Source organism: Salvia splendens, chromosome 16 (genome assembly GCF_004379255.2).
Source record: "Salvia splendens isolate huo1 chromosome 16, SspV2, whole genome shotgun sequence".
Classification (NCBI taxonomy): domain Eukaryota; kingdom Viridiplantae; phylum Streptophyta; class Magnoliopsida; order Lamiales; family Lamiaceae; genus Salvia; species Salvia splendens.
In genome coordinates, this window is record NC_056047.1 from 6,673,517 (window position 1) to 6,734,464 (window position 60,948).

Consider the following 60,948-nt stretch of genomic DNA (forward strand, 5'->3'; position numbering starts at 1 on the left):
TATTTTATGTATCATCCCAAATTGCTTTCTTTGTCATAGTTTTGAGATGTTCCAGGGTTTTTCATCATGTTTGTTTTCATCTATACCCTCCCTTGGCTGTAAATGTAGTCTAGGACCAGTCTAGGACCACCATCTATATTAAACCTGAGACATGTAAGTTGAAGACTGATTATAGATGTTAGATAATTAAATTTATAAGAAGTGTATAAGTTCCATTAACAAATTGGTTGAGCATACGATTCTGGCAAACAAGTCTCTTTTAATTAGCAAAGGAAGCTGGAAGGATGTGGATGTTGGTTCTTCTGTTGTAACTCTTAATGCTATTTCCTAACATTTTTAGTGAGAGGACATATAAAGTTATATACATTGACCTTGTTCTAGAAATCTTATAAGTACATCACTTTTTTCAATCCTTTGCGGATAACTAGATTTGGTATTGGTAGGGTTTGATTGAACCTAACTTGAAGTTGGCCCACTCCGGTGTTGTGAGTTATCTACTGCCCTTAATGGCCGACTCAATGTTGATCTTTCGTCTTTACGTTACAGGTAATCCCTTTCTCCAGAGGAAGTGCATGGGAGCAACCTCCACCAGATTTAGCATCATACTTGTACAAGAACCGCATTGTGTATTTGGGGATGTCTCTAGTTCCCTCTGTCACTGAACTGATACTTGCTGAATTCCTTTACCTACAATATGAAGATGAGGAAAAACCAATATATCTTTACGTAAATTCCACTGGGACGACCAAGGTTAGCTTATCATTTTGAATGTTTATCCATCCCTGGCTTCAGCGTCTGCATTTCAATGTACATATTGCTATTTTTATTTATTGGGAAACGAAACAAATGACTTCAAAATTTCACCAATTTGCTTTTCGGGGAAACTAAAACAAATGACTTCAAAACTCCACCCGCATGCATTGCACCGGCAAACACATCAAATTGCATACCTAGACACATGGAATATCCCCAGATTTGGGTGTACTTTAATCACCTGTCACATGATCCTTCCCCTCTTCATATAACCTTGTCTGTTGAAGAGTGTTCTTCCTCAAGTATGCCCAAGTATCAGTGTCCAGCTTTTAGCATTGGTGGTTTACAAATTCATTTTACCTAGAAATGGTCTTGTTTTGATTTAAATGTGATTTACCAAGAAACATTACCCGGCCAAAGTTTGTTGTTGTGAGCTTATCACATTAATAGTTCATGGTTGAAATTCGGGCAAATTATCTAATATCTACTTGCCTACAGTAGACCTTTTAATACGACTACACCAAGGGGGCTGAAGGTGTATTCGAGGTGTAGGGATCAAGCTGATGCAGCGACTGGGTCTTAATTATTTTGATTATTTTATAGTGCTTGAGTCTTAGTTATTTTTATTATTCTCTTTTTCAGTTGGGTTTTATGTAGACTGACTTTTAGGGTTTTATACAGGCCTGTGGGGTTATTACTATTAATAAGTGTATCTCCACTAATTAAGGACTTTGTTTTTCTGGAGATTAACTGTGGTTTAGGCTGTGTGCATAGTGTGTACTCTGTGACTCTAGGTGTTTATGTTCTATTTTATCTCATTGTTCCCTCTTACCTTCACTCTATCACCTTTAGATATGGATACTTTCCTCCCCTTTTTGCAACGTAGATCTCATCATTTTGAATTGAGATGTCATTAATGTATGGCTGTACCAGAAGGCAATAAATTGTAGGTTCTTACATTTGCTAGTCACTGGAACATTCATGTCCATTTATTCATGTTTCCATTGTTATTTTACTTTCTGCAGGGTGGTGAGAAGTTGGGCTATGAGACAGAAGCTTTCGCAATATACGATGTTATGAGGTTATAAATCTGTTACTGTGCTACAAAATCTTTAATCCTAGCTAATAGCTATCTGTATGTAAAGTTAGTATGGACATCCACAGAAACCTAGCTCAACATAATATGAAAATTTAATGGCTACATCATGTAACAGGAATAATAATATGTCATGGTGATAAAATTACCAGAAATTGAGGCAAGATTGAGCGAATGCTTTTCTTGAATCTTTATGTTCTTTTACCATTCCAAACTTGGAGTCAAACCTCCTTTTATTTTTTTCTCATTCAACATGCTTTAAAGAACTGTAGAGGTTATTGAGCAATGAAGAAACAAATATCTTTTCAATTTCATTTGCAATTCTTACATTTAATTCCTTACAGATATGTGAAACCACCAATTTTTACGCTATGTGTGGGCAATGCATGGGGAGAAGCTGCACTTCTACTGGCTGCTGGGGCAAAGGGGAATCGATCTGCCTTACCCTCATCAACAATAATGATCAAGCAGGTTTACTTTAAGCCATACATGGCTTTGCATTTCACTTTGATTGGTTCACACGAATAGATTGTTTCCCTTTAGTTTGTTTGTAGTCTTCATTCTTATATTAATTACAAATTTACTTTTCAGCCAATTGCCAGGTTTCAGGGTCAAGCAACAGATGTAGAGCTTATGAGGAAAGAAGTTAGAAATGTGAAGGCTGAGTTGGTAAATTTAAAAGATAGCTTCCCTAATTTATTCCCCAGAAATTTCGTTTTAAAAATTTTATAAGAGGATTCTGCGAAGCTGCATGTTTTAATTCCCATCTCTTATCTCTGTGTCAAGTTTCGTTTAAGAAGTGCATATTTGATTTGAAAGGTCAAACTCTACGCGAAACACGTTGGAAAATCACCAGAGCAGATCGAAGAAGACATAAGGCGTCCAAAATATTTTAGTCCCAGTGAGGCTGTTGAATATGGAATCATCGATAAGGTACACAATCTGAAGGTCCAAAATATTCAGATTGATCATTTCAGTTGCCCCATGTAGCATTATTATTTAGAATTTCAGAGTGTTCGGTAACAACACTATTGTTTGCAATCTGAAGGTTCTGTACAATGAGAGGAGTAGTGAAGACAGAGGAGTTCTGTCAGATCTTAAGAAAGCTCAACTTATTTGAAGTGCTTTTGGGTCGTCGGTTGGGCCAGAGTAGCAGGATGCAGATTTATCAAACATGGATTCAAGATTTAATTACGTTATAAGATGTTGGAGTGGACTAGGGGGAAGGATCTGGAAGACTGAAATTGTGATCCAAAATGACTGCAGCTTCTGTGTTTCAGTGGAAAGCTAGTAATTTTACTGTGCACAAAGCCAGTGATAGTTATACCTTTTGTTGGTATGTTAATGTCATGTCACACTAACATTTTATACAAAAGTTTGAAACCAAATTATTGGAGAATTGAGTCTCAGGATTCTTGGTTATATAATACTCCCTCCGTCCCAACAAAGTTTAGTCGTATTCCTTTTTAGTCCGTCCCAACAAAGTTAAGCCATTTCCTTTTTTAACAAAAGACAAAACATCTAATCACTCTTATTGTATTCCATCATTTACTTTACTCTTTAGTATCTTTACTACTTTTTTCATCTCTCCTATTTATTTAATATAAATTCTTATTTTTCGTGCCTAAAATTTTTGTCTCAACTTTCTTGGGACGGATGGAGTATAAGGGCATCCACTATAAGGCGGACACTTCCAATAGTCCCGCCCCTTTTTTGTCCACAACCCAAGTTTATTTGTCCGCGGCCACAAAAAAAAAGTGTCCGCAGCTATAGTGGACACTTTTTTTAGCCACTTTTCATTTTATTTCATTTTTCATTTATTTTAATTCAATTATAATTAAAATTATCGGACTATACGTAATTAGAAAAAACGATTATAATTAAATAAATTAAAATTAAATACTAAATTTTCATCGTATTAAAGTAATGGAAAAATTATACAACGAAAATTTAATCAATAGAAAATCACAATGTTCTTCACGCTGCGTCACCTCCCCTACGTGCCCAAACTTCTTCAATCAAATTGGCCTGGAGTGTGGTATGTGCTGTGCTCCTACGCATATCAGTGAAACGTTGGAGCAAATATTCATTACTACGTGGTACACCCATCTGTATCGGCACGGAGGCAACACCGTGACTTGTACTTGCTCCATCTTCCGATGCTCAGCGCTCTGCAGCAAATCCTTCATCTTCTATTATCATATTGTGCAATATGATACATGTTAACATAATATTCGCGACATCATCTTCGTGCCAAACTTGTGCCGGGCACCGTATAATGGTCCATCGCGCTTGGAACACACCAAAAGCTCGCTCATCATCCTTCCTAGCAGCCTTTTGTTTTCGCGCAAAATATTATTTCTGCGGTCCAACCGGTTGGCGAATTGTCTTGACGAATACGGGTCACCGAGGATATATCTCATCCACCAAATAGTATCCCCTACGATACTGCGTTCCGTTGGCTACGAAGCTGATTTCTGGACCCTCCCCCCGGCACTCATCATTGAAGAGAGACGATGACTAAAGAACATTGATGTCGTTGTTCGAACCTACAACACCGAAATACGCATGACATATCCGCAAACGGTAGTCAGCAACGGCTTCCAGAATCATCGATGGACCTTTGCTTTTGAAACCAGTAGTGAACTAGCCTTTCCACGCCACCGGGCAGTTTTCCCACTCCCAATGCATGCAATCGATGCTTCCTAACATCCCTGGGAAACCGTGAACCGAACCGTGCATATCTAGCAGTTTCTGGCACTCATCAGATGTGGGCTTTCGTAGAAACTCTGGACCAAATATTTCCCGGATCCCTTACAAAACTACCTGAGCACCGTTAGGCTAGTTGTCTCACCCATCTGTAAGTATTCGTCGAACATATCAGCTGGTCCGGCATAGGCAAGCTCCCTAATTACAGTGGTGCATTTCTGAAAAGTAGACAGCTCGATCCGGCTAGTGCAATCACTCCGGAGGGTGAAGCACCGGTACCGCTCCGCCAAATTTGTCGCTATATGGTTGAAGAGCCGTTGCGATATTCTGAATCGCTGACGGAAAATCTCGGGTGGATAACGGGGGTTATCCACAAAGTAGTCCGCCATTAGACGTTGGTACGCTCCGCTATGGTCTCGTTGGATGGTCCGACGACGAGTAATCGCATGAGGGATCACGGCCTCCGCCAATTCCGCCGCGCGCGCCGCATCCTCCTCGTCGGCTTGGTTCTGCACCTCTTGAATCAGAGAATTCCACGCGTCATTCCATAAATCGTCCATTTTTAATACCAATTGAATCCACAAATTTTAGTGAGAGAAAGTATGAGTGAAGAGTTGGATTTGTGTGAAAATAATGAAGGGAATGAAGTGTATTTTTAGGTAAATTAAATTGAATTTATAAAAAAAACGAAAAAAAAATCGTCCGCGCCAATCTGCCGCGCCGCGCTATAGGCTGCGGACGGACGCTACCCACACTATAGTTAGAAGGGGAGACGGCGGTATGGGGGCTGCCGGCGCGCCGCCCCTATAATGGATGCCCTAATTACTGTTTGATGATGCTGGATTTCCATTCCGGGTGTTCAAGGCTTCCTATACACCAATTGTCCAATGTCGAATTTGAAGATCCAGCCTAAACCGGTTGTCGGTATTCTGACAATTGCCCTTCGTGAGAAGGGACTCAACGTCGATGTATAGCAGTTGGGTCCAACACAAGTCTGTTCTTGAGCATGTAGAGAGGGCGGCCTCTCAATCATGCTTATTCTTTTTCATAATTACATTAATATCTAAATGAAGCAACAATTAAAAACTTGGACTATGTATATTTTTTTACAAAGTGAACGATCGGATTTATATAGAAGTTATGAAGTACACCAAATCAAATGCTGAGTTGAAATTATAAGAAAAGAAGTTAAAAATGAATTAAACATCAAAATCACATTATATCATTATGATTCTTAGTCGTTTTAACTTCTTATGGACCTCAATCATAAGCAAAATACTACGCAAAACCTTTGTAAATGTTCAATGAATCTATGGCACTAGAAATTTATATGCAAGCAACTTTAGTAGAATTTTCATCTTATCGATAATAAATGAAAAATGAGAATATAATTAGACATCATTCAAATAAAACAAAGTAGAAGCCGAATAAGCTCAAACCCGAGCCGAGTCCATGACCCATTTATGATTCATTATTTCACACCTTCAGATGCTGACATACAATACAACTCTAAACACCACGTTGCTTTTCTCTTCGAATCGAAAAGATAAAAGTGGAAATGGCGAAATCGTCGCGAGCTTTCGACTCATCCGACGACTTCATCATCGGAAGAAGAGGAGGTCAGGGATCAACCCGAGGAGTTGGAAACCTTCGCGGGGTCCTCCGAAGAAGAGGATGCGGCGGAGGAGATAACCGGAGACGATGACGAGGAAAATGAGGTTTGTTTGTGTGGATTTTGCGCCCGTCAGAATTAGTGGAAACTAGTTGTGCGGTTGCTTGTTTGCTATTTTCTTTGTACAGTTTGACAGATGGAGACGTGGCGGCGGTGTATGCATGTTCCGCTGCTCGACGCTGAGTCGGAGATTGTCATTTTTCGTCTGTTTGTTTGTTTGTTGGTGTAACTTTGCAGTGTTCTTTTCTTTTGGAGATTCAAGATAACCTAAATAATGTATTTCGCAATATAGTTAAAATGTTTGTTTATATGTAATAGTGCCCTACTCCTCCTCCATGCTAGTTTGTACATGGAGAGAAAAAAAGAATGGGCAAAAAGAAAAAAACATTTTCGAGAAAGAGAATCAGCAAATACTATTTCACAAGGTAGTTAGCATACTCCATATATTACTGAAGTGTTCGATTAATCAACGTAAGCAATTCATGTAGATATTCTGGCATTAATAAGACGAGTGAATAAATTGTTTATATGGTACACATCCATCTTGTTTCTCATCCAAAATTTATGTATCACACATCCCATATTGTTCTACCAAAGTAAATGAGGCCTTGGTGGTGTATGCTATCAACTTCACATTTGGCAATTATCTACATATGGGTTTCCGCACAATTGAATTAAATGGAATTGAAATTTCGTAGACTTGGAATGGGAAAAAAAGACTTGAACTTTTATAATTTTAGAACAAGGAAGTATTTAGTTTGCCTAAACTAGGTTGAAAGAAAGAAGCATAAAGATGAGAAGGTGCCACGCCACGTATTGTCATATACTCGAAAGGATGAAACATTAATTATATATTTAAACAGATGCATCATTCAATGTTTATAATCTTATCTGAATAAGCAAATCAATGGGAAAAACATGTAACAAGCCAACCATCATAAAAAAATTGTCCTTGTTATTATAAAAATAAAAGCAGATCCCAAAACGACATGGGTTTTGTTTATTAAAGTAAAAGAAGAAAATAAATGTGCCTCCAGACGCCCGACCTCATGGCAGATAGATCTAATCTTTCTCATTATAATGAGTAACGAACATGTACTTGCGTGTGGGTTTTACTTTTAATTGCTAGACTAGATGTCATGTCACTGCTGATCATTAACTCAGTCATTATTATATTGTCCATATTTACTTCTTTTTATGGTATTGTAGTAAAAGGGTTACGCACTCTGAATTCACTGCATAAATACACTACACAAGTGTATGTTTACGTCTTAAAATAGGTGTTAGAACCATACACAGTCGATATGGTAAAACTGCTAGGCGGTGTGCTGGAGTTATCAGTTCCCATGAGTTGGTTTATTGTAAATGCAGTTAGTATTAGATTATTTATGCTAGCAATATTTTTTATTAGTGGGGCAGAAAAGAAAGAGAATCCTCAAGGTTGGTATGTCTCAGATGCAAAAGCAGTACTATAGGGCATTGCTACAGAAAGATCTTGAGGTTGTAAATGCCGGTGGAGAACGCAAACGTCTCCTCCTCAACGTGGCCATGCAACTAAGGAAGTGTTGCAATCATCCATATTTATTCCAAGGTGCTGAACCTGGTCCACCTTATGCAACTGGAGAACTTATAATAGAACATGCTGGTATGCTCTTTCTTTGACCTCTAAGGGAAAATGATGATTACTTTTCCTGCTCAATGTATCTTTGATTTTATAAAATATGGCATCATCAAATGCAGGCAAGCGTGATTCCAGGGCTCTGATATTTTCACAGGTTGGTTATCTGGACCACGTGTTCTTTTCTGTCTCTCTCCCTCTGAATACCTAAAATACTTGGATTTATGTTTTTCGATTGGAGAAAGGAAGGAAGTCCAAGTTTTTCGATTCTGCACTGAGGTTTTCTGGTTCTCATTTATGTAATTCATGTTAATCTTCCTGGCAGAGCAATGTATTCATAATCTAGTCTGGTAATGTTTGACAGTATACCATTGAGGAAAAGGTGATTGAGAGGACGCTTTGGCGTTCCAACAGGGTCGGCTAGCATAACAAAACTATATTACCTTTCCTCCTATCATTGGAGTTTGTTGCTACTATGTAAATATAACATTCAACTTATTTATGTCATGCAGCTGTGAACAAAGATGAGCTGTTGCAAATGGTGATATTTGGCGCGGAAATGGTTTTCAATTCCAAAGACAGCACAGGCACAGCACAATAACAGATGAAGATATTGATAGAAAAGAGATTACAGCTGAACTCGACGCCAAGATGAAAAAAGCCATCAAATTTAAAATGAATGAATGATAGTAAGCTTGTAACTATTTAATTAATATTTCAACATTCTTGGCCACTTGAAGATGAGAAGGTAGAGAGCTGCATACTTTATGAATATCTTTAGTTATCACCAGATATATTCTCTTGAGTCGCTTGATGCATGGTTGTTGACCCAGATGTGGGCCAGCCTTTGACTGCTGGAACAAGTATCCTTCTCTAACCTTCAACCTTTTCGTTTCAACATGGAGCAGACGAGACTTCAACAGTTTCATTAGGGCCTCTGAAAAGTATGGTCGAAATGATATCCTCTGAAATGGAAGGGAAAACAGAGGAAGAGGTCGATAGATATAAAGAATTGAACGGTAAGTAATACTGAAGCTAGCTTATACTTGATTGCTTCCTATTTTGACATATTTCATCTCTTCCATTTCTCTTTTTCCTTGGATGTTCTTGTTTATGAATATTTGATTATGGAGGAGGTAGATAACACGATTAAATAAGTTCTTTAAACTTAGATATTGTGTTTCATCCACACAACATTACCACAGTTGTATATTATAGTTTTCTTCTAATTTTTAAAATTCTCTAGGTTCATTTGCTTCACAGCCAATTGAATTTGAATGAATTAAATTATTGTAATTCAATTCCAAATAAAAATGATATACGGAATTGAATTTGAAGAAATTGATATGAGGAGTGTATGCAATGTGTTTGTGTGTGTGCAGTGTGTCCAATTTTATAACGATGTAGAATTCCAATTATCTAATTTTGATATGAAATTGGAATTGTAATTCAATTCCAAATCAAAATTTTGTGGTACCAAACATTGGAATTGGATGGATGAAAATGGGAGCGCCTCGGTGCGTTTCTTATCTACAACCATCTACACCTTCCTTCACTGCTTTCTTCCAAGTAGGCATAAATCTAATCTAACTATTCATTTATTATGGCAGCAGGCAAGGAGGAGAAAATTATATCAGCGGTGTTTGGTGAAATATCTCATCTTTTTTTATTTTTTTTTATTTTAGAAAATGATAAACAAGATCAATAATTTGTGTTCAAGTACACAATGGCTGCGCAAGATTGTGCAAATAACTTTTCATGCGTAAAGACTAAGTGCAAAAAAACGTTAATACATTACCAAATTTCTTTATAACACCAAGGCTCTACATACACAGATTTATCATTACATGCAGCCCTTCACCTCTCTCCATCTTGATCTGATCTGATCTGATCAAACATGTGGTTTGAAATTCCTTCATTCATTGCCATCGAAGCTACCCATTGCACTTGTCCTCTTTCTCTCCCTCCAGTTCTCACCCCACACCTTGGCCAGAGCAACGGCACGTTCTCTCTCTAGATCACGATTCCTCGAACTCTCTCTCACTCTACCTGCACTCGCCGGGCTGTCTCGCTGAGAGTCGGCACGATCCGCCTCGTCTGAACCCCACTTGCTCCCGGACCCACCGGAGGTTTCTATCCTTCGCAGCTCCCCACCGACACTGAACTCTCTCGGAGACTCTCTCTTCCTCAAATCGGGCGAGTTCTTGTGGGCGGAAGAGGAGCGATGGTGGCCTCCACGCCCTGCATCATCCAGACCGTCCATTCCATTGGATGCACTCCTCTCGTGCCTGTGCCTTGGAGTAGATGAGCCAGTTTTGTTACTCCGTGCAGAAGGCGAGTTAGGATCGTACGTTTGGGACGCTAGATACGTCAAGGCTGTCACGACGTCCCCAATTAAAGGCCTCGTGGCAGCCTGCTCTTGCAAGCACATGGCAGCCACTGCTAACGCTTGATACAGACCTCGGATCGGATACTGGCCTTGTAGATCGGGATCGGCCATTTTGGGGAACTTTCTTCGATCCTTGAAAAGTGGCCTCGCCTGGATCCATGGAGTCAAGCAAGTGACAAAATGTCAATTCACTATGATCTATCATATAATTGCACATATTAAAACAAGCACAACAAGGGAAGGAAAGAGCCACATACCCAAGCAACAAGATTATGCTCCCCTGCACCTCGATTATTGTCAATGGCCTTTCGACCAGTGATGAGTTCAAGGAAGACGACTCCAAAACTGTAAACATCAGATTTCAATGTCAGTTGGCCAGTCATGGCATATTCTGGAGCACAATAGCCGTAGGTGCCCATCACCCTAGTTGACACGTGAGTTTTATCGCCAACAGGACCCAACTTTGCAAGCCCAAAATCCGACAACTTAGGAAAATAATCCTCATCAAGAAGGATATTAGAAGATTTTAGATCTCGGTATATGACCGGTGGATTGGCTTTGTCATGCAAGTATTCTAGTCCCTTGGCTGCCCCAGCAGCGATTTTCATCCTCGTATTCCAGTCCAAAGGTTGTTTATCGGGTGAAAGATCTGCAGACGGACCAAGAAATTCAAACGGTAGACTAAAGAAGACATGCAATTATCTAAATCCATCCAAACAAACATCGATTGTATGCTTTAGCATCGGCAGTAAACCCCATCTTAAACCAACATTGCCTCCAAAACTAGCTTAATGCATACCTATAATCGGATTATAGACTACATATCACCAGGCCAATAGATATTCATTGGTTACAAGAAAACCTTGCCAATTTTCATAAGTTGGTTAATGTTCTGATATCATTTATGGGAGAGGGTCACCCCATCATATAAGGTTTCCACTTCTAATATCATTCAAATCTTAGATCATATGATTATCCCCTAAAATTAAGTGAGCCTAAGTTACAACAATAATCAAGAATATAAATGTCAGGTTAGAGTTCTGATACAAAAAAAATCGGCTAACCATGTAAATGATCTTCCAGAGATCCCAATGGCATGTACTCATAAACAAGCAGACGCTGGTCACCATCAGCACAATATCCGATCAAGTTTACGAGATTTTGATGGTGTAACAAGCTAAGCATGAGAACCTCCACCAAAAATTCCCTATTCCCTTGAAGACCATTCCTGTCAAGTTGTTTAACTGCGACCACCTGCTCGGAAAAAACAATTTTCAGACTACGAGTTTCAAACCATCCACTTAAGGGCGAAAGCACTTAAAGCTAACAATCTGGTTATTCGATTTACAAGGAATCAAACATACCTGACCCGACTCCAACTTGCCTTTGTAAACTCGTCCAAACCCACCTTCGCCAAGTAAGCACTCCGGTCTAAAATTCTTTGTCGCTGCAGCAAGGTCCCGGAATGTAAATGTTTGGGCAGCAATGTGGGCTGTTGGCTCTTTCGGGATTCCTGGTTCCTTCTTAGAATCATGACTATTTCGAGCTTTTGATTTATCTGGAAAAATAACAAAGCATGCATAGAGTAAAAAAATACTACCGGTTATTTCATGAAAAACGGAAACTATCAGTTCTACTCATAACACATTCCCCACTTCAAATCCTCCCTCGGCATTCCATACACCAAAAGCTATGAAATTCTACCATGCAACGAAATGCATACAGGAACCATCGATTCTCCAAGTTCCCAACCTATGAACAATTTAACTACTCTAACTGCATTTCTCATAGATGATGAAAAGTGAAGCAATAGAAGATCAACACAATTAACTTGCATTACGTTAGTTACATTTACTATCCCGAATTGGATATCACATTCTCAGAACCTCAAACTATAGCCAGGTTTTACACTGAAAATTGAAAAGGAGCACAATTTAAAAATTAACTATGAATTGCTACATTATCAAACATACTCCTCCCACAATTGAATGAAAAGACAATTAGAAAAGACCATCAACCAACATTTCCCTTTCATCCAAGATCAGAAAACCATAATATTGACTCAAATTCATCATAATCACCAAAAAATAGAATTCACCATAGATCAAGAAGAAGAATAGATCTCCCTATCATGCCATCACAAAAACACAAACATATCTATCCAAATTCAATACATTCAACCACAAATATCAATCCACTAAACTGAAATATAAATAAAGCAAAAACATGAAAGCAAAATGCTTAACTATATACCTGAATTCACTCTATTAACTTGGCTGTTAGAATGAGCAGCTGAACCATCTTTGAAAGGCTCCTTTTTTCCCATTTCTTTCACTCCATTATCAAAATCATTGCCGTTTCCATCCTTATTCGATGATCCAAAGCAAGGAACACACCCACCCATATCAACTCAACCTCAAAACCCCCCTTTTTAATTATATCTATCTATCTATACATCTATTCATGCTCACCACCAAAAATGCTTGCATCCGTCATTTCAAGGTAGCCCATTCATAAAAATCTAATCTTTGGAACTTTTTTGGGGGATTTTTTTTCAGGGAATGATCAATTATCCCAATTAGCTCAAGATTTGGGATCAGACACTGCTTGTTTTGAGAGAGGAAAAAAAATAAAGAGTAGATCAACAAATCGAAGAAAATCTCCGATTCTTGAAAAGTAGGGTGGAGGAAGAGGAGCAAAATTGAAATAAGAAAAAGATGAATTCGAAGAATTAGCAAAAGGAAAATCAAATAAATTAATGTGCAAGAATTTATTTATATGCTGCTGTGTTTGAGTGTGCTTGGGGTTTTATACGTGGAAATAAAGAATTGCGTGATGGTGAAAGTCAAAAAAGCAGGATTTATCTTTTTCAGTAAAAAAACTTTAATTAAATTCTGTAATAGTGAATTAGTTGAATCTTATCTGCATTGGAATTTGGAACTATGGAATGTAATGTTACGTACTATCTGTACATTTATATCTACATGCCATATTTTCACATGATGTTAGATTTTAAAATTTGAGTTATAACTGAATTTTTTATAATTCGTTATTAAAATGATTTTCTTTAGATTATAATTTTATGTTCTTTTTATTGTATGGCATTAGTATTGGTAACATGTAATTGAATATGTGTTAATCAATTATTAATGATATTAGAATAGGGAGTATATAATAACTCAACAAAATCAGATTAGATAGACATCACCAAATCATTATGATTTATTATAAGTATCTATTTTAAAACATTAATGCATCAAAAACATCTAATAAGTTAAATTTTGAGGACTATTGAAAGCTTACCCAAACCCACTCATAAATTGGAAAATTATGGCATTGTTTGTGTGAAGAAACTTACTACTACTATTTAATTAAGCCCTCAAATTTAGTTGTCATTATAATAGTGTGAGAACTGAGATACATATTTTATTTCATATTTTTTAAATATTAGAACTCGCAAAATTGTGTGTAGTAAAAAGATGAAGGAAGAATTTTATTGTCAAGATCTGTGATTTTAAAATTGTTTTTCATAACGAATAGTTTTTTGAAGGCGAAATCATGTGGAGTAATGATTCAATGCTCGCAAGTACTAGAAATACGAGGAACATTTTTTATTACTTGTTTAAAGGTGAAATCATCGTAATTATTGAATATTCGCATCTCATGTGATGACTTGAACAAAAAAATATAGTATTATTGTATCTTCAATGGAACTTTTGGAAATTGGAATAATTAAATTGTACTTCAGGTAATATATAAGAAAAATAATCACGAATATCCCACAAATAAACTCTGTTTTTCCCTTTCTTGAAGGAATGAGAACTACCCCCTCCGTCCATTTAAAAAGTCCTTTTGTCATTTTAGTTCGACTACGATTTATAAACTATTTACTTTATTCAAGTTTTAGTATGCAAACCCCACATTCCACCAACTTTTTACATTCACAATCCAATATAAAACTAATACTTTAAATGAGTCTCACATTCCACTCACATTCTCCTTTTACTTTTATTCACAAAGTCAAATAATTTCTTCAAACTCATGCCGAGTCAAAATGACTCTTTAAATCGTGGACGGAGGGAGTAAGAAAACTACTACTACTAGAAAACTAGATACAAAAACACAAAATAAAACTCCAAAATATAAAAAAAAAATTATGAAAGTGAAAGAAATAGAAATAATTTAATTAGGATTAAGCGCCGCCTAAATTGTCCTGACCTAACACTTGTTATGGGGCTTCAACGTTACACTTCACATTTCATTTTTCTATTGTCTCTCTCATTATAAATAAAACAGTATCACCCCTTTTGTTTTACGTTTCCTCAAATTTCAACCTATAACCAACTACGTCGTGACAATTTTAAGATACTCATTTGATTTATTCTCATATTCCACATTGTTCTTTCTCAAACACTATATAATGATGAAGACAACACAATAAGCTCAACTATAGAGTTTCATCCTGCTATAAAAAAAGTAAGAATGTGCATCGGACCAACCCAATCAATATAAAAATTCTCATTTAATCGTGTTATTTTTTTCAAAATATTTTATTTGTTGTAATCGTAATTTTTGAATTTAAATTTTCGAGTTAATCCGCCAAACTCGCATTTTTTTCCAAAGTAAGTTGTATATCAATAATCCCTAGAATTGTTATTTTTTTGATATAATTAAATTAAGTGAATACAATTACTTTATGCATTAAATACAAATATTCTTACATTCTCATCTCATCTTAAGTGGGATTTGAATTTGAGATAAATACAAAGCTTATGATAGTTGTCAATATGGCTATTAGCCCATAAAATAACAAACTTTAACTGAAATACGGTATATTCCATAAATTTAACAGTTTGTTAATGAACTCATATAGTATAGTGATTTTCCGATTATAAGAAATTCTAGCAAAATTTGAGAGACATTTTTAACCTAGACAACATATGAAACAACACCATTTACACTCTTTAAAAGCTGTCCACCTACATAATTTGACGTGTCATGTTGAATTCAATTTAGGAGGATATCAAACTCAAGACAGATTTACTACAAAATGTAAATTCAAGATGTTATCGACAAAATTTTATATTTATAGAAAATGCCAAATTTTAGCCAAAGTTGATGAATTCATTCATATAAGCCCTTATTTAGAAAGAGATATTTACACTAAAAAAATGTAGTAGCATCAAAACAATTATTCACCAATAGTCCTTACAAGAGCAATGACCATCTTTAAAATGATGAAACCTGCTTCGATCTCTTGCAATAATCTCTCTGTTATAAATCTTGGATATGATCTTTGTTGCTGCGTGACAATTCCCACAAACTCTTAAATTCTTCACAATCCTCAACGTTGTTCCTGGCTCTGTACTAATCAAACCAAACGCAATAGCCAGCCTCTCACTATGCTGGCACACCACCCCTTCCTTCCACTCTCGGTCCACGTCGTAGTACACCTCCGACGTGTCCGTCACGTGCCCCGCCGCCCTCACCGCCTCCTCCACCTCGTCCAGCATCTGGTACACCTCCTCGCTCCTCGGGTGCATCCGGTCGCTCACTAGAAACTCGTGGACCACGCTGTCCACCTCGATCGATGTCGACCCGGGCACCTGTTGCAAAACAAAAAAGAAATACTGTAAATATAACATTATCCCACGTCAGTCGGTATAAAGAGAGAACTGAAACCACTATATAAGTCTCATTGGTCTCTCCTTCTATCGCATATTGGTTTTAGAATGGGAATCTATGGATTTCTATCAGCACCTTCTTTAGCCCGGCGTCGTTCAAGTATGTCCGGATCTTCGCCACCTCGTCCCACTTCCCGGCCCCCGCATAGATGTTCGACAGCGCCACGTAGTTCCCGGGGTTTCCCGGCTCGAGGTCATAGAGAATTTTGGCGGCGTACTCGCCTAACTCGACGTTCTTGTGGAGCCTACACCCTCCGAGGATGGACCCCCAAATAGCCCCATCTGGCTCGTGTTCCATCGTTTCCACCATCGTCATCGCCTCATCGAGCAGCCCTGCTCGCGCGAGGAGGTCAACCATGCACCCGTAGTGCTGCAGGCGAGGAGAGATCCCGTGGTCACGGATCATTGCGTTGAAAAACTCGCGGCCGAGATCCACTAAACCAGCGTGACAGCAGGCGGACAGCACGCCTACGAAGGTGATGTTGTCTGGCTTTAGGCCTTCGTTGGTCATCTCCGTGAAAAGGTCAATAGCTCCCGCAGCGTATCCGTGCATACCTAAACCCGAAATCATCGCGTTCCAACAGGCTAAACTCTTCCTTTGCACGCCACGAAAGATCTGTTTTGCAGCCACTATATCCCCACATTTGGCATACATGTTGATGAGGCTCGTCCACAGAGTCTCGTTGGGAAACTCCGAATAATGCTTCTTTACATACGTATGTATCCACTTGCCAAGATCGAGTGCGCCTAAGTGCGCGCAGGCAGGGATCACGTTCAAGAAAGTGACGTCGTTTGGCTCCACGTTGTTCAGCAAGAGCAGGCGGAACACTTGCAGCGCCTCCTTATACTTGCTCGTGTGAGCGTATCCACCAATCATGACATTCCACGAGACAAGATCCTTCTCTTGTACAGAATCAAAGATGCTCCGGGCCATGTCCGGATCCCCACACTTGGCATACATATCAATCATGGCATTGAGAAGCTTGAGATTTGAACCGTGCCCGTGTTCCTCAATCCAAGAACGAACCATGTCTCCCATTTGCATATCACATTGGTGAGCGCAGGCCGAGAGAATGCTGAGCATAGTGCTCACATTAGGGCTGACTCTCTGTTTCCTCATCTCATGAAATAAGCTCAGAGCCACATCAAACCGGCCGGTTTGGGCGTATCCTGCTATCATAGCATTCCATGACACGACGTCTCTGATAGGGATAGCATCAAACAGCTCACGAGCTTCATCAACATAACCCCTCGACGCATACCCTGTGATCAAGGCCGTAAACGACACTGCATCTCTGTAATCACTCTTATCAAACACCATTCTTGCATCATCCAAATCCCCATGTTGAGCATACATGTTGATAAGCGAAGTGTGTGCGTACACATCATCAACGAGCCCAAATTTGAGCACCTGCCCGTGTACCTGCTTCCCCGTGTCTGCTGTCGGGAGTCTCGTGCAAGACTTGAGAAGAAAAGGGAATGTGTAAGAATTCGGCTCAAGACCAGAGAGCAACATGTCTACATAATAATGTAGGGATAAACTCGGGGTAGAGCTCAGCGAATATCCACGGATCATCATGTTATATATGACATGATTCGGGTTGTGAATGGAGTTGAAGATTGAAACAGCATAAGGAAGGTCTCCATGAGGGCTAACGGCACAAAACTCCACGAGCTTGCTCAGTGCGAACTGCGTGTTGTGGAGGCCAAACTTGATGAACTGAGAGTGGATTTGCTTAAAGGTGTCTAAACTCCTGCATTTGGAGAGGAGGCCAAGAGACGGGTGGGAGTGAATGAGCTCGTAGGGAGGATCGAACGAGCTGGGGAGGAAATGTAAGGGATTCGAGGACAGTATCGGTGCTACAACTGCCATATTACACTTGAAAATCTTACTTCACTGCAGTCTATACAAAATAGCCAGTTCCATGAGTGATTTGGGAGGGACAAATACACTCCCAAGTTCCTACAAAACACAAATAAACACATGATTTATGCAATAGTATTCCTACTTTGATGCTACTGCACATTTATCACACAAGAAACATATATATTCATCACTTTCAAACCAACCAAAAATTGTGGCAATGATCTTCAAACTCTCAACTGGCCCCAAATCAACACATATGAACAAATCAAAGTAACACAGCTGGGAAATTACTTTTATGATTGCTATGAATTTCAGCAATATATGCAACACCAAAATATAAGAACCTATTAAGAAATCTTGAATCAACACTACGGCTAATTACACAGCAAACAAGTGGAGCAACTATTTAAGAAAAAAAACTCAATTAATATCAAAACAAAAGAGCTCACACGCAAATTACTCAAGTTGTAATTAATACAAAACAAATTCAAGAATATTTTGCGGTTAATTACAACCCATTTTTACATTAACAATGTGTGTAAGTGCGACGTATGTAAAATCGAAGCTTTTGAAGGATTTCGAAAATAGCACATGAATTTAGTTCGCAAAATCGAAACTTTCCAAAGATTTCAACAAACCCACGTGATTTTAATACGAAATTGCATTGTAAAGAAATGCATGGAATTGAAGAGGAAAAGGAACCTGAAAAAACCAAGAAAATGTGGCGGCTATTTTGATTGAGATAACCGTTTATCTTTGTTAGCTACGGTGAAGGGTAGCAACAATTCTGTAACAAAAATATCTGGTTTGGCTTGAGAATAATATCATTTACTATTTATTATATACTCATTTTTAAATTCCATGTTGGGTAAGCGGAATTGGAATTTCCTATGTTTGGAATCGTAATTTTTCATTGTTTATAATCCGTAATCTACTTTAATTCCCTTGGAATGATTGGGCTTCTCGAAAAGTGGGCTTTCGTCAATCATGAGTTGGGCTAGAAGGGTTGGGCTTGATTTTTTTTATTGTTGCTAGGCCCAAATATTAATAATTAATTTCTGATAGTAGTATTTAAATTCCTTGATTTTGTATAAGAAGAGATACTCCTGTCTCATAGTGATCACCGAATAAATCTTTTTTCATGACAGCCCCACTAGATAATAGCAAAACCAAAGGAGGTGTTAGAATCTGGTATATTTGGTACAACTTTGTTGAGAGGCTTCTTCATCATTCTCCTTTGAGTAATCACCCTTTCTTTATTGAGAGAATCAAAATCAAAAGGGCAGAAACTGTTGAATGCAAAATGATTAAAAAATAATATCCACTATAAATACTCCCTCTAAGAGTTTTGAAAGGCCACACCACTGCATTTGGACAGCACTTAATGCAGAGAGAATATGCAAGAGTCTATGTGTCATTTCAGTCTGGTTTTTGTGTCTGATCAAAGAATATAACCACACTCACTTCCTCTATAATCATGCTTCCACCTTTTGCTTGCAATTCTTCATGAGCTTTTAAGGATCTCATCATGTGTTGATGATCAATGTTCAATGAAAAGAATGAGCAAGGATTAAAGATGAAGAGTTATATATAGTTAAACAAAGTTTGATGATATAGTTAACTAATTGTAGATTGTAGCAGAAGTTTATAAGCTTCAAACTGGTCTATTTAGATCAGAGAAAGTCTATGTACATCCTTCAGACAGTGCCCTTACAAAATCCGCGGCGCCTAGCTAAAAAAGAAAATAAAAAGAAAAGGAGCTACACAAGATGAGTAGAGCTTGATTTGGCCTTATTAAAAATCACCGCCCTTTCATGTTCATGTTGTTGAGTGATCTCTATAGCCATAAGGCCCCTGCATCTTTGAGCATCTTCTTGAGTGAGCCGTTGAGCTGCAGAGTCATCACCGTGTTTGCAGAGCCAACGAGCTTCCCCCCAATGAACACTGCAGGTGCAACAGGGCTGCAGCCGAGCTTCATCAAGGCCGACTCCAATTCCTTCCCTCTTGAGTCCTCATCGAGCTCGTGAATCAGAGGGCTCACCCCTTGCTCGTAGAATAGTCTCTTGATGGCGTGGCACATACAGCACGTGCTCTTGCTGAATATCACCACTGCCCTCTGTGAAGAGATCTTAGCCACTCTATCCATGATCAAACTTTAATGGACAATGCAGAGTGTTGTTGTTTCTTGATGTGAAAATGCAAGTGTTTTTTGTTGGTGTTTTTCTCATTGTTGGTAGGCTTTGTATTTATAGAGGGAGATGGAATGAGGTTTGATTGTGTAATTCTTGCAAAAGATGTCAAATCTTGAAGATATTTGTATAGATGCTAATGGTCTGAAATGACATCTGTGGTTTCATTATATTATTGGAATCTCTTGAGGCCTAAAACTATGCAGATAACCAAGAATTCTGACTTTACCTAAAGCAGATTCACAGCAATGTTTCTTGAGAAATACGAGCAGGCCGACTTTGCATCCTCTTTTATTGTGGATAGGCAGCGCACCTAGATGCTGCAATAGCGAGAATGTCAACTCTGGTAGATAGGAGGGAATCTGATATGAGCAGAGGATGTGGACAGATTTCTTGCATCAGCTGATGGCGAGGGGCGACGAACATGCTTTTACAACAGGGTGGTGAGTGGATAGAACATTCTATGTGCTGTCTGCAAGATTTTGGAAGGAAGAAATGAGGAATGTTTGGACCACATTATGTGTGTTACAAAAGTAGATTTGGATAAGCCCATAACAGAATCCTCAACTTTTGCAAACTGTGGAATTTGCTGCTGCTCTTAATCATATCAGAAACTCACACACACACACACACACAAACTTGTAAAAGAATTATCTGTTTGGCGTGAGATGACATCAAAGTAGAATCGAATGTGGAGAATACTGTCCTAACTACACATGCTACCCACTTGAATCTGGCCTCGGCTATCATCATCCCCGCATGAGGAAGGAGATGATGGAGCAAGGCCTGAATGGAATCTGTTCTTGACTTCTGAATTCATTCAATCTTCCTCTTCAGGTTTTGAAGCGGGACGAAATAACAGTTAAAAAAAATTCATGCTTATCAGCAGAAACCACTGGCTCCTGTGATGACATGAAATCTCCTAAAAAACATATTCCTTTTCATCAAATATTCTGCCACTTGTGTTGCTCATGTAATTCATTTTATAGCAGAGAATCCTCCCAATATTCAAATATATTTGTGGGTGACTCATTAGTGAAAGTAACTAAATCCATTGCTGTCCTAATCCTAATCCATGTCTTAATCAAGAAATACCTCCTGAACAACATAATTCTAGTTTTAGTTTCACTTAATCTCATAATAATCCACAAAACATGTCCATTATTTAGTAGTTTATGTTAAGAATTTTTTAAGGAAACAAGGATCTTGATACTGATAAGCTCATTGAATGCCTCAAATCTGCAGTAGACTTGAACTTTCATATGCGTTCATTAGATACCAATACTCTTGAGGGTGAAGATCAGTTCAATTCAACTATGATACATATATTTGTGATTAAGACAATGAAAACATGACTAGTAAACAGAACTCTCTGCTGCTGCGAAAGGTTGATTGCTGTCCTAGAATGATTCCATTTCTTAATCACATGGCAAATCCACAAAAATATGGTTATTAATTAGCTTATTATTTCAAGAATGGCGATACTGATAATCTCGTAAGTAGACACTAGACATGAGTTTTGAGACGTGCTTCATTTGATTCCACATGTTGCACTTACTATATAGTACTACAAGGTAAAGTTCCCATTGAAGTAGAAAGTTACAAAAGAGTGATGAGTTAAATGAAGCTACATTACATCAAGCTCATGAATAAAACTGAGCTCTATGCTTCACCATTCAAACTCATGTTTTGAAAAGGAAAAAAAAAACTAGAGCAATAAGTATAGTTTTCACAAAGTTGGCCTTGTTTGATCCAACAATGTGTTGCTTTCTTTGATTATACACGACGAAGATCAAAGCCAGAGAGCTCCAGCAGCTTTGAGCATCTTCTTGAGTGATCCATCGAGCTGAAGAGTGAGCACGTCGTGAGCTGTTCCAATGAACTTTCCACCTACAAAAACTGCTGGAACGGATGGAGTGCAGCCTAGCCTCTTGAGGGCCTGCTCCATCTCCCTCCCATGCCTCTGCTCGTCTAGCTCGTACACCGTTGGATTCACACCTTGCTCGTAAAAGAGGCGTTTGATGGCGTGGCACATGCAGCAAGTGCTCTTGCTGAAGATCACCACAGCATTCTGTGCAGCAAGTTTTAGCACATTTGTCTCCATTTCTTGATAATAAAAAAAAAGGAGCAACCAAAATTGATGTGTTGAATTTAAACTACTTGTATTGTCCAAAATTTTGACAATATTTCTTGATGATAGTGAGATTGTTTGTTTGTTTGGTGATGATGAATTTTTGTGCTAGCATTGGTGGTGTATATATAGAGGTTGGAGTTTTTGGTGTGTTGAATTGTTTAGTGCAAAAAATTGGATTTTGAAAAGTCAAAATTCCTTGATATCAAGAATATATGCTGTCATACTATAAATAAGTAACATTCTAAATATTATTTCATCCAAATCGACTCTTGTTGTGCTTAAAGTTGGATTGCTTTGAGATCATCGGAATAATCTTTTTTTTTCAATGATATTTGTGTGTGAGATCAATAATTGTCACGCAAGGATTAGATATGTTTGGTTGATAAATAATCTACAGATTTAAAGTTATTTACTTGTTACTCAGCAAAGAAGATACATAAATTTGAGTCATGGTTCCTGAATGTTGAAATTCGTAAGCATTGGTATTTTATTAATTTATCAAAAACTAGATTTTTATTATCATAACTCTGAAGAATTATTTGATACAATATGAATATAAATAAACATTAATTATTTAATTTACTCACTTATCCTTATAATTAAAGTAGTAAGAATAAATAGTAGTAGTAGATCGACAATATGCAATGATTCAATTAACATAAACAAATAAACAATATTAGGATTAACAATATTCTTTTTCCTGTTAAGAAGGGCCGAAAGTTTGATCCTCATTCTAATTCCATGCTATCTCGTCAGAAAATAATTAGAAAATTCCATAATCTAGCCCAAGATTTTTGACAGAATATTAATTATTAACAATATAATAAACTAATACAAAAAAACTAAAGCAGTGGAATTTATATTTTTAATGTTTACTTTATATAGATACTAAGTAGCATTTTTTATCTTTTCAAATTATAAAAATAAATTTATTGGCAGATGCTGATTACTGAGAAAATGAGAACCGCATCCGTAATAATAATAATTATAATCTTCTAAGTTGGTGATTAATTATCTAACTTTATTCGTTGTTTCTTCTACACATGCAAATAGTTAATTACTTATATTTCCAGATAAAAAATTACAAATATTCTATCCTCCAAATTGTCAAGTGTTAACACGCAGTAATTGATTCCACTAGCAATGTAAAAAGTTATTAAGATTTAATTTTGATTATTGACTTTGATTTTTGAGCTATGTAATTTAAAAATGTCTCGAAAAAAAAGTTTCAATTTTTAGTACTTCTTCTACAACCCCTCTTGTGTATTTACAATATATATTAGTATCATCTCAGACTGGTTTTTTGTGTTTGATCAAAAAATGTATCCACCACACTCACACTCACTTCCTTTGTAACCATGTTTCCACCTTTTGCTTGCAAGCTTGAATATAGTTGAATGAAATTTTCTGATATAGTTAAGTAATTGTAGATTGTAGTAGCAGTTTATGAGCTTCAAACTGGTCTATTTAGATCAGAGAAAGTATATATACACCCTTGAGATAGTTCTAACTAAAAAAGAAAAGGAACTAGACAAGATGAGCAGAGCTGGATTTGATCTTATAAAAATCACAGCCTTTTCATGTTGATGTATTTGAGTGATTTCTATAGCCATAAGGCCCCTGCATCTTTGAGCATCATCTTGAGTGAGCCGTTGAGCTGCAGAGTCATCACCGTGTTTGCTGAGCCAACGAGCTTCCCCCCAACGAACACTGCAGGTGCAGCAGGGCTGCAGCCTAGCTTCATCAGAGCCGACTCCAATTCCTTCCCTCTTGGGTCCTCATCGAGCTCGTGGATCAGAGGGCTCACGCCTTGCTCGTAGAATAGTCTCTTGATTGCGTGGCACATACAGCACGTGCTCTTGCTGAATATCACCACCGCCCTCTGTGAAGATATCTTAGCCACTCTATCCATGATGAAAATGCAAGTGTTGTTGTTTCTTGATGTGAAAATGCAAGTGTTTTTTGTTGCTGTTTTTCTCGTTGTTGGTAGGCTTTGTATTTATAGAGGGAGATGGAATTGATTGTTTAATTCTTGCAAAAGATGTAAATTCTTGAAGATATTTGGATAGATGCTAATGGTCTGAAATGACATCTGTGGTTAAATTGCAAATTTTGATTTTAATTATGTTCTTTGGAATCTCTTTAGGCCTAAAACTACACAGATAACAAAGAATTCGGACTATACTTAAAGCAGATTCACAGCCATGCTTATTGATACGAGCAGCTCGACTTTGCATCACCTTTTCGTGTGGATAGGCAGTGAGCCTAGATGCTGCAATCGCGAGAATGTCAACTCTGGTAGATAGGAGGGAATCTGATATGTGCAGAGAATGTCGACATATATATGTTTCTTGCATCAGCAGATGGTGAGGCGCGATGAACGTGCTTTTACAACACTGGTGAGGATTGGATAGAACATCTTACAAGTGCTGTGTTGTCTGCAAGATTGTGAAATGAAGAAATGAGGAATGTTTGGACCACATTATAAGTGTTGCAAAAGTAGGTTTGGATAAGCCCATAACACAGACAGAATCCTCAGCTTTTCCAAAATGTAGAATTTGCTGCTGCTGTTAATCATATCAGAAACTCTCTCTCACACACAAAAAAAACAGAATTGTCTGTATGATGTGATATGGCATCAAAGTACAATCAAATGTGGAGAATACTATCCTAACTCAACATGCTACCCACTTGAATCTGGCCTCGACTATCGTCATCACCACATGAGGGAAGGAGATGATGGAGCAAGGCCTGAGTTCATTCAATCTTCCTCTTCATGTTTTGAAAGGGGGTGAAAAAACAGTTAAAAAAGAAATTCATGCTCATCAGCAGAAACCACTGGCTCTAGTGATGACATGAAATCTCCCAAAAAGTATTCCTTTTCATTACATATTCTGCCACTTGTGCTGCTCAGTGTAATTCATTATGTATTCCTTGCAATATTCAAATATATATGTGATTGACACATTAATGAAAGTGACTTATAAAGAGAACTAAAACTCCATTGCTGTCCTAATCCTAATCCATTTCTGAATCAAGAAATACCTCCTGAACAACATGATTCTAGTTCTAGTTTACTTAATCTCAAAATCATCCTCCATGGCCATTAATTAATAGTTTATGTTAAAAAAACTAGGGAAACAAGAAGCTAGATACTGATAAGCTCATTGAATGCCCCAAATCTGCACCAGACTTGAATTTTCAGACGCGTTTCATTTAATACCGATACTTTGAGGATGAAGATCAGTTCAATTCAACTTTTATACATATTTTGTGTTAAGACAATGAAAAAGACTAGCAAACAGAACTCTCTGCTGCTGTAGAAGTTGATTGCTGTCCTAGAATGAATCCATATCTCAATTCCCAAAAGAAAAGAAAAAAACTTGTAAAAACATAGTCATAGTTTTAATTTTACTTAATCACATGGAAAATCCACATAACATGGCTATTAATCAGCTGATTGTTGCAAGAATGTCAATGCTTATAAGCTCACAACAGGCCTCAAATCCGCACTAGATATGAGTTTTTAGTTGTGCTTCATTTGATTCCACGCGTTGCACTTACTATAATAAGGATCACAAGGTAAGATATAACACAGAAAAGTTCACAATGACACCATTCCCATTTAGGTAAAAAGTTACAAAAGAGTGATGAGTCAAGTGAAGCTACATTACACCAAGCTCATGAATAAAACTGAGCTCTATCATGTTTTGAAAAGGGAAAAAAAACTAGAGCAATAGGTACAGTTTCACACAGTTGGCCTTGTTTGATCCAACAATGTTGCTTTCTTTGATTATACACGACGAAGATCACAGCCAGAGAGCTCCTGCAGCTTTGAGCATCTTCTTGAGTGATCCATCGAGCTGAAGAGTAAGCACGTCGTGAGCTGATCCAACAAACTTGCCCCCAATAAAAACTGCTGGGACAGATGGAGTGCAGCCCAGCCTCTTGAGGGCCTGCTCCATCTCCCTCCCATGCCTCTGCTCGTCTAGCTCGTATACCGTTGGACTCACCCCTTGCTCGTAGAAGAGGCGTTTGATGGCGTGGCACATGCAGCAAGTGCTCTTGCTGAAGATCACCACAGCATTCTGTGCAGCAAGTTTATGCACATTTGTCTCCATTTCTTGATCAAAAAAGGTGCAACAAAAACTAATGCTGTTGAGATGGTGAGATTGTTTGTTTGGTGATGATGGTTTTTGGTGCTAGCATTGGTGGTGTATATATAGAGGCTGGAGATTTTGAGTGTGTTGAATTGTTTAATGCACAAATTAGGCATTTTGGTAACTGTCAAAATTCCTTGATATCAAGAATAGATGCTGTCATGCTCTAAATAAGTAACATTCTAACTCTTATTTGATTCAAAACGACTCTTGTTGTGCTTAAAAAGTTGGATTGCTTTGAGAATTATCAGAATAAACTGTTTTTTCAATGATATATGTGTGTGAGATCAATTATTGTCACCCAAGGATTATATATAAAAGAATTACTATAGGTATTTTTATCCTAACTCTGAATAATTATTTGATTCTACAAAAGAATACTACTACTTAAATTACTCACTTATCCTTATGAATTAAAGTAGTAAGAATAAATAAAATAGAGACTATGCAATGAACATAAATAAATAAACAAGATTAGTATTACCAATATTCTTTCTCCTGTTAATTAAGAAAGGCCGAAAGTTTGATACTGATTCTGATTCCATGCTATCTCGTCAGAAAATAATCAGATAATTCCATAATCTAGCACAAGATTTTTGACAGAATATTAACAATATTTTAAACTAATACAAACAAATCAAAGCAGATGGATTTATTTACTAATTTTTATTGTTTATTATACAAAGAAGATATTTTTGTACTTTTAAATTTAGAAAAATAATATATTTGCAAATGCTGATTTCTGAGAAAGTGAGAACCGCCTCCGTACTAATAAATGTTTTATTCTTTAATCTTCTAAGTTTTGTTGATTAATTACCTGATCACTTTATTCTTTGTTTCGTGTGTGGTTAAGTAATTATATTTGCTGGTATAAATTTACAAATATTCTGTTCTCCAAATTGTCAAGTGTTAACACGTAATTGATTCGACATAGCAGTGAAAGACGTTATTAAGATTTAATTTCGGATAATTGATTTGATTTTTGAGGTATTTTATACGCTAAGTGCTTCGAGAATGTACATTTTTTCGATCTTTATTATTATTATTATTATTATCACCAAGCTCTCTTACTATTGTGAAAATAGTTGACTTAGATATCTAGATAACCATTTACAATATTCCAAGCCTATATCGAGCTTCTTATTCTTTAAATAAGTCCAAAATCCTGTAAAGTTAGTGCTTAATAGAAGAAGTTTGAAAATAGCAAAGTTACAAAGAGAAGAATTCGGCTAAGTTTTAAATTGCAACACGGTAAGGATAATTATGTCTTAATTAGGTTACTTTGATTTGAAAATAGTGTAGTACTACTAGTGTATTTTTTCCAACAAGCTTCTACTTTGTATATCAACGTGTCCTATCATAGTTTAATTGTGATTATTATTTTAAAAATATTCAAGCTGTAAATATTTTTTAGAGATATTCAGATATCTAATTTATTATTTTTCTTCCCAGTTAAAAAAATATGCTTATATAGCTATTTGTGATTCTCTCTCCTAAATCATAGTAGTATTAACTTGCTCCTCATGGAAGCTTCGATTTTTTAATTGACTTTGTGTACACTAATGTACTAAACTAATACTCTTACCTTACTGGCTACTCCTAACTAGTACAAAATTTATAAAATCTACTTGAATCAAATGGTACTTTTCAAATCTATAAGTCAACATATATCGTTAGTTCGTTACTAACTGGTTACTATGGATAGGATGTTTTGAGAAAATTATGTTACTCCTAGTAAGTACAAGTGGATGTATTTAAATTAGAGGAAACATCTTTTTTGGTCCACGAACTTTGTCAAAGTATTATTTTAGGTCCGTGAACTTTGAGTTAGTATCATTTGAGGTACTTTTTACTATTTCCAAGTTTTTTTTGACGAAAATACCCTCAATACCTTAAAGTGTATATATTTTTAATAAATTTATCATATACTCATATTTTTTTATAAATATCTTTACAATATATTTTTGACAAATTTTCTAAATATAATTTGACCTTAAATATTATCACTTAATTTTGTGACATGCAAGTAAACTTGCTTCTTCAATTTTTTATATTAATTTTTTTTAAGTTGAATAAAGAACTTTTCTTTAATAATAAAAAATTGAATAAAGATCTTTTTATAAATATCTTTACAATATATTTTTGACAAATTTTCTAAATATAATTTGACCTTCAATATTATCATTTAATTTTGTGCCATGCAAGAAAAGATTTTTATTCAATTTTTTATTATTAAAGAAAAGTTCTTTATTCAATTTTAAAAAAAATTAATATAAAAAATTGAAGAAGTAATTTTACTTGCATGTCACAAAATTAAGTGATAATATTTAAGGTCAAATTATATTTAGAAAATTTGTCAAAAATATATTATAAAGATATTTATAAAAAAATATATGATAAATTTATTTAAAATATATATACTTTAAGATATCGAGGGTATTTTCGTCCAAAAAACTTGGAAATAGTAAAAAGTACCTCAAATGATACTAACTCAAAGTTCACGGACCTAAAATGATATTTTCAAAGTTCACGGACCTAAAATGATACTTTGGCAAAGTTCATGGACCAAAAAAGATGTTCTCTCTTTAAATGATGTTACTCCTAGTTAGTACAAGTGGATGTATTTTTAATTGATAAATGATATCATTATTAATTGGTCTCACTTAAAAAGTATGATTCCTTTAGTAACTACTAGAAATACTCTGATGTATTTGTAAAATTGAATTCTATTAAATAAAAATATGTGTATTTTTCATTTATATTCACACTTTTATTTATGAAAAATTGTCTTCAACTTATAACTTATATACATTTATTTATTTATAACTACACCACTATGAGCCATCGTTATAAATCAATTTCTTAAATCTTGTGTCCAAAAGAAATGCTTTAACTAGCTTGGGATGGAGAATATAAGTTAAAATAAAAATATTAAATTTTTCACAAAAATGATGCACTTCGTTTAAAAAAAAATTATTTATCACTTAACAAATATATATCGACACTCGATTAATGATTTATTTTAACATTTTTTGTCGAAGGAGAAGGGTATGCCTTTTTAATTGGTTTAGAGATCGGTTTTAATTTTATTTTTTTTCAATGAATTATGATCTTCTAGTCGTCTAGATATGTCGATGCACAAACATGAATTAATTTGAGTTTTTGACCAACAATCAAACAACAATTTGACACCTAACGAGGCAAAATCTTTGAATATTAGTAAAATGGTAGTAGTATTCTTTCCCATCCTCCAAACTTGACTGCATCTCATCGGCCATCACCATCCCCTTTATATAAAACATCAATCTCTGCAAAAGATACAGCCACACCAAATCTCCAATCAGCAAAAAAATACCCTAAATTCACCCCAAAAACAAAAAAATGGATTCGAAAACTCTGAAAATATTAATGTTTCCATTCCTAGCTCATGGCCACATCTCCCCCTTTCTGGAACTAGCCAAGAAGCTTTCTTCCAGAAACTTCCAAATATACTTCTGTTCCACTTCAATCAACCTCGACTTCATCAAACAAACCCTCAACAAAGATTCCTCTTACAACAACAGCAATGTCGGAATCGAGCTAGTGGAGCTCCATCTCCCATCTCTCCCTCAACTCCCTCCTAAATTCCACACCACCAAAAACATGCCACCCCATCTCCACCCCCTCCTGATGCAAGCCTTACAAAACTCCACCGCAAGCTTCTCCACTTTGCTGTCGGATTTGAGCCCAGATTTGCTCATTTACGACCTTTTCCAGCCGTGGTCGGCCAAAATCGCCGCCGCGGAAGGGATCCCCGCCGTCTTTTTCTTCACCGGCGGCGCGGCCGCCGGCTCCTTCATGCACCACTGGCACTCCCACGGCAGCTTTGATGATTTCCCATTTCAACAACTGAGCTTGAGGGAGCATGAGAAGAAGGGTCTGTATGCTAGCAAGAAATTTGTCAAAGTTGAAAATGGCGACCAAGGGTTTTTGTTTGGGGTTTTTGAGCTTTCTTGCGACGTTGTGTTGATCAAGAGCAGCAGAGGGATTGAAGGGAAGTACATGGATTATCTCTCTACGTTGGGTGGAAGAAAGCTCATCCCCACTGGCCCTTTGATTGCTCACGGCGGCGGCGACGGCGGCGGCGATGGAGAGATAATGGAGTGGCTGAGCAAGAGAGAGAGGGGTTCGACTCTGTATATCTCTTTTGGGAGTGAGAATTTCTTGAACGAGAAGGAGATGGCGGAGATAGCCAGAGGGTTGGAGATGGTTGGTGTGAGCTTCATTTGGGTTGCGAGGCGGCACGGCGGCGAGGGGGCGGCGGGGGTGCCGGAGGGTTTTGCGGAGAGGGTGGGGGGGGAGGGGGATGGTGGTGGAGAGGTGGGCCCCGCAGGCGGCGATCTTGGCGCATGGGAGCGTGGGGGGGTTCATGAGCCACTGCGGGTGGAGCTCGGTCACGGAGAGCTTGTGTTTCGGGGTTCCGGTGGTGGCGGTGCCGCTGAAGATTGATCAGCCGATGAATGCGAGGCTGGTGGTGGGGGCCGGGGCTGGGGTGGAGGTGGAGAGGGATGGGGATGGGGGGTTTGATGGGGAGGCGGTGGCGAGGGCGGTGAAGGGGGTGGTGGTGGAGGGGGGAGAAGGGATGAGGAGGAGGGCCAGGGAGTTGGGGGAGAAGATGAAGATGGAGGAGGATGGAGCCATTGATCAATTGGTGGAGGAGTTGACTAAAATTTGTTATACCAAGAAATGACCAATTTTATTGCCGGCCTATTGGCTAATTTCACCAACAAAAATGACTCATTTCTTGAATAACACAACTAGTACTTTATTAGAAATAAAAGTGTTTTAAATTTTTGTATGTATTACGTGAATTATCTTTATTTTGATTGACTAAGAAAAAGTCGTCATAAGGGAGTGGTATTAGTAGTAGTATACTTTAGTTACACACATGACACATCTTCATGGCTCCATAGACCATATATATGTATGCACATGGGGCGATTTGAATCATAGTATTAATTTCAAGAAAAATGTTTTCATTATTAATTTTATCGTTATAATATTTAATTGGTGGAATGAATAATTAAAAAGTTTAGAATTACAAATATAGTTTATTATTTTTACGTCCAAAGATTTGTATGAAATAAAAAAAATAAAAAGAAATTTTGCTCGTCTAGTTTAGATGGTGGAATGTATGAGCGAAAAACTTGAGTTTTGAATCTTAATGTTGACATGATCTATTTTTGGAGACTACTAGAATTCTCAAATGTGGACATCTATTTTTAGATTCACGCCACGCCCACACACTAAATATGGAAATCTACATTAAGTTAATAAAAAGTGACAAATTTAAGAACATTTGCACATTAAAACCAAAATTAGATACTAGTAGTATTTACTTCTAAGCTGACAAATTGAAAAAATGGGCCAAAACAAAATACTAGGAGTACTCCTCAAATTGCTGCTGTAATGTGAAACTATAAAGAAAGTAATACTCAAATTGTAATAGACCACGCGACGGCAGTCTAGAAGACATCGACTTCCAACTATTATTGTATTGCAAATTTGCAACAATTATTCACCGAATTTGTGGTCAAAATTGTGAGCATGTGGGTCCTTCCACATGAGGAGCAATAACTCAACATGATCGTTTATTGACTACGATTCTTATATAATTTTTTAATCAACAATTAATTTCTCACTAATTTTAGACTGTTGTGCACAAACTTTTGTGGTGGTGCTGCCGCTTAAAACATACAAGAAAGTAAGACAAGCTTCATCCCTTTTTTCTATGTAATTTTACTAGTATTTTATTGACTGTGTGTCTACAAATATAAAATTTGGCATGACTTAGCAATTGTTTCTTTATTAGTATTAATATGATTAGTGGAGGGTGATCTATTTGTCACAACCAATACTACTCCGCCAAGATCTCTTCGTTCATTGTCTATAGCTAGAGAGAGTTGAAGCTAGCAATGGATGCAAAGCAAAGTGATTTGAGATTGAGAGTATTGATGTTCCCATGGTTGGCTCATGGCCATGTTTTCCCCTTTCTTGAACTAGCAAAGGGCCTAGCCAAGAAACACCTCCGTGTCTACTTCTGCTCCACGGCCATCAACCTCGACTCCGTAAAAAACAGTCTCAACAACGACGATGATATCCCGATCGAGCTAGTCGAACTCCCTCTCCCATCCATCCCTGACCTCCCTCCACACTACCACACTACCAAGAACATCCCACCCCACCTCATGCCCACCCTCTTCAAGGCCTTCCAGATGTCAGCCCCGGCCTTCTCCGACATCATCGCCAACCTCAAACCCGACTTGCTCATCTTCGACGTCATGCAGCCATGGGCAGCCAAGGCCGCCGCTTCACAGGGCGTCCCCCCAGTCTACTTTGCCACGTCAGGCGCCACGACGTTCGCATTAGCCCATCACTCCTACACACACAAGAATTGGGACTGTTTCCCTCACCAGGCAATAAGTCTTAGAGATTATGAGAAGAAGAGAATGGGAGATGCTGGTAAAACCATTCAAATAGCAGATGCAGGGGAAGGCTTTGTCTTTGGGGTCTTCGACCTATCAAACGACATCGTCTTGATGAAAACATGCCGCGCTTTAGAGGGGAAGTATGTAGATTATCTCTCCACCAACTGTGGGAGAAAGATTGTGACAACTGGTCCACTGATCACATTCGCTGACAATCAAGAAACTGGTGGCTCAGAGATCATGGAGTGGCTTGGTGAAAGAGAGGATGGCTCAACTCTTTACATATCATTTGGGAGTGAGAATTATCTGTCAAGGGAGCAAATGAGGGAGATAGCAATAGGTTTGGAGATAAGTGGTGTCAACTTCATATGGGTTGCTAGGGAGCCTGCTGGGAGTGAGGTCTCCTTAGAAGATGCAGTACCTGAAGGCTTCCTCGAAAGGGCTAAGCAGAGAGGGCTGGTGGTCCGGGGGTGGGCTCCACAGGCGGCAATTCTGGCGCATCCGGCTGTGGGCGGATTCATGAGCCACTGTGGATGGAGCTCAATCACGGAGAGTTTGTATTTTGGGGTGCCGGTGGTGGCCATGCCTCTGAAGCTCGATCAGCCGATTAACGCTAGGCTCGTGGTGGAGGCTGGCGTAGGCGTGGAGGTGGCGAGGGACGAGGAAGGGGGGCTCGATGGGAACGGAGTGGCGGAGGCTGTGAAGGAGGTGCTTGTGGAGGAGGGTAAGGAGAGGTTGAGGAGTAGAGCGAGAGAAATGAGTGAGGAGGTGAAAATGGAGGGAGATGAAGCATTTGGTGAAATTGCACGAGAGCTGACAAAAGTTTGTGCTAGGAAATGATCAAGAAATCCACTAGCATTTTGTTTCTTATGATTTGGAAAAATGGAAAGCACAATTTGATATGTAAAACCAGATAACAACAAATACAAGATGAATAAAAGAAGCAGCTTCTTCAATATTTATTTGTTGTGTAGGTGATAATATAAGTAGCATCTAGTGTTAAACATAACTACAGAGTTTACATGAAAAAGGCAAGTATACAAATTGCCCCTTTAATTAATCTGATAAATATCAAATTCTTCCACCAAAAAGCCCCAGGACAAAAAAAGGGGGGAGAGCAAGATCACCCTCACATTATTATTCATCCCAAATTCGTATGGTTCTTCCTAATAATGGAATGACAAAGAGGTGTGAGTACAGCAGGATACGGTGGAGAATGGGGGGCATCACGTGTTCTCCAGGAAACGAGTTCCCAAAAAAACAGCACAAATAGGCACAGCATGCTCCAAATTTGAGCAGTGACAAGAATTACCTAGAGGGGAGGCCAGTCAGGTGGTTATCCAAAATCGGACCATCTGTTTTATGAAAGTTACTTGAACAGAGTATTACAGGGATAGGATGTATCCAGTTTCATTCAACTTGAGATATTAACCTCGCCTTCCTGGTGAGAGCTACTACCACCAGTTGAAGAGGCAGTGCTCTGCCCAGAATGCTGAATGCCAAATTCAGGAATCAGCCCACTTCTAGAGAAGGTTGAGCCAATTGAAGCGCTTGAGCTGTTCGTGGATGACAAATTTGCTGGGAAGGCATCTTTGCTGAAACCTGAGAGAAGTTCAGGCCTTAAGTCCAAGGAAGATGATGATGGGGCCAATGTCGCGTTAGTAGATCCCACAGGGTAAGGAGCTACTGGCATATCAGTCAGAGAAGATGCAGATGTACTGTAACTCAGAGCTCTCATAGGGTGATCGAATTTGCACGAGGGCCCAAATTTGCATACTCCATTTTGAGCGTAGTGGGAGCAAAGCGGTGCGCCCTAAGAACAAAACAAAGCTATTTTGAGAAAGATCATGTACAAGGACACAACAGAAGGCAGTATTACAAAAATGAGACATCAAGTGAATAGTAGATGAAGTATGCATGTGTGTGATGAATAGTAGATTTGACACCTTGCAGGCAAATGGCTGATCTCATTATTCTATTAGAGTATATATATAACTATAATAAATTCCAAAAGGCAAAGAGGATTGAAAGCTTACAGGGCGCATCGGCAAGCCCATAGGGCTAAGTACAACAACTGATTGTTGTGCACTCCACTCTGGTGGATGATGATATTTACATGTAGCGCCAAATTTACAATCCCCAGTCCTCAAATAATACTGGCAATCTGGTTGACCAGGTCTGTCAGGAAAAGCATATTCCTTTTGGCTGCTGCTTGAGGGGCGCAATAAAGAGGTACCAGAAAGATGTGCCCCAGTGTATGTAGTCGACGAAGGAGGTAACTGTGTTATCCCGTAAACTGGGCCTGCACCAACGGTAGGCTGACTACTTTGCAGAGCACCAGGGCTAACTTGTGCCTATATTATTTACAAATTTAGTAAGACCATGACATATCTACAAAAGAATCTGCAAAAAATAAGGAAAAACTTCAAATGACCTACCGAATATGGATTCCAGCCAGGAACTGGAACAACGCCAGGGGCAAGGAGCATAGGACCATAACTTCCAGGAACATATGAACCTGGAAGCATGGTTGGCCTAGAAACCGGCCAGTTACCATGAAGGACCCCATACTGTTGAGAAGATTGAACTGAAGGAGACTGCACAGTTGGATAAAGCGTAGGAGTAGGCATAGCTGCTGGACCAGCCAAAGGCCCAGGGCCAGCACCAGGGGCGGGCATCGGTATCCCAGCTGGCTGTGGGTGATGAAATTTACATGTTACACCAAACTTGCATTGCCCTGTTTTTATATAATACGAGCATTCCTTTTCTCCCTGAAAAAAAAACACCCTATGAGATAGAGATAACTGAGTGATTCAAGCATAACATCTAAGTAAAAATATAAAAAGAATACACTGAAAAGTGTAAACAAACATCGGAAGCAATCAATTATTGAACAAAGACCTGTCGCAATGGATAACCGTAAAAATTGAGCGTGGTTGGAGGTGAAGATCCAGCTCCGTGCTTTGGGTGGTTATATTTGCAAGAGGCACCAAATTTACACATTCCCGTTCGCATGAAGTACTACATAGCATAAAACATATCTCAATAGATAGCATAAACTTTATAAATCATGAATTATAGAAACTGGCAATAATTGGTAATAACAATGAGAGTTCTGACAGACAATTAGATTGACATGCTTTTTTTTATTAAGTGGTAGGTATAAGATTCAGCATAGAGTAGCTGTCGTGTCAATAAGCAGCCGCAGCACCATGGATCATTGGTAAACCAAAAACATTTCGGTGAGAACTAGGAAAAAAGTGAATCACTTTAGGAGCAAGATCTAGCAAATGCACTAGTGTCCGTTGAACAAGAATTGATCCTGTACACTAGAGCTCAACATCACTAAACATACAGAAAGCTGCAATGATTTAGTACATGATACAGAGAAAATGATTTCCATCCGTTTTGAGAGCAGCCTAACAGAACCTTACATAGTATTCAGTAATCAACAAGTTTTGCAGACCACAAAACATACAAGACAAAATGGACAGCCACCAGAGACTTGCCTTTCCAGAAGCCAAGAAGCAGTTGAGTAAAAGATAGCATCAGCAATTAGATATGCACATTGTGTAATATTTAGGTAGAACATTTTGCCCCTATAAAAGATACTATCTTTTGTGCTGAGCATAAAAAGTGTGTAGATTCATTGGGCAGATTCAAGATATTATGCAATTGTATACCTGACAGATGGGTTCTCCATGGCGTTCCGGGTACTCACCTCCAATAGCCCTTAGAGCTCCCATTGCCTATAATCATGTGAAAACAGAAACTTACTTGATGCATGTTAACAAAGTAAAAATTATCACCAAACATCATAAACAATTTATTCTGCATATTCCCTCAAAACGGGAAGATTCCACTTGGCCCTAGTTGCTATCAAGATGATATAAAATCCCTTGATTCCATTCAGAGCGCATGCACCAATTTGCTGCAATAATCCAGAATGAATATGTTTTCCCCAACCTAAAGCATTTCACTTTTATCGGAACCATAAGAAATTCCACTAAAACAAGAAAGGCGTGTTTTTGGTCCAGTTACTTTTTATCCATGGTGCTATCACCACGAATTCAGCTCAATGCATGCTTGTCCATTTGATGTGATCATCAAATTTCTTCCAAAATATTCTATTCCATTACACCAAGCAACTAAACTAACCCACCCCCAAAAAAAGGGAATAAGAAAACGCATATCCTCGTTGATACTAATAAACAAGCCCACCAAATTACCCTCTTTAACATTATGATCAAACTTCAAACATCAAAAATGTTAAAATCTAACTCCAAGGCAAAAAAAATTAGGGTTTTTACCGCACTACGGTCGCGGGGATGATTGAACCGGCATCGATTGCCGTAGCCACAGAATCCAGTTCTCAAGTAATAGATACAGTCGGGCTCATCGGGCCTCTCGGGGTAAGATTCGGGCCCCTCGCCGAGGCCCAATCCCCACATAGGCTCTGCATTAACAAAATCAAACCTCGAATCAATCGGCATTACCCGAGCTCAGAGCTAAAGTCGGTAAATTTGACTGAAATTGAAGCGAAATTCAAATGAAATTCACATGTAACTCGCCTTCCAGCCCGGTTTCACCTCCCGCCCCCGTCCATTCCGCCGCCGGATCCACCGACCTCCCCTCCATTGCCTGCGTCGAACCATACCTCTCCATGTACGCACACGCACACCCCTCCCCCCTCTCTCTCTCTCTCTAAATATATACACGTAGTTTGCCTGTATAAAGATATTTACCAAGGCAATACAACAATACGCGTATACATACGATGAATATATAGTATCTATACACCTAAAAAACTGAGATGTGTGTCTGATTGTGTGAAACGGAGGTGGTTTGATTGATCAAGAGGGGGTTTGGTGGGTTTAGAGAGAGGGAGAATGGTTTATTTCCCTATTTTCAACACAGCAGCATTTTATATACTCTACACTCAATGTGTGTGATTCTGTGTGTAGTTTTCCATCTTTTCTTTTGTCTTTTTTCTTCTGCACTTTTAAATCGTTTCTTTTTTTTAATGTGTTTTCTATTTCCTTATTTCCTAATTGGTATTGACTATCCTCTCTTTTTTGCGATATAAAAACTTCGTATTTTCACTATATTTTCTTTTTTATGCTTTGTCATTGTTTTCGTGGGGATGTTAGTTTTGTTACGCGCCAGACAGCTCCAAACGCTGGTGTCGGTGGAGTAAAATATTATTTATTTCTTATAAAAAAATAGGGAAATATAATTATACTACTAGTATATGAAATGTATGGAGGTAACTTGTGTACTCTAAGAGGAGCTTGGCATCCGTAGAGGCATCAGCAACTGGTGAAGAAGACATACGGCTCGGCGAGGGCATGCGCCGCGGTGAAGCGTTTTTGGTAGCGCACGCCAAGAAGGCACGTCATCGTGTGCCATTTATATGGTGAATGGCACGGGTGCGTTCAACACATGCGGTCGTCTCAGTCAATTGTGTGTTACGCACTAGTTCTCAAGGGTTAGTTTTAAAAGAAAAAAAGATTGAAATTTTTTTTATAATTCCTTTTTCGTTTTTATAATTGGATGATATTTTCTCAGTCCCCAAAAATAGGTATTTTGGAGATTGAAGTATCGTTAGTAACGGAATCCACTTTATAAAAGATAAAAACTTGCTCGAAATGGAAGTCAAATCATTTATTGAGACCGACCAAATGACAAAAAGAAAATATTATTTAGGGATGGATGGAATAGAACTTTATTATATTTTCTCGTTTATCTCATCCCTCCTGTAAATACATCATTTCTCAATCGCTTCATTCACCTTGTAAATTCGTTTTATTCTCATATTGTTCCAAATTCTCTAGTTATTCTTAATTTCTTCTAGGGTTATTTGCATGTAAAAACATAAACTCTCAACATTTTCTGATTTTTCTCCCGAACTTTTATTTTTTAATCTAAATACATGAACTTTCAGTTATTATGTTTTTCCCCAACAAATATTTTTTCTTAAATTGAAGCTAATGAGTACGTCGGATGTACCAATGTGGCAAAAAACGAAGAGTATTGAAGCTGGAAAATACACGAACTTTCGTTGTTATCTAGAATTTCCCCGAACTTTGAGATTTTCTGGAATTTCCCCTAAACTTTGAAAATTTGTAATTTTTCCCCCAGTAATAGTTTTTCTCTAAATCATTTAATGCCCAACACTTTTTAAATTTATGGAGTGAATTTTTTAAATAATGCCCCATTTCAATAACATTTTTAAAATCACATCATTTAAATAAAAAATTATAAAATAAAATATGAGCAGATATAAACTTTTACATAATAATTTAACTCATAAAAATAAAGCATTAGTATATAAAAATGAAAACAATCATCATTCTAATCAAATGCAATTATCAATACAAATATCACAATATCTTAATTCACAACCTATCTTAAAATTTTCAAGACATTAGACACCTAAATATAATTAAAAAAAATTATTGAACAGCTGAAATTTATTGTAAAGGGGAAAAATTATTAGTATTATTTTGATTGAAATTGTTTATGGGGAAAAAATAAAAAAAAATCTAATTGTTTATACATTCAAATTAGAAAAAAATGAATATTTTAGGGGAAAAGAATTAGAAAATGTCAAAATTTAGTGTGTTTACATACTAATAACATGTTATATTGATTTGCCACCTTTTGCCTCGTAGAATCACGTAGATGGTAATATCCTACGTGTACTCCATATCGGCTTTGACCGTGCTCAAATTTTTTGTTGGGGTAAAAAAAATTTAAAAATCAAAATTCATGCACTTATAGTAAAAATAAAAGTTCCGGGTGAAAACATAAAATATTGAAAGTTCGTGTATTTACAGACAAATAATCCATTTTTTTAATTGATTTAGTCGGATTATAAAAAACAAATTCAACAATGTCTCATGGTCTTGGGCTTCGATTAAAACAATTTACCATTGATCCAAATAATCTATCTTCCTTTGTCTCCTCACTCAATACATTCATCTTTGTCTTCTAAGCCTTAGTCGTCTCCCCACAATCTCAACAACAAAGATTAAGGGGAGATTCTCAAGCGCATTGCAGAAGCTTCATACACTCTGGAGAAAGCACGAGATCAGTATGTGTGAATATCAACAAATATACAATTGTCGTCAATCAACAAAAAATAAGAACTTTTATAAGAAAGTTGTTAACAAGTTCCCCTCGGAGACGTCCTGCACCACATATCTTGTATGCTACTAAGAGCCAGTTTAAATCTAGAACTCTATCATCATAGAACTCTATCAAATCCAATTAAATGTAAACTAGTCCATAGCATATTTAGGCTATACAGCTTCGTCCAAACCCGTCGATTTGAATTTAACAACCCAAATTGTGTTTCATGTTAAAATAATTTTTATTGCATATCATTTCGTCGCTTGTCAAATTAAACTTTAATTGCATTTATTATTATGTATTTCCCCTCTTGAACCAACTTAACGGCGAATATGACTAGATTATTTGGTGATATGAAATTTTTTGTTCTAATACCATATTCTTTGAGGGCATAGTGCAGCTCATGTTCAAATCAAAAGTTCGAATTATATTAGATGTGTATATGTAAACTAGATACGTTAAACCTACCAAGTCTACACATGTTCAGATGAGGCAATTTGATCCTACCTTAATCTTATATACTCCGGTGGTGTTCGCTCCTAAATAAAATAGTGGCAAAATATAATATAGGATTAAGTTGTGAGATTATTTAGTATGAGGATGTTAACTATGACTAATTATAACATGACATTAATCCATCTAAAGATTAAGTCATGAGATGCAATCACAATATCTCGTGATCCAAACATAATACAAACTTAATCATGGAATATAATATTGCAAATTGAACACCCCATTCGTATTTCATTATTGATATATTAGTATGGTATTGACATTTGAGATTATCAGACATTTAACTGGGTTAATTTTTTTTGGGCACTAAAGGGTCCCAACATCGGTTAGAGTAGTAAGTTCTAACTACATCGTCTCCACTCCTTAGTCATAACATAAACATTTAATTGATTTAGTTAACAGTTAATTAGTCTTGTTGGGTAGTTATTAATTTATTATACAGACATACGTGTACGTATCAATACCAATATTTCCAAAACCTATCTTAGATAATCTTTACAAATATTGAAGATTTATACTCCTACTTTTGTACCAAACGAGTTAAAGATCAACATGTACGACTAAAATCATTTGAAAGTTTAATTATGGATTGTTCATTTGGAACCTATTTACAACACCACATTTAAATTTTTTTGACCATTAATAATAATAAACAATTTTTGTGTATTTGTGGCATTGTCTTTAATGACACGAGAAAAGGGCATCTTGGCTAGAATTCTACTCCTATTATAAAGTAGCCTTACGCGACGATGAATAAATATTTCCCTAAGAGACAATTGTATGTTATTTTATTTGGATGCTACATGGAGTATATATATTTTTAAATGACATGTCAAACTTGACCTCCTAAGTCCTAATCTATCAACCGCTCTTTCTTTCACCAACCACAATTAATTTATACTTATCGATTATTAGATCATATCCTAAGGATTATTTAACAATATGCTATATTAGCCCATCACACTTTAAGTGACATATTTTACTTTTTCAATGATCTATTTTAATTAACATATTTTCTAGCATGGAAATAAATATCATCATCGTTAACTTTATTTTTTCTTTACTCATACAATTCACAAAAAAAAATTAAATAAAATCCATATAAATAGAAAATGCTCCACTTAGAATATAATCCCACTACTTAACAAATAAAGTATTTCAGAGCATATATAATTATATTCTTAGCAGTTAGCGGTGAGTAAATCATTGTATTAAAATTTCATACTGTATAACATCATATACACATTCTATAGTCCGAATATAAACATTTTCATTCTCATTCGACCTATTTACTCAGAATTCTATTTTCCTTTTTAATATAAGAATTCAAATATTTTTTTCGCATATTTTGCGTTAAATATAGCACATGATCTTTTACCATACACTTATTTATGTTCCTGTACAAAGCTTTACATACTGTCGTGCGTGTATAAATTACTAATCCACGTGAATAGATAAATTGTGATCTACTCCTAAGTTATATTTAATCATAATTTTACCTAAGTGACAATTTAATCATATTTTTTTCTCAAGTGAGTTAGCACATGGTTATTCAGAAAAATAAAATCATAAAATCCGAGTAAATTGTAACGCATCCGCCAACCAAAATGAAACACGTCTCCCCAAAAAAATTCACAAATTCCTGTACTTTAATGGGACCCACTAGTATTTATTTCGCGCGTGATAAAAATGCAGTATGTATTATATTTATTTTATTGAGTGAACTACAAAAAAAAATAGTTACTCGACTATGGTTTATTTCGCCCATGGTTCTTGGAATTTAAAAATATCGTCAGACATCCCTCTATTAAGAGTTTATCTCGAAATTGGTCATTTTACCATTTTTGATACGAAAAATACTCTTTTGATGGTTCGAACAATTTGATATTTTTACACTTTTAACATTTTAAATCTAATATTACTTATCTACTAAATCTGATATTATTTCAAAATCATCATTATTCTTCCATTTTGTCATCCTTCACCTTGTTTCTTTATTTCAATATTAAATTTAATTTTATAAAATTAAATTTTAAATTTAGATTTTTAAATATCAATATTTTTTATTAGTTATTAAAATTATTAAATAAAAAAATTAATAGTTTTAATCAATATTTGATAGTGTATAATATTTAATCAATAAGGTATGCCGACGCCAACTTAGTTTTAATCAATATTTAATAGTTTTAATCATAAATAGATCATATAACACTATTATTCTGAAATAAATATGCTTCTAATGTAAGACTTATATAATTTTCGTTTATTTATTTGAAAACAATCATAATTAACTATAAAATTTAAACAAAATACTTCTATATAAAATTTTTAGTCAACAATATAATATATAATCACAAGCAATTATATCAACCGAACGAAGGCTAAGTAGAATAGCTCTTATTTTTCCATCATGATTAATATTATTTTTATGTACTTCTTCGATTCAACTGGATATTATATTAAATGACAAAAAATAATAGTTTTAATCAATATTTATAGTGTCCATAAATTAATAATTTTATTAATAAAAATTTATTGATATTTAAAAATCTAAATTTAAAATTTAATTTTATAAAATTAAATATAATATTGAAATAAAGAAACAAAGTGAAGGATGACAAAATGGAAGAATAATGATAATTTTGAAATAATATCAGAGTTAATACATCACTGAAATAATACTCCATCCGTCCCGCACTACTTGCACTTATTTCCTTTCTGGGCGTCCCAAGTTATTTGCACTCTTTCCATTTTTAGTAACAATTTATACCTACAGCCGCAATTGTTGACTTTGTCTATCACTCATTCCTTAATCTCCGTGCCCAAAAGGAAAGGTGCGAGTAGTGCGGGACGGAGGGAGTATCAAGTTTAAAATGTTAAAAGTGTAAAAAAACCAAATTGCCCAAACCCTCAAAAAGGTATTTTCGTATCAAAAAATGGCAAAAGGACAAATTTTTGAGATAAACCCTTAGTCCAGGGATGTCTGACGATATTTTTAAAGTCCAGGGACTATCGGCGAGATAAACCCATAGTACAGAGATCATTTTTGTAGTTCACTCCATTTTATTTACAATAGAAGATTTTTTAGACAATAAGTATATAGTTTCGCATGGTCTCTATTAATTGATTTATTCTATTCATTCATTGGTTGATAGTTAATTATTAGAAGATTGATAATTTATGGTTAAAAAATTAGAATTATAACTAATAGTTTGGGTTTGGAAATGCTTCAGAATTTAAAGTGATTGTAATTATTTTTTGAAGAATTGTATGGAGACAAGACAATCATGACAATTTAATTTTTTTGAGTCGCAAAATGCATGAGGATTACAATTGATACAAAATCGATAGTATAGGATTAAGAAAAATCATTTTGATAGTCTATGTTGCAACTGATAATACGAAAATAATTTGAGTTTTAAAATGATATTCATCATTTTTTCCTATTTCCGATGCATTAATTTTCTTTTATCTTTATTTTGAGTTTTATATATACTTATTTATTAAGGGTAAAAGACTATTTGGACAAAGATTGCTAGAATTAATATAATTTTAATTTATGGTATCATTAATGTTTGGTAAACTAATTACTACTAGTATTAATACCAAAGCTAATGAGCATTGACTAAATATGAAAAAATAGAATATTAAAATCTCCCACTTTTATATTAAAAATTATCGCACTTCATAAAAAGATGGGCCTCATTGTTCAAATCAAGATGTTGGGCCATTATTCGACAAATTACTAAGTCCAATAGGATAACATGGATATTTTTTTAAAAATTCTTTACACGTTTATTTTTTATCGGTAAAAAGTCAAAGCTAAAATTAACGTCATGTTAATAAATGTATTAAATGTATTTTGACCTTTTCTGGACTATGATATCTTTATTTAATTTAGAATGTAATCTGTAAAGTCAAAATTCGAGACAATCATACTATAATTGAAAAGTATATAGACTAAATCAGGTAAAAACAAAACTTAGAGGGTTCACTAGAAATAAAGTTAAAGTCTAAGGGCTAAAGTGAAATTAAATGCCCCTTTGAAAACCCAAATACAAATTGACAGAGAAAAAGATTTTCGCGGTTATTATCCCTCAAAATAAAAGAGAAAAAATACATTCTTTCTTCCTCAAAACTTCCTCTCTCTAAACCACACTCCCTTTCTCTCTCCAAACGCCCGCATATTGTCGTTATCCTTTCGTTTTCATCCACTAACAATCGCTTGTGAATTCGAATCTGAGAGCTTTCTGTAATGTGGTGAATTGAATTTACTGGAGAGGTAAAAGAGGTGCAAAAGGCATGTTTTTTTTGTTTTTTTGGGGGGAGGTGTGTGTGTTTTGTTTTCAAATTCGTATGCGATTTGAATTTGAGCTTTGAGCAGTTCGGTTTAGCAGTAGATGTATTCTGTTAGTCTTCTCTTTGCTAAATTTGTTCCGATTTTCGCCGATCAATCGTGTGGTTTTGCCGAATATAATTTTAAAATATTGTTCTTTGAATATCAAAATATTGTTCTTTGAATTTCTCTTCTGCATTTTACTGAATTTGAGGATTTAGATGGAAATCAAGCATACTCCGCGTGATTTTGCTGAAAAATTGTGAAGCCGTTTCTTCTTGGTGAGGATTTGAAGTTATGTATAATTTTGAACTTTGATACTTCTTAGCTGCGTTGCTCTCGATGATCTATGGTTCCTATCTTCATGTTTTCATGTTTGGAGTGTGTGCATGCAGAAGCAGTGCCGTTGGATGCAAAATTGGAGCTATCATTTGCTCGACCTTTGAGATTTAGAGAGTGGTACTTTTCTAGCTCTGTGAAGATTATGTCATTCAAGCATCAAATTCGCTGGTTAGATATAGGTTTTTTTATTGTCACTTGTATGTCAGACTTTTGTTCTCTTTGTGTCGCTGCAAGTTCGGGTTAAAACCTTAGTCTTTAAGCTAATTTTTAATGTGGACACACTAATGGTGTGCTCTTGTATTGCACTCTGCCTGCTATCAGTAGTTGTAATAGAACACTATCAGTGTAATTTATTTGGTGCCTTAAGCACACTTGCATTTGGATAATTACTCCAATGGCATGACTAAGAATGATATTTGGAGGGAAAGTATGATGCATAAATGTTGTTTTATTTTTTCTAAAATTTTTGTTGCACATGTGCTAGTACTTAATTGGTGATGGGGCCAACAAGAAAATCTAGAAGTTTGAACAGGCGGTATACCCACGATGATTCTCCCAGCAAAGATGATGATAGTACCAAAAGAAGCAGTGGCCGGGTGAGGCTTGCGTCGTAAATCAGTTTCCGGTTGTAATTTAATTGTCAAAATCAATAATTTAACTAGTAAAATGTATCGTTAATGGTTATCTTCATGTCGGTTATGTGGTTCATGTATTCTCATGTATATTACCCATGAGGGAAATATCAAATATAGAAATTTATGTTTTGAACTTTCTACTCATTTATATATATTATCAAAGTGTTGAAATTCTTTACTACACACACTGTACTAGAAACCTTATAGAGGTAGCGTCGTAGAGATAGGAGACATTTTTTTTGGTTCCATTGTTCTCCTTCTGTTCAGACTTCAGATGGACTTGCCATTGTATTATAGTAGAAAGTTCTTGAAGTTAGATTGCAGGAACGTTCATTTGCACATGTACGGATCACTGCTTTCATTTAACTGATTTCAAGTTTAGCAAAAACATGTCTGAGATTTTTAGATAATTAATATTATCAACTACAGTTACAATAATAAGTGCATGATTCTTGTTTTACCAACACTATTTTTCCTCTGAAACATTAAAGTAGCTTGAAGAACTGGAGGCTATTTATTTTTAATTGAGAGATTCACCGTTACTTCTTCTTGGCCATCTTTTGTTTGTTTTTGTTTTCAGAAAAGAAAGTTGTCTGAGATGCTTGGGCCTCGGTGGACCACAGAAGAGCTATCCCGTTTTTATGGTGCTTACCGCAAATATAATAAAGATTGGAGAAAGGTTAGTCTTACTGCAAGTATAATAAAGATTAGGAAAAGGTTAGTCTCATATATTGGACCTTTGATGATGAGCCACTTGCTAGAATGTCATTAGTTTGTTAACAAAAATGGTGGTCTCTTGCAATCTAGTCATTAAGGAACTGTTGTGAATGCTTTATCTCAGGAATATAATCAAAAGCCAAAAAACAAAGATAAGAAATCACAAAACCTAATTTTGGTTATTTGTGACATGGACTAATTACGGTCTTTTTTACTTTATGATTTACTCAATTTTATTGCCGTGGCTGGTTTTTGCTGTTTTGCTTGTACAGATTGCAAGTTCTGTGAGAAATCGCTCTCCCGAGATGATGGAGGCCCTTTACACAATGAATAGGGTAAATTGGTTTTTGATTTATGTCTCCTCCTACAGTGATCACTACAGTTCATCTCACTATGACAAGAAATTCTCATTGAAAAATTGATAGTCTATAATCACTACACATCTAATTCATGTCTAAATTGCTCAACTTCAAGTGGTCTATGACTGGCCAGTCTATTCTCAAAAGGCCATGACAATCTCAGTTCCACTTACATATCTCACCAAATTGCTGCTGTAAATTGCCTTCAGTAGAATGAAATAGTGTATCAAACCTGCACTAATAAATAGGCTGATCTTCACTACTGAATTAGTACTTACCATATAATTGTGACTTTTTGAAACCACTAATAAATTAGTGCAAATTTTGGTTACCAAGAAATTCACAAATGAGGCTATGGAGCCCTATGCTACTATAATACATGTGTTGTAACCATTTTGAGCTCTTTAATTTCAGGCATATTTATCTCTTCCACACGGTACTGCTTCTTCAGATGGGTTGATTGCTATGATGACTGATCACTACTGCAATTTGGTTAGGTTACTTTTTTCAGTTAGCAATATGAGCATCTACAAACAAAATAGGGGTGTCTTACTCTAACTTGATAATGGGAAGTGCTGAGTAGTTCTTTATAGTATCAATATTTGTGAAACCATGTAATAGTAGTCAGATTGTTAAGAAGGATTTTTAGTGTGTCACTTTCCACATCTGTCCTTTTCCTGGATGTCCCCGCATTCATGTTTTTATTTTGTTTTTTCATAAATAAAAGTGGCGTTTTTGATTTAGCAGGAAATGACTTAATAATGATAACTGAAAGTGGTATCCAATTTAAGGAAACTGTAGCAGTAGCTAAGTACCTGCCTATTTGGAGTTTGAATTACGAGACAGAGTTTGTTGTCGAACTCACAAATCTTAGGCTTCCTTGTATCGAAATCCATGTGCCAAAAAAAATTTAGTTTGCCATTTGGTATTGATAGCTATCTAGTTACTGCTTTCTTTTGATGCCACTAAGCTAAGTTGACCTTGGCTCAACAGGCAGGAAGTGACAGTGACCTGGAAAGCAATGATGGGACTGGATCATCTAGAAAGTCTAAGAAGCAGGCATGTGGCAAAGTCCAACCTACTACATCTAAATCATATAATGACCAATTTGTTTCACATTCCCAGGTCACTGTGCCAGATTATGGTTTCCTACCAATTTTGAAGAAGAAACGCTCTGGAGGTAAAGCATTGTTCTATATTTAGTATTGGATAATTGGATTATGAGTGGTTATGTGGCATTCATAAATTCTCCTATGCAAGCTGAATTTTGTTCGCTCTACTTTTCTTTGCTGAATGGACGATATAACCGATTCTTCTAGACCATATGGGTGTCAGAGAAGGGTCCATACAACTTACATTTAATAAAAACAGCAAACTGCATGATGTATGACTGTATGTTACATAATCCAGAATTTTACATGCCTAAACTACATTATTAATCTCTATGTGGATAATTCTTGTTTGCACATAATATTCCCTAGATAACCCCCAGCTTTTCTCCTCAGTTGACCATAAGATTTTTACCTGGTTATCTATTTTACCTGGTTATCTATTTGAACTTTCTTCAGGTGGCCGACCTTGTCCTGTTGGGAAAAGGACACCAAGATTCCCCGTTTCATTTCCAAGTGAAAAGTTTATACCAGAAAGTAATGTTTCTCCCAGAAGGCCAGGCTTGAAGCTAAAGGTTAATGCCAATGATGATGAAGTAGCTCAGGAGATAGCCATTGCTTTAGCAGAGGCATCACAAAAAGGAAGTTCTTCCAAGGTTTCACGGACACCAAGTAAAATAGCTGAAAGTGTTATGTCATCACCTTTTAGATATGCTCAGAGCAAGGTAGTGCTTTGACTTTATTATCAGAAACAATGTATATTTGATGCCCTACTTATTTGTCCACACTTGTTAACAGCATTCTCTAGCAGAAACGACCAGCAACCAGAATGCTGCCTTGGATGAAGAAGAATTAGAAGGAAGCACAGAGGCTGAAACTGGTGAATTGTCTAGGTACAAACCGTCTCTGGTGGAATCTAGGAGTCCTGGTACAGTGAAAGAGAAGACAAAGAAACTCAAAGGCAAGAAATGTGAAATTGGTAATAATAGTGAGCATCTCTTAGATGACATCAAGGAAGAATGTAGTGGAACAGAAGAAGGTCAGCGGGTTGGAGCAATGACAAGCAACTTTCTTGTGGAGGTCACTGATACCAAGATTTCAAGCTCCTATGTGCACAGTCAGAGAAAGAAGAGCAAAAAGATTCTCTATGGAAGAGGTACGCGAGCATTCTTCGTCTCTGAATTATTACCTTGTATGTCACTATTGAAATGTGTCCATGGAGTATTTGCCCCTGCCTAAATTTTTGCAATTTACAAATGTTGAATTATGAACCATAAGGCTTTGATGGTTTAAGAGCAAAGATATGTAGTGTAGAACTATTGGTTTTTATTTATTTTCTGCAGCTTATTTTAAAAGAGTAAGTTTTTTTTGGGGGTCCTGCATCAACTATAAAGCTCTATCATTACCATTGTTATGTAAAAGAATCTTCCGTACTGGTTGATCAATGCACAGACTGAACAGTGTGTTGATTGTGGAGATGTTGAATAGCTCACTTGCATCAGTCTTCTGGCTCTCAAATGGCAAGAAATTTCGTTGTATAGCATAGGTTTATTTGCTCTTAAGGAATAGTAGCTTAATAGCATTCCTGTTTTATGAGCATTATACCTTCAGCTTAATCTATGCACGTTCCTTCTTTTAGATGATGCTCCAGCCTTTGATGCCCTAAAAACACTAGCTGATTTGTCCCTGTTGATGCCAATGGGAGATGAAGATGGTAAGTTATATTGAATCCACTTAAGTTATATTAAATCCACTTTATCCTCTTCTCAATAATAGTGTCTGAATAAATGATGTTTCCTCAATTGTTTGGAGTCGATGATATTTTTTCCAAAAATGGCTTAGATCTTTAAAATTTATTTCCTAATTAATCTATTCTAGTGTTGTAAAAGGTTAAACTTGTGTGTTTTCAATCAATTGGAGACAGGGTTATATTTTCCTGACTTGCAAGTAATATAATGCTTTTATAATATATCATTGATATTTTCTTGATGTAGAAGAGCATTTAAAAGAGCCCATTTAATAAACTTATGCAATTTAAGGATTATGCCAAAACCAAATGATACCATTATATGTTTCCAACTCATTAGCAGCTACTCTATGAAACTACTTTTCCCATTCGTAGATTTATAAGTTTCTTATTCATTAGATTCAAGACTGCATTTTAAAGACGGAGGTGATGATCCTGTTGATGAGTTGCTGTCGACAGAATCTCTTCCAATTAACCAGAGAAGAGAAAAACGACAATACTCTGGGGTAAGAATGAAAGGACACAAGCCACTATCAAGTTCCAAAGTTGCTCCTAGTAAAACCTCAAAACCTGGAAAAGCTTCAGTTACTAGTTCTGTTCCTGAAGAAGATAAGGATCTTCAACCATCTATCGCCAAAACCCCAAAAAGGAAACAAAAGATGCAAGTGTCTAAGGTGAGGCAGACATTATTTCTCTTAATGTTGCTATTCTTGAGAATCAGATTTCTTCTATGGTTAGTTTTACAAAAACAAGCTGTTGCAGGTTCCAAAAACTGAAGCACGTCCAGATCTCCATCTAAGTCGATCTCCTAGGGTTGAGGTACTTTACTTAGTGCGTATAGCCTCTATTTTCTTCTGCTAGGATTTTAGCTTCTTTGAAAATGCTGCAGCTTTCTTTTCCAAATTCTGCAGGCTATTATTTTTTTCCTTTCCTGAATGAGGAATTTATTAAGTATGTAGTTGTGTAAACTTTAACTTTATGAAAGCTGGAATATAAGCAGTTTTTTCATAATTTGTGGAGTTCATTGATGCATCTGGTCTTATTGTTTGGAATGTTTCTTCTTTATTAAGATATCAGATACACGAAAAAATTGAGAATCTGAAACCATGGTTGTTCCTTTTAGCAATTTTTGGGCATTCATAGATGCTACCAGTCTTAATGCTTCGACTTCTTCCCTATGGAAATAATTTGAGGCATGTATTTCATTGATATACAGTAGGGTATTCATCTGTAAAACATTTCCTTCTCTGGTTGAGAGCTCTCTGATTTATGACATTTCTTTCCTAAACTTTAGGATGGAGATCCTGGGAAGAAGTTGATTAATAGAAGTAAGAAATCTTCTCAATGTGGCTCACCCCATTCAATAAGAAACTCTGGGAATTCTTGCAGTGCTGATATACAAAAAGAAGCAAGTGAGCCTGCACAGGTTCCTGTAGTTAGTCAGGTCCACTCACCAACTAAAGTCAGGAGCAGGCGAAAAATGGACCTCAAGAAACCACAAAAATTTTGTGATAACATCTCAAACTACCAAAGTGACCTGTCAATTGCTTCAGTCCATGGCAGAGCGCTTAAGTCAAAGGTGTGACGCTTTCCCGCTTTTTTCAGTACGAAAATTGAATAGGCCAGATCTCAACATCCTTTGCTTGTATCCTGTCATACAGGAAAATATGTCCATTTGCTTGTCAAATCCTCGTCTAAGAAGATGGTGCATTTACGAATGGTTCTACAGTGCCATTGATTATCCTTGGTTTGCAAAGAGGGAGTTTGTTGAATATCTGTATCACGTTGGATTGGGTCATGTGCCAAGATTAACTCGTGTGGAATGGGGTGTAATTAGAAGGTATACTTCTTTTGATAAGTTTAATCTTTTGTAATTCATCATATTACCTGATAATAATGTAAACGATGTTTATGTGAAAGCAGTTCTCTTGGTAAACCACGACGATTTTCAGAGCAGTTCCTCAAGGAAGAGAAGGAGAAGCTTAATCAGTACCGTTATTCCGTCAGAAAGCATTATACTGAGCTACGTGAAGGTGTTCGGGAAGGACTACCAACTGACCTTGCGAGGCCTTTATCGGTTGGACAACGTGTCACTGCCATCCATCCAAAAACAAGAGAGGTCCACGACGGAAGTGTGCTGACTGTTGATCATTCTAGGTGTCGGGTACAATTTGACCATCATGAACTAGGGGTTGAATTTGTCATGGTAATCTACGTCCCCACTTGTAGTTTGCACTCGTAGATTTCATTTTATGTGGATGATTTATCATTTAAAATTATGGTGTACTACATATTATGCTATAAGCAGGCGCTAACTAACCCTCGTTTAATATCAGGATTAGAGTCAGCAGAGTTTATGTTACTGTTAACGCTTTATGTTTGCTGTTTATTGTGAATCACTGATGTTGGCTCCTCTAGCTATATGTTCCTCAGTCTTCCAAATTGCCCGTTTCTCCATCTGAGTATTTGATGCTATGTTGTGGTAGGACATTGACTGCATGCCTTTGAACCCTCTCGAGAATCTGCCTACAGCATTAGTTGGGAAACAACCAATTTCTGCTGATAAGTTTTTTGGAAATTTCAACGAGCTAAAGATGTGCGGACGAATACAAGACTACATGAAGCTTTGCCCTGATGACAAAGTTGTTGCCACAGACAATATCTCCCACTTTGTTGATCCTGCAAGTTTGTTGAATCAGACAAAGGCACGAATCTCTTCCTAAATTTTTCATGTTGCATTTTTCCTATGATCACTCCAAACAGTATTATGTTTGAGTCCTTTCAATGTGCAATCTTGATTGCATAAATTTCTATTATAGTACATACAACCAGATGATTATATTCATACTAAAATTATCTCAAATTAATCGTTTTGATCAGGTCTCTTCTGCAAATACTAATTTGCAAATGAGGATAGGATCTGCTGAAACTCCCAATTACCTACAAACAGCATATTCTCAGATCCAGGCAAAGGAAGCTGATGTTCAAGCTCTGGCTGATCTGACTCGTGCACTTGAGAAAAAGGTCTTCAGCATTCATTATCTAAAAATCATTTCTCTTGTTCCTCGCGATTATTAATAGTGGTTTGAACTTGGAAAATCAGCATCATTTTTGGTGCTGCATATCAGAACTTAGTTGCATCAATGGGCTCAATGCCTCAATCTCAGTTTCTTCATGTGTAGGAAGCTGTTGTTCTAGAGTTGAGGCGCATGAACGACGACGTGTCCATATATCAGATTGACAGTAATAACTCTTTGAAGGACTCTGAGCCATTTAAAAAGCAATATGCTGCAGTGCTTGTACAGTTGAATGAAATCAATGATCAGGTATAGAGGTCTCCATACAGGAAACTGAAAGCTGTATTTTCTTATTTTCGAGTTTTCTTTATCAATTTTTTCCTTAATTTCATATGGCTGAGCACAATGTTTTTTTTGGGAGGAGGTTTCTTCTGCTTTATATTGCTTGAGACAGAGGAATACATATCAAGGAAACATGCCACTAATGTGGTCCAGGGCAGGCACCAATTCTGCTGATCCTGGTGGCGAATTTTCTGTCGACCATTCTGCATGTCAAACTACTGAATCAGGACCCCACGTGAACGATATCATAAATAGTTCAAGAACAAAAGCATGGGCAATGGTGGATGCAGCAATGCAGGTACATATAGAAAGGCATTTAATTAACTTATGGTGTAAGAGTAGTATCATTGTCATAAATCCACTCCTGCAATACTGGCCAGGATTCATTTCAAGAATTTCATCATACGTGCTACACTTTCATTAAAAATAACCTCTCTTATTAGGTCGATTACCAAAATAAATCACTATTTTTCTGCAGGCGGTTTCATCTCTCAAGTGTAGGGAGGGCACCATGGAGAAGATCGAGGAGGCTATAGATTATGTTAATGACCGACTTCCATCCGATGATTCCAGCACACCTATGGTAAGTATTTTCACCCTCAAATATTTGGCCTGAGTGGTTCTGCATCAAACTGGGTTCTGTTGATAAATGTAAGATTTATTGTAGGCACCACATCCTAAAGCTATGAGTGCATCCGACACAGAATCTCAAATTCCTTTTGAGCTGATCTCCAAATGCGTCGCAACTTTGCTTATGATTCAGGTAAGTTCATACGAGGAACACATGCGCATGGTTGATTCAAATTCTTGTTTATGAGAAAGAAATGGCTGGTTGCCTTAAGTACTCGAGTCATCTGACGTTGCCAATTTGTGTTGTTGCAGAAGTGCACACAAAGGCAGTTTCCTCCTTCCGACGTGGCACAGATTCTGGATTCTGCAGTCACAAGTTTACAGCCACGCAGCACGCAGAATCTCCCTGTTTACTCCGAAATACAGAAGTGCATGGGCATCATCAGGAACCAAATAATGGCGTTGATACCGACGTGACACGGCTTCACCTGCTGTAGGAATGTAAATAATTCATTTCCTGATTTGATTATCATAGCTTTCATTCCTTGTTAACGTTGAATGAAGAAAATGGAGTGAGAGCCATTCTTCTTGATTGTTGGTTACCTTTGAACTTAATGTGGTGATAATATTTGACTGAGATGGCATTTGCAATTTTTGTAAGTTAATTTTCGGCCACAATTACTCGATCTTTTAGTGAATTTTCAAGGATTTGCTGCTGTATGTCTAGTTTTATTATCACATGTAGAAGCCTATTATTTCTTTTACTTTACAAACATAGGGTTTTATTTTACCGAATACATTGGGAATGGTTATCTTAGTTTCGGATGATAATTTGCTGAGTACAAGTAACTTTTAAAACATTAGTAAATTTTTAAGTGATGTTAACATTTTATTAGTCGATAGAGTTATTGATGAAAATAAAAAATAAATGTGTGAATCTTTTCCATAAAACTAAATAGAGAACATATTGCCATTCAAATATTACTGAAAGCATTATTCCCAATTTTTAAGGTTTTAAATTAATTGAACTTTTTAATTATTTTGTCTATACCAAATTAATGGATCAAACACTGCAGTGAAAATTTTCTTCAAGTTTCCTTTCAATTGTAGCAAAAAATGCATCACAAAAAAAGGGTGACGACCTGATACGATGCCCAAAAATGGCAAGAAGTACATAAATAAAGCAAAGGAAAAGAGAGAGAAAATAAAGGAAAAAATAATCCATTTCTTTTTCTTATTTTTTTTCTCCAATTTCCATAAGCAGGAACATTTTGCCTATTTCTAGAAAAAATTGAGATACTAGAGACATTGAGCAACGACATATACATGTCATTCACGTACATTTGCCATCTTTTCAGCCTACTAACTTAAAACCGGGCCAAGAATGAGACCGGAACCATCCATTGTATACACCGTTGCATTTGCTCAACTGCCCATGAGAAATCGGAAGGCGTCGCTCAACGAAACGATCCCTTCTACATGCTTGCTTCCAGCTTCGACCACAACGAGACGCCTCACTCCTGAGAAGAAAAAATCATGCATACTGTACGTATAAAGGCAGACTGTCGAAGGGAATGAAAAATTGATTGGGGAACTGCTGAAAACCATCTTAAAACGAACAAGAAGAAATAGATAACCTGGCTGGGATAGCCTTTCCAATACTTTATGGAGAGGATCGGTACGTAAACACATAAAACATCTTTGAATGTTGGAGCCATATGCTGAAAATGGGTCATCTCTGTACTGCAATGCCTACAATTGGAGACTAGGAAAATAAGAAATTCGAAAGAAGGGACACACAAGATATGACTATCGTTCCATAGAGCAAGATATCAAGCTAACATAAAAAGTGCATCTTTTTACTGTGACATGGCACTGAGATTGTCTACACGATGACACCATCCAATAAATATTCACAAATACAGCAATTGTAGCATGAAAGATAATTGGATAGATGCGTTTACCTGATGAATAGTAGTTTCTTCGAGATTAATGTGTGTATAGATTTTGTCTCTGGCCAAACTAGTTATGTCACTGCAAGAATGATGACTTTATTAATACAATTCCAAGTGTGGGAAATTAGTTCACCTACGATTAGATGAACAGCAGGGCATGTTTCTAACCTTCGAGAATATACATCCAATAACGAGTCATTATCATCGACGATAGGGATTGAACTAACTTGTGCTGCAAAGGAATGTAACATGTTAGACGAAGGGTGATGTATATGCAAAATATAAAGTAAGATATATATATATATATATATATATATATATATATATATATATATATATATATATATATATATTCTGATCCCTGCATTTCATCAAATCCATAAATCTCTTTTAATTAGGGAGTACTAGTTTTCTTTTCTCATCAAACTGATTTGTGCAGAGCCATAAAGGAATAAGCAATGCCTCCAAGTTAATATTATAGAAAAATAAGGTAAATCAATAATGAAAAGTCACGCTATACCAAAATAAAAAAATCACCACATACAGCTACCCTTAAGCTTTGGGTTACACCTATCTAAAAAGGTAAATTTGATTTGGAATGGAACTTTTTTTAGGTAAATCAAAAACTTTCTTTAAATATGAAATCACACATAACTTTAACAAAAGACAAAGTAACGAGTTGTGTCTACAAAAAGTAGACTGCATAGAGACAAAGATGAAACAGAGATGTGATTACTCTTGAAGTCTCCGATTTCTAGTTATATCTGTATACCTTGAATTAATAAATTTAAGGCTGCACTAAGTGAAGCACTGGGTCTCAACATTGCCAATGGCCTGTGATTTGGCTCTCCAATCTTCGGAACCCAAGTGCCCAAAGGAATTGAACAAATTGGCAACTGAAGCACCGGTAGTGAACCAGGCGAATGCCTAAAAAACCGGCATATACCTGCAAAGCTAAATGTTTAATTACAACTGCACCACAGAGAGAAATATTGTTTGGAAAATAGTTCAAACACACTGAAGTGTCAGGTCCACAAATACTGACATTTAAGTATCCCGGAAAGTGAAGCAAGATGTAATAGATTTTTGTTCGGGGAATCTGCTGAAGGAGAATGAATTATGGGAACTGTAGCTACACCACTTTGCAAAATCTTCAGAGCAACTTCATTCAATGAGTCATCTGGCCCAGCCTGGAAAACTTCATCAAGTTAACATAAAAGAGCACCGTATATGCTAATTCTAATGTAGAAGAGAAGAATTTATGTTTGCAACTCAACCACATAAAACAACTGAGAAACTATCTAGCATATAAAGAAATACTAAATGACATAAATGTGTGAACTAGATCGTGCTAAAAACACGAACAAACAAAAGGTCCAACCAGGGTTTTGTAATATGGTAGAAAGCTTCAATCAAAATAAGGGCGCAAATGGAAGGTATTCTGCTTATTGCCTGATCAGGATCAGGATCATAAATGCAGACAGAATCACAGATATCTGTATAAAGGATAGAATTAATATATGGATCATCCATCCATCTGGATTGTGCATAGAACTTTAAAATTATTGGCCCAAGGTGCACAATTTGCTAACTGGCATTTAGCACATCAATATGAGCACTTACTTGCACAAGTTGTCTTGGAACTATTGCTCCTTGCCCATTTATTTGATTATTCAGATAAGACTTTGCCTCTTTCCAAGCAGATATGGTATGTGTCTCAAGCTCTTCCTCTGTCAAATTTGACCCATTCCTGCCAAGCTGCCAGCACATATTGAAAAGATCACTAGGAAAAATGTTTGAGATTTCACAGTGTATATACCAGTCAAATATGAGAGAAAATGGTCCCTATATCGCAAAAGATCCAACAACAGGGTTCTGTGTCAAGGTTGAATTAACTTTAAAATGCTGATTCTGTATGAAGGTTGGATCAACCTTATATAACAAACAAATATGAGGGGCGGATTAGGTTACTACACCAGCAATGCATAAGGAGGAGAAAAGTGGCTATGGCAAAGGGGAAGGAGCGTATTAAAGATAAATAATGCTACTCATTACAAAATATGGCAGAATGCTCTACCTCTCTCATAATCAAGATAAAATCCATTGCACTAAGAACTCCAACAAATTTCCCATTTGAGAAGTCCCACAATGGCGCCATAGAGATCCCCTGAAACAAATATTTTCTGTTCATAAGAATTTGCAATTTTACCAGACAGAAGATACATGGAAGACACCTAGACACCATCTTGGTCGAGGCATGTTAAGTTATAGTGCGCTGTGCGCCTGATGCTGATCTAGTAGGCACTAGGCATTAATACTAAACAACAGACACTTAACAAAGAAAGGTACCTGTTCATGCAATATATGAAATGCTTGCTTTACTGGGAGTTCAACATCCAAAGCAATAACCTGAAAAACAGTCCAAGTAAATCAATCGAATATAAAAAGGAACAGGGACAGAACAATGTTGGGACATGAGATCATCCAGACCTTCCCAGATTCAGGGAGCAACTCGTATGCCTTGTGAGCAGATAAAAATACAGCTATACGATGGCGGGAAACATCTACATCACCCTCTGATACTGTCGAGAAGGGCTCAGGAGATGTTCTATCTGATGACCGAACCTGTAACCAAGATAAACTATAAGATAAACTTACTCTCACTATGATTGAATAAGAAAGTCCCCATAAAATTAAGTTCAGAAAGTAAATGCTATGCAAAGGGTAAGGAAGGAGAAGTAAGATGAGTAGAGAAATGTCATACCACACGTTGGAAGCCGTCATTATCGACATCCATGTTTGAACCATGACCAGAGGGAGGAGCTCGTGGGCTCAGCATTGGAGCAAGGTAATTAGCTTCTGTAGTTAAGTGGATCGTGTTTACAGTTCCAATGTTACTATTGGCAGAAGGCTGGTTCTCATCATGTCTCCATTCACCGTCAACCACAAATTTGTACTACAGAGAAAGATAAGCAATTTCTGAATTGAAAATGATACACAACTCCACAAGCTAGCTTTAATAAAATAAATACTAGAATTTTCAGCCAAGATTAATGTTACTAGGACAACTAGTCTTTTTGAAACAACAAGATACAGGCCACCAACCTCTACAGGATTTCCAGATATGGTACTTGTCACACTAATATTATAGAGTCCTTAAAAATTATTCCTCCTAGATATCATTACATAACTAGGCATATCATTTAGGAGCCAAATGTGTGTGGTTGGGAAACAACAATAATTAAGTACAAACAACAATACCAGAAAGCACTACTGGCACTTGACACTCCGACAGTAATAAGGTTGCGTAGCTCAATCCTTGTATGGTTAATGATTGTACAAGTAAACATTTTACAGCTAACAACGTTTGGACACCTTTTGGATGAATTAAGTAATATTAACAACAAGTACAGACATCCAGCAATAATTTTCATAAAGACACCACTATGGAATCTTATTAAATCAAGGTCGATACTCGATACGCGATTAGTTAGGCAGAAGCAAGTATGGATACAGTACATCTGCAACTTATCTCTCTCCAGTCATCACCTAAACTTTCAACATATTGTCAAAAAGGCAATACATTGGCAATTGCACTTAATCAGTAATACTGAATTCTTCAATCTATTTTATTTTTTTTAAATACTTGACAGGTGTCGTGCAAAAGTCATAATTATTGTAACCATAACCCACGATCAGTGTCTAGTCTAGGACATTTTTCCGTTCTTGGATCCTAGCTTAGGATCAGTAGAGGTAACTACTTGATCACATGATTGAGTGTTTATGGCACAGGATATAGATACAGCATCCTTGGGAATTGCCAACTTAGCTGCTAACCAACACTCATTCAATAATTATACGGCTATCTAACGACAAAATAAGATCAAATCCAAAGTAACTATTTTTTTTTCTGTTGACCACTTCGAAAACGCCAACTTAGCTGCTAACCAACACTCATTTAATATTTCTACGGCTATGTCCTGACAAAATCAGATCAACCCCAAGTAACTAAAATTTTCTTCTCAGATGACCTCTTCGAACAATTGGCCAATCGTTCACCCTAGTAGTAGTAAGCTCCAAGTACATGAACAACCAACCTGGTGAAAACCGGGTGGAAGACTGCAAATTGTTTGAAACACTGTAGGACACCCCTCAACCGGGGTCATTGGCCACTGTGTCCACCTTTAAACCATAAAAATAAAACATTAAAAACGCCATTTACAACAAAACTTGAGTTACCATAAACAGGCACAGCTCAAATCAAAAGGCTAATCCTACAAAGAATAAAGTATACACAAAATCAATTGCAAATCGACTAACCCGGTAAAAGATCCACTAATACACACGATTCTCCCACCATAACGCCACACAAATCGAGTCGGAACCAACACCATTCCACTTTCGCCCGAATAATCCATATCAAGAGGGTGCATTCACTCCTTAAAGATTTCAAATTTTCCGGAAAGAACACTTCCCCAGGAAAAATTACCAAGCTTTGGCGTGATCACAACTAAACAGCGTCAACAAAATAATGCGATGATTTCGAAAACCCAGTAACCCATTCGGACAAAACATGCAGAATTTGAACGAATATTTACCTAAATTACTTCCAAAACCATAATTTGATGGAAACACTCGACTTCTTGAATTTATAAATGCTAATAATCAAAGCTAAGAACGGAATAATTTAAAACCCTATAGAAGAGAAACAATTGGGCGGAAAACGCAAAGCAGAGAGCATCAAAATGGAAAATTTTTGACAAGTCGAGAGATAGCTGGGGTCATTTAGACAAACTAATTCAATGAGAATATTTGGAGAGAGAATAATTTCCTAACCCTAAAATATTCCAGTTTTCAGTATTTTTATTCGAAAAAGTATATTTTTTTTATATATACTCCAATATTTTTATTTGCAGAAATAATTACATGGGCCCCATTTTATTAGATACCCATTCAATTGCAGCTAGTTCACTCTCATATCATTACTCCGTATTAAATTCCATCATGTCAAACATCAACTATAAATCATATAGTAGTATTAATTTATCATTTCACACACATTATTTATGGAACATCTATGAATCATATTTTTTAATTCGTTAATGTTTTTAGGAGTACTGCTTAATTTATGTACATAATTATTTGTATTCATCAAAATCTAAAGAGAAAGGGAATTTTTAATATATAAAAAGCATTAATTTTTAAAATATAATTGAAATAAAAAATTAAACATTATAGAAAAATTGAAGCGCGCCTAAAATTTTCAATTAAATCTTAGTAGAGTTGAACGTGACGGTTTGATCATGCATTGACTAGCGACGGTGTTCAAAATTTCATAATGTCGTCCGTGGGTGGTGAGATGAGTTTTTGCTTGCATCGGGGAGCTTGAGACGTTGCTCGTGTGTTCGTCTTCCCAATAATTGGTAGTCTCTCC

General features: G+C 36.5%; 12 protein-coding genes and 1 pseudogene across 14 annotated transcripts in view; 5 read left to right on the forward strand and 8 right to left on the reverse strand.

The window, feature by feature from the left end:
• Positions 1–3,248, forward strand: part of LOC121769848 (ATP-dependent Clp protease proteolytic subunit-related protein 4, chloroplastic-like) — a 5,918-nt gene extending 2,670 nt beyond the window's left edge. The window contains exons 2-7 of the mRNA XM_042166612.1: positions 547–750; positions 1,779–1,834; positions 2,194–2,320; positions 2,441–2,518; positions 2,669–2,782; positions 2,898–3,248. Coding sequence (XP_042022546.1) covers positions 547–750; positions 1,779–1,834; positions 2,194–2,320; positions 2,441–2,518; positions 2,669–2,782; positions 2,898–2,969 — 651 coding nt within the window. The 3' untranslated portion in view covers positions 2,970–3,248. The remainder of the gene's footprint in view (positions 1–546; positions 751–1,778; positions 1,835–2,193; positions 2,321–2,440; positions 2,519–2,668; positions 2,783–2,897) is intronic.
• Positions 3,249–7,676: 4,428 nt separating this feature from the next.
• Positions 7,677–8,449, forward strand: LOC121770106 (probable chromatin-remodeling complex ATPase chain). The gene is made up of 4 exons (XM_042166904.1): positions 7,677–7,875; positions 7,971–8,005; positions 8,213–8,267; positions 8,361–8,449. The coding sequence occupies exons 1-4, from the start codon at positions 7,677–7,679 to the stop codon at positions 8,447–8,449; spliced, it is 378 nt and encodes a 125-aa protein (XP_042022838.1).
• Positions 8,450–9,588: 1,139 nt separating this feature from the next.
• LOC121769845 (serine/threonine-protein kinase PBL27-like) lies at positions 9,589–13,010 on the reverse strand. Its single transcript, XM_042166609.1, has 5 exons — positions 12,491–13,010; positions 11,602–11,795; positions 11,302–11,491; positions 10,495–10,886; positions 9,589–10,387 (listed from the first exon to the last, which is right to left on the reverse strand). Exons 1-5 carry the CDS (start codon positions 12,639–12,641, stop codon positions 9,764–9,766), a joined length of 1,551 nt encoding a protein of 516 aa, XP_042022543.1. The 5' UTR covers positions 12,642–13,010; the 3' UTR covers positions 9,589–9,763.
• A 2,370-nt stretch (positions 13,011–15,380) lies between these two features.
• LOC121770758 (pentatricopeptide repeat-containing protein At1g08070, chloroplastic) lies at positions 15,381–18,618 on the reverse strand. Of its 2 annotated transcripts, XM_042167527.1 has the most exons (3): positions 18,491–18,618; positions 15,998–17,884; positions 15,381–15,843 (listed from the first exon to the last, which is right to left on the reverse strand). In XM_042167527.1, exons 2-3 carry the CDS (start codon positions 17,792–17,794, stop codon positions 15,433–15,435), a joined length of 2,208 nt encoding a protein of 735 aa, XP_042023461.1. In that variant the 5' UTR covers positions 17,795–17,884; positions 18,491–18,618; the 3' UTR covers positions 15,381–15,432. The 2 variants fall into 2 exon arrangements, with proteins under 2 accessions (XP_042023461.1, XP_042023460.1); XM_042167526.1 differs by lacking the exon at positions 18,491–18,618 and having other exon boundaries at positions 15,998–18,480.
• Positions 18,619–19,432: 814 nt separating this feature from the next.
• On the reverse strand, positions 19,433–20,104 carry LOC121770821 (monothiol glutaredoxin-S10-like). The gene has a single exon (XM_042167596.1). The coding sequence runs from the start codon at positions 19,932–19,934 to the stop codon at positions 19,626–19,628; it is 309 nt and encodes a 102-aa protein (XP_042023530.1). The 5' UTR covers positions 19,935–20,104; the 3' UTR covers positions 19,433–19,625.
• Positions 20,105–21,539: 1,435 nt separating this feature from the next.
• LOC121770963 (monothiol glutaredoxin-S10-like) lies at positions 21,540–22,186 on the reverse strand. The gene has a single exon (XM_042167751.1). It carries the CDS (start codon positions 22,079–22,081, stop codon positions 21,770–21,772), a length of 312 nt encoding a protein of 103 aa, XP_042023685.1. The 5' UTR covers positions 22,082–22,186; the 3' UTR covers positions 21,540–21,769.
• Positions 22,187–23,548: 1,362 nt separating this feature from the next.
• Positions 23,549–24,107, reverse strand: LOC121770920 (monothiol glutaredoxin-S10-like). The gene has a single exon (XM_042167696.1). The coding sequence runs from the start codon at positions 24,021–24,023 to the stop codon at positions 23,715–23,717; it is 309 nt and encodes a 102-aa protein (XP_042023630.1). The 5' UTR covers positions 24,024–24,107; the 3' UTR covers positions 23,549–23,714.
• Positions 24,108–25,714: 1,607 nt separating this feature from the next.
• Positions 25,715–26,343, reverse strand: LOC121770923 (monothiol glutaredoxin-S10-like). Its single transcript, XM_042167697.1, has one exon. The coding sequence runs from the start codon at positions 26,230–26,232 to the stop codon at positions 25,921–25,923; it is 312 nt and encodes a 103-aa protein (XP_042023631.1). The 5' UTR covers positions 26,233–26,343; the 3' UTR covers positions 25,715–25,920.
• Positions 26,344–29,477: 3,134 nt separating this feature from the next.
• LOC121771086 lies at positions 29,478–31,144 on the forward strand (annotated as a pseudogene).
• A 1,037-nt stretch (positions 31,145–32,181) lies between these two features.
• LOC121772620 (UDP-glucosyltransferase 29-like) lies at positions 32,182–33,586 on the forward strand. The gene has a single exon (XM_042169797.1). It carries the CDS (start codon positions 32,226–32,228, stop codon positions 33,576–33,578), a length of 1,353 nt encoding a protein of 450 aa, XP_042025731.1. The 5' UTR covers positions 32,182–32,225; the 3' UTR covers positions 33,579–33,586.
• Positions 33,587–33,669: 83 nt separating this feature from the next.
• Positions 33,670–37,642, reverse strand: LOC121772619 (zinc finger CCCH domain-containing protein 32-like). The gene is made up of 7 exons (XM_042169796.1): positions 37,310–37,642; positions 37,049–37,194; positions 36,422–36,487; positions 35,640–35,759; positions 35,177–35,509; positions 34,775–35,092; positions 33,670–34,551 (listed from the first exon to the last, which is right to left on the reverse strand). The coding sequence occupies exons 1-7, from the start codon at positions 37,401–37,403 to the stop codon at positions 34,153–34,155; spliced, it is 1,476 nt and encodes a 491-aa protein (XP_042025730.1). The 5' UTR covers positions 37,404–37,642; the 3' UTR covers positions 33,670–34,152.
• Positions 37,643–44,501: 6,859 nt separating this feature from the next.
• On the forward strand, positions 44,502–54,279 carry LOC121771745 (protein ALWAYS EARLY 3-like). Its single transcript, XM_042168606.1, has 22 exons — positions 44,502–44,667; positions 45,117–45,180; positions 45,548–45,659; positions 46,279–46,377; positions 46,688–46,750; positions 47,189–47,266; positions 47,768–47,954; positions 48,343–48,608; positions 48,682–49,039; positions 49,523–49,597; positions 50,030–50,304; positions 50,393–50,449; positions 50,925–51,209; positions 51,292–51,470; positions 51,554–51,836; positions 52,117–52,335; positions 52,511–52,654; positions 52,813–52,956; positions 53,072–53,287; positions 53,468–53,572; positions 53,657–53,752; positions 53,872–54,279. Exons 3-22 carry the CDS (start codon positions 45,561–45,563, stop codon positions 54,034–54,036), a joined length of 3,393 nt encoding a protein of 1,130 aa, XP_042024540.1. The 5' UTR covers positions 44,502–44,667; positions 45,117–45,180; positions 45,548–45,560; the 3' UTR covers positions 54,037–54,279.
• Positions 54,280–54,764: 485 nt separating this feature from the next.
• Positions 54,765–60,336, reverse strand: LOC121772330 (sucrose nonfermenting 4-like protein). Of its 2 annotated transcripts, XM_042169387.1 has the most exons (14): positions 60,113–60,336; positions 59,835–60,024; positions 59,612–59,696; positions 58,279–58,470; positions 58,005–58,139; positions 57,864–57,923; positions 57,592–57,681; positions 57,138–57,272; positions 56,560–56,704; positions 56,287–56,460; positions 55,683–55,746; positions 55,524–55,593; positions 55,197–55,311; positions 54,765–55,079 (listed from the first exon to the last, which is right to left on the reverse strand). In XM_042169387.1, exons 2-14 carry the CDS (start codon positions 59,945–59,947, stop codon positions 54,985–54,987), a joined length of 1,473 nt encoding a protein of 490 aa, XP_042025321.1. In that variant the 5' UTR covers positions 59,948–60,024; positions 60,113–60,336; the 3' UTR covers positions 54,765–54,984. The 2 variants fall into 2 exon arrangements, with proteins under 2 accessions (XP_042025321.1, XP_042025320.1); XM_042169386.1 differs by having other exon boundaries at positions 59,835–60,336.
• Between the last annotated feature and the right edge of the window lie 612 nt (positions 60,337–60,948).

Coding starts and splice junctions, on each gene's coding strand:
- LOC121770106 (XM_042166904.1), top strand. CDS start 7,677: ATGTCTCAGATGCAAAAGCAGTACTATAGGGCATTGCTACAGAAAGAT. Junction 7,876..7,970: donor ACTTATAATAGAACATGCTG/GTATGCTCTTTC, acceptor CATCAAATGCAG/GCAAGCGTGATTCCAGGGCT. Junction 8,006..8,212: donor GGGCTCTGATATTTTCACAG/GTTGGTTATCTG, acceptor AATGTTTGACAG/TATACCATTGAGGAAAAGGT.
- LOC121769845 (XM_042166609.1), bottom strand. CDS start 12,641: ATGGGTGGGTGTGTTCCTTGCTTTGGATCATCGAATAAGGATGGAAAC. Junction 11,796..12,490: donor AGTTAATAGAGTGAATTCAG/GTATATAGTTAA, acceptor TTATTTTTCCAG/ATAAATCAAAAGCTCGAAAT. Junction 10,388..10,494: donor AGCATAATCTTGTTGCTTGG/GTATGTGGCTCT, acceptor CCATGGATCCAG/GCGAGGCCACTTTTCAAGGA.
- LOC121770758 (XM_042167527.1), bottom strand. CDS start 17,794: ATGGCAGTTGTAGCACCGATACTGTCCTCGAATCCCTTACATTTCCTC. Junction 15,844..15,997: donor ACGACGCCGGGCTAAAGAAG/GTGCTGATAGAA, acceptor GTTTTGCAACAG/GTGCCCGGGTCGACATCGAT.
- LOC121770821 (XM_042167596.1), bottom strand. CDS start 19,934: ATGGATAGAGTGGCTAAGATCTCTTCACAGAGGGCAGTGGTGATATTC.
- LOC121770963 (XM_042167751.1), bottom strand. CDS start 22,081: ATGGAGACAAATGTGCTAAAACTTGCTGCACAGAATGCTGTGGTGATC.
- LOC121770920 (XM_042167696.1), bottom strand. CDS start 24,023: ATGGATAGAGTGGCTAAGATATCTTCACAGAGGGCGGTGGTGATATTC.
- LOC121770923 (XM_042167697.1), bottom strand. CDS start 26,232: ATGGAGACAAATGTGCATAAACTTGCTGCACAGAATGCTGTGGTGATC.
- LOC121772620 (XM_042169797.1), top strand. CDS start 32,226: ATGGATGCAAAGCAAAGTGATTTGAGATTGAGAGTATTGATGTTCCCA.
- LOC121772619 (XM_042169796.1), bottom strand. CDS start 37,403: ATGGAGAGGTATGGTTCGACGCAGGCAATGGAGGGGAGGTCGGTGGAT. Junction 37,195..37,309: donor AGGTGAAACCGGGCTGGAAG/GCGAGTTACATG, acceptor TTGTTAATGCAG/AGCCTATGTGGGGATTGGGC. Junction 36,488..37,048: donor ATCCCCGCGACCGTAGTGCG/GTAAAAACCCTA, acceptor ACATGATTATAG/GCAATGGGAGCTCTAAGGGC.
- LOC121771745 (XM_042168606.1), top strand. CDS start 45,561: ATGGGGCCAACAAGAAAATCTAGAAGTTTGAACAGGCGGTATACCCAC. Junction 53,288..53,467: donor TGGTGGATGCAGCAATGCAG/GTACATATAGAA, acceptor ATTTTTCTGCAG/GCGGTTTCATCTCTCAAGTG. Junction 53,573..53,656: donor ATGATTCCAGCACACCTATG/GTAAGTATTTTC, acceptor GATTTATTGTAG/GCACCACATCCTAAAGCTAT.
- LOC121772330 (XM_042169387.1), bottom strand. CDS start 59,947: ATGCACCCTCTTGATATGGATTATTCGGGCGAAAGTGGAATGGTGTTG. Junction 58,140..58,278: donor ATGACGGCTTCCAACGTGTG/GTATGACATTTC, acceptor TCTTGGTTACAG/GTTCGGTCATCAGATAGAAC. Junction 56,705..57,137: donor TTCCAAGACAACTTGTGCAA/GTAAGTGCTCAT, acceptor GAAGTTTTCCAG/GCTGGGCCAGATGACTCATT.